This window comes from Tubulanus polymorphus, chromosome 1 (assembly GCF_964204645.1).
Source record: "Tubulanus polymorphus chromosome 1, tnTubPoly1.2, whole genome shotgun sequence".
NCBI lineage: Eukaryota > Metazoa > Nemertea > Palaeonemertea > Tubulaniformes > Tubulanidae > Tubulanus > Tubulanus polymorphus.
The window spans coordinates 1,505,016-1,577,104 of NC_134025.1; the positions used below are offsets into that span (position 1 = coordinate 1,505,016).

The window sequence follows — 72,089 nt, forward strand, 5'->3', positions numbered from 1 at the left end:
TAGGCCTATAGGAGGCTGTGTATTACTTCAATTTCAAACTCTATTTCACAAAACTTGTACTAATTCTTCAAATCGAATCTCATTCAGATTTTATTCACTGAAAGAAAACACGAAAGATCTGATATTTGTGAAGATCAAATACGAAGATGCCGGCACGTATCAGTGCCGCGTAGAAACGGTTACCGGCGCAACGATTATTGAAACTATGTTTCATTTACATGGTACGTCAATAATGTATATAACTTTTAAGATTCAATGAAATCTGTGGGATTTCGATTGTATTTGATTTACAGTTAATATGAAGTCGGTTTTGTTGTTAAAGTGAAATGATTCAAAGGAATCTTTGTGATGTGGACAAAAGTCATTTCTATAAATGTATTGCACTTAATCATTTAAATAAAAGCTTTTACCAAGAGGTGTATTTGTATATTTGCAGTAAATGAAGTGGACAGGAGAATAGAAGGGGCTGCCAGTGGGATTGTGGTAATAGCATTATTAATTCTAGCTAGTTTATTAAGTGTTTACTGTTGGAGGTATGTAATAGCAGTTAAAATTTACACAATAGAATTGCGAAACTCAGTAATTCAAAATCTTGTATTAATTTGACTGATTTTAAGAAATAAGAAGGTGAAAACCTTTCGAACAAAGAGGCGTTCACACGAGACAAGATTTAACAGAGATGGGTCGAGGAAAGATGATGATTTTACGGTAGAATATACAGGACCAGTAGCGGAATATACATCAGAAATCAATAATATTGAGCCACAACAACCTGCTGAATTATTACCACTAGAAGATGAAGAAGATATCAATAATAATTTACCGCCTCAACCGTTATATTTCTAACCAAAATAAAGTCGTTTGAATTCTAATTGAACCTGAGGATTTCTTTTGATTTTGACTTCTTCTTCGAATTATGAATCCTTTAACAGAACCATGAAATTGGCTCGATTCCAGCTAGCAGACAGCTGATTTCCAGGAATTCCCTTATAACCTCGTTTCCGACTCGGGGTACCCCATCAGGTCAACCTCATGAATAATTAATTAGCCAATGACCCGGGTGATAAATCAGTGAATTATGCTAAAACTGCCGATCGGATTCTCTCAAAAACTTATCAACCCTTTAATGTTATCCTCTTGATTAATTTTGCGATATCATTTCTAAAAATCATTTCGCCACAAGACAGTGAATTCTCTGATATTTCCGACGGAAAATTTCGACAGGAAAACGGCCATTTTATCCTCGATTGCGCATGCGCACGATGAGAACTGTGGGAAATAGTGTGTGTCCACGTGACCTGCAGCCAATCAGTGACGAGTATCAGCGGGATCCATCAGTGTTCAGTGTTTAGTGATGATTTTAGTTTTTGTTGATGAAATGTGTAAATTATCGCGTTTTTCGCTTGTGATAAACATCAAAAAATAAAAGAGCTCGTATCAGAAACTAACAGGGAACAGAGTAATTAATGATTAGATATGGTAAGTGTTTAATTAACGGTAATTAATAGATGATTTATATGTTTAAATGAGCCGGTCTGGTTGTGGTGACAGGTCTGTGGTGTTGTACAGCACGGCGGCGGCGGAGATTGTGACGAGTTTTTGTTGAATCAGCTGCATCAGCCATGTCTCAACCCTTCTATCGATTCTCACGCTGCTATAAACATTTAATCAATTGTCATTGTCACGTAATGAAGAATTGATAATTTTGGAGATGATATTTTATTTGAAACTGGTCTTCAATTCAAACTCAATGCTTTCCTTCTCGTTCAGAGCTGGATGGGAGAAAGAGAAAGCTGAGCCTGTCTAGAATAGTCACCATGATGAGTCAGTATTATGAGTCCATCCAAGTAGTATTTCTGCTGTTTTTTGCTTGGTAATGAAATTTGTGTAAAGCTATTCATAAGGATACGCTTATGATGTAGTTGAAAAAGCCATCTGATTGTGAAGCTAAACCACAGTTACTGGATAAACCACAGTCCTGTTACTGGACTTACACCACACTGTCCCTTATTGAGAATAAACTGCAGTCCGTTTCTGACTAAACCTCAGTACGGTTACTAACTATTGTTGGCCTGATTTTTACAGGGATTTAGATAAAAAGTCTCATGATGCTAAGTCTTTTGCAATTGTTAAATGATTGTGCTTGAATTTTTGATTTTAGGCAAATCATGATGAACCTCCATACCTAACAATCGGCACCGATGTGTCGGCTAAGTATCGCGGAGCTTTTTGCGAGGCTAAAGTGAAAAAAGTTGTCAGATGTGTCAAATGTAAAGTAAGTCGATTCACAGATGTTTCCATTCAAGCAGGTGTTCAGAATATCACTTATAAAATCTGAATATCTTAAATCTCTGCAGGAAATTTCTGTTTATAATTTCAATGCTGTTCTGTTTTAGATATCGTATAAATCAAATGGCACCAGTGCTGTTGTAACTGATGATTTGGTTTCTGGAAATCTGAAAGTAAGTTTTGTAACTGTGTAGGGGAAAAGCGACCTAGAGATTGAATGTGAAATTTGACATTCGTATCTAGGATGTATGTTATATGAAATCTCTACGAAGAGAGAAAGAAAAAGAGTACAAAGTGTTTCCTTTAGTTAATGATGTGTTTTTGACTATATCCTAATAGTTACCATCTACAGGCGTGTATAAGTTTCAGTTCCACAGCTGTCAGTAAAAGTTAGTTAGAATAACTTAATTTTCAAGGAGTTAGTTTTAGTAGAGTCAAACTCTGTGTAAAGTGGGTCCTGTAGATGACTTATAGGATATGCCCGTAGTCAATACATTGCAATAAATCATATTAATTAGTTCTAGGTAACATTTTGGATTCTTTTTCTCTGTCCTAATGTGAATGTTTAAAGCGTCTAAGACTTATTTATCAATGAATAATTTGTGTTTTGATTGCGCAGGTTGGTTGCTCAGTAGAAGTGAAACAATCAGATGGAAGTTTACTGGAAGGAATCATCAGTAAACTGACTGATAGCAGCATGTACACAGTCGGTATGTATTAAACTATAGACCACCTCATGTGACAATAGACCTGTCCCACTATTCATCAGACTCATATTGATCTGTCATCAACAGTCAATTGATCATTAGAAATACTGCTCAATTTAGTTCAAATTAACAATAACCAGGTAATTAGTGATACCAGTAGTTCTATGTTGTTTGTGTCAGTAACGTGTAACATGCTCGTTCTACAGGATCTGACACCAGTTGAAAATTGTATGTTTTATTTGAGGAAAAATGCTTTAAAATTTTCAACTACTAGATAAATACCATGATAAATGATGTCATTTATCTGCTGCTGTTTTAAACTTGAAGCAATTTTTCAGCGACTGAACGTAATTGTATTGTAATTGTGGCGTTATCTTTTTATAGTTTTTGACGATGGCGATGAACGAACTCTTAGGAGATCTCAACTGTGTCTCAAAGGTGAAAGACATTTCATCGAAAGTGAAGTAAGTGAAAATACGAATGATTTATTTAGAAATTGCGGCAATGAAAAACCTGCCGGCATATGATGACATACGTTTACTAATGTTGTTTGTATTTGATATTTAGACATTGGACCAACTGCCTCTTACCCATCCGGAACATTTCGGCACGCCGGTCATGCACGGCAGTAAGAAAGGTCACAAGAGAAGAAGATACGGTGCTGCGTAAGTGATCAATATTTGTATCATGACCCAGTGTTAAAAAAGAATCAGAGAAAACTCTTACAAATTTTACCAAAAACCTCGAAAACTAGAAGAATCAGAGAAAACTCTTACAAATTTTACCAAAAACCTCGAAAACTAGAAGAATCAGAGAAAACTCTTACAAATTTTACCAAAACCCTCGAAAACTAGAAGAATCAGAGAAAACTCTTACAAATTTTACCAAAAACCTGGAAAACTAGATCAGGGAAAACTTAAAGGGATTTCTCGTCGGGTGGAAAGTGACGACCCTGAGTGTGGAAGTTGATGCGGGGAATTTGAATTTAGATATATGTTTTACAGAGAGGATTCGAGCGATGAAAGCGAAGATGAAAGTCCTCCGAAAAAACGAACGTACGTCGGACGTTTACAGGATATGATCGGACGCGTTGTCTGCGTGGATACATCCGATAAACGCAAGGGAAGTTGGTATCCGGGATTGATAGTTCAACCATCGGCGGCGGATATTACGCTTACCGCTAAAACTCATTTACTCGTTCGATCGTTTAAGGACAGTCGATTGTAAGTATTCAGTAACCGTCAACGGATCGAGAACCGCCATTAAAACTGACGATTATTTTTCGTATTCTAGTTATGCCGTACTGAAGAAAGAAACGAAAGAATTCACGCGTGATATCGCCATCAAGAATGAGGAAAAAATTCTCAAATCTCGTAAGTATTAAAATGAAAGTTTAATTTGCACTATGAATGGTGCCTTCAGAACCTAGCTGCCACCCCTTAGACAATCGGCAGTCTGTACCTCGCACCCCTCAGACAGTCTGCAGACTCGACCCTGAACACCTTAAAATCAGCATTTGATTTATATGGTTGTCTGCGTAGAGAAGCAGGGTACAGACTGCTACAGATACTGATAGATAGTTGCACTAGTAGATTCACTACTACAGTAGTTTCACTGTTGTTTCATTAATTTCTGCGTCTTGTGTGTTTTATTTATCGTCTGTAGTTGACACATTATTTATGTATTTATTCTGTAGCGATAAAAGCGACGAAAGGTTAGCTTCATCCTCTCTCTCTCTCATACCTTAAGATATCTTAACAACACGTTTCATTTATGTCGGGTTTTAAGGATATTTTTCACTCTATACAAATATTGTTGTGTTTTGTCGGTGCTAACAGTTTTGATTTATTGAAATGTGTATTCGTTGTCTCTGCTCGTGTTATTGATTACAGTCAAACTTGCTCAAGTCATTTAATCACTGACTACATCGATTTTTGGGTCTGAATTTGTATTTTCAATTCAATTTACTTAGTCGGTATTTGGATAAGTCATCCACATAATGACAATCACAACTATGACAATTTAACAGACGTTTTATTTCAAATTGACGGAAAATAAGCCACAATTCTGCTCATAACTAATAGATATATTAATTGTACTTACAGCTATAGAGAAAGCTTTGTTGTTCTTGGACAGTAAAGAACTCCCTCCATCGTGGATTAAAGAGGAACTACTCGGAACTGACTCCGAAGGTGATGATGATGGTGAAGAGGTAAATAATGATAACGATGATTGTTAACATCTTGTAAATACTGCGGGTTGAGAGAAAGTTTGTGCTTGAAACGCTTTGAATTTGTTTTGCAGTTGAATAACGATAGCGAACAGGCTTGTGAGGAGAGGGATCGGTTTGTGGCTGAACTCTATAAATTCATGGATGATAGAGGTACTGTTATTACTGTCTAATGTTATATCAACACCTGCTAATTGACCAGTATTAACTTGTTAACGTATTTGTTCAATTCTGTTTCCAGGAACCCCTATTAACAAGGCCCCGGTTATCGGAATGAAGGACTTGAATCTCTATAAATTGTTCAAGATAGTGAAAAATCTCGGTGGATATAATAAGGTTAGTTGCGAGAAATCGCTTGCTGTTCATCCACTTGTTTCATTCACTGTGATTTAGATGAATATTTTTCAAATGGTTTTGTAGGTGACTAATTTGATGAAATGGCGTTTAGTCTATTCAAGAATGGCATTACCCGCCAGCAATACAGCATCACAGCAGATTAAAACTGCTTATAAAAAGTAAGTAAACAATCAACTTAAATAACCGTATTGCATCAATGCTTTGTACACTAAACTGCGCTTATATCTTTGATGTCTTGGAGTCCAGTTAATGTCCAAGACAGTAAGTGAATTCTTGGGCAGTCAGAGTGTCGATGAGTTATCAGTGTATTGTAGTAGAACATGTTTTGGTATTCAGTCACGTGTGGCACGTTATAATCCGAGCAGATGACCCTGTTACAAGCGCAGGGTCTCCACTACATGTATCTATATTGACTGATATATTGTATCGTGTTGTTTCAGGTATTTACACGCATTTGAAGACTTTCACCGTAAACTGGGAACGTCAATGGGAACAGTTAGTCGACCTAGTCGTAGTCGCCATGGCAGCGGACGTAATGTTTTACCGTTCCGGGAACGCGAATCTCCAAAGAGCAACGACAGCATTAAAACAGAGGATGAATTACTGTGTGATAGCGATACTGAATCTAATCAGGTACATACATGATTCCACTTGTGGCGAGTGAGGGTCCGGATATGCAACTGAAGCACATTTCGTTAAGGAAAAACTGATTAGGTTTTGCTATGATAGCTAAATGCTAAATCATTGCTATGATAGGCCACTGGTTTCAGCAGCTTATCGTAGCAATGATTTAGATTTTGACTTTAAGTAGGAAATAGCGAAAAGTAGTTTCCTTCCGATTTATGAATTCTTTTGTCAATTACAGAGTAAGAATAGAGGTGTTAGTCCTCAAAAGAAAGGACGTTTAGCCGGGAAAAAAGAGACTGTGATAAAAGCTGAATCGGCTCCACGTGTGCTGAGAACTGCAATAAAGAAAGAGAAAGACGACATTGTCGTAGAAGACGATGAAATAGCGTCAGAAGATGTGCCAAAATCGAGTCCGCGAAGAGGACGCGGACAGAGAGTCCGAGACGAGAGCGAGGATCGGAAAATAACCGCAGCCGGCGGAAAAGACGAAACGAAATCCGAGAAAACTAAAACGGAACCGGAAACTCGAGAACGACGAGCGAGTAAAATCAGTCTGAAAGACGACGAGAATAATAAAACTAACGCGAAGAGAATTAATACGAGTTCGGTGAAAGATTCATCGGTTAAAACGACCGCGACGACGACGGCGACGACGATACCGAAAACACCGACTAGAATGAGCAGTATTACTGAGAAAACACCTTCAAAACGCACCCTTAAAACACCGGCTAAAACACCATCAACAGCAGCAGCAGCCGGAGTTAAATCTGTGAAAACAATCAGTGAGAAATCTAGAATATCAAAGGGCAGCGCATTGGATAAAACACCGGCGAAAACACCAGCTAAAAATAACATCAAATCATTCAATGAAAAGGTACAATTTTATAGTTTAATGTTTCTTATATATGCAAAATTTATGATATTTTGGCGGAAATTAGTTTTATATTTTGATATGTGTTTCAGACGCGTAAAAAGAAGAAAGACGATGAAAGCGACAAGAAGGACGAAAAGGACGAAGCGAAAGGAAAAAGCAAAATGAAAATCAAGACGGAAATCTCAACGGATCAAGAAATGTTAGACGACGCACAATTGAATACGAACGAAGAGGAAGAAATACCCGAGAAACAATCGTCGCTTAAATTCGACAACATCCCGATCGGAAGTCGTTTACGGATTCGATACGGTCGCGGACGAACTCAGAATATTTACGAAGCTAAAGTCATCAAAGCGGAAAAAGATGGCAACGTCATGCAGTATTTGGTGCATTACGCCGGCTGGAATATCAGGTGTGTGACTCGCACTGAACCATCTTTAATTGCTGCTTCTATCTCAGTATTACATACATTATAGGTTATAGTGGGATGAAATTATGCGCGTATTTGAAATGGTTGTTGATGTTTTTTTTTAGATACGACGAATGGATCAGAAAAGAACGGATTTTAAGTCGTATCAGAGACGTTCCATCTGGTAAGAAAATAAAGATGAAAACACCTCGAGGGAGACCTCTTCCGGGAACAATCATCGCTCCACCTACGACTAAGGTACACATTCATATCGTTAAATACAGTACTTATTTCTATAAGATTTTGCGCTTGACGCAAACAACGTTTTCTCGTTTATCTGAATCATTTTCAGCCGGTTTTAGCAAAAGACGTAAAAGAAACGCCGAAAGTTCGCGCAACGAAGACGTCTGTTTCTACGCCGGCGCGCTCTATTAGCGTTGATGCGAGTAAGAAATCTAACGGGAAACCTGCGGTGATCGGATCATTGAACAGCGGATCTAAACCACGTCCTACTCGGTCGAATAGTGTGGAAATAATGCCGTATCCAACTGGTTTACCTGGTGAGTGTATCCTATATCCATCTGTGGAATACATTGATTCATTTACACATAATGAAAAAACCACAATAGGAAGTAAACATAATTTAGGATTTAGACGTTTTAACTTGAATGCTACGAGTCAATTTCAAAAATAGATCTACTGTATTTCGCAAGTGCAGCTATAACAACAGCTAAAAACATCGAAATGCTCTATTGTTCTTTATATTGTGGGATTTTCCTTCAAATGAATTAGAAAGTCGCTGTCTATAGAAACCAATCTCTAATGTTGTGTTTTTGTTTTGTATTTATAATAGTTGTGAAACGTAGAGGGGCTCGACGTATGTCTGGACATACTGAAACAGAGGCTCATTCACAAGGTACATTGTTTATACATAATTCAAGGTTCCACTATGATGTACTACACATGCTCTACCGGTGTCATTGACATAATCAATTTAGACCAGTCTTAAGAAGATTTCAGACCATTTTTGAACCCCTTGATGATCATTGATCACCCTATTTCTGAAGAGTTCAATAGTAACTGTATCAATGAGTATTGTATTGTGTTGTATCAAATATTGTGTATTTATTTCAGGATCCGACACAGAAACTGATGGAAGCGAAGATACAGAGGAATACGGAGATACCGTATCGAGTCAGGAAGAAACGCCTAAAGACGCGTCTGCAGACGTCGCAGGTACCGAGGCAGACGACGAACAATCGCAGGACGATACGACAGTCGATAAAAAACAGAAAGAGGATCTCTCCGCCGAGAATATCTCCGTTACCGAGGAGATTAGCGACGTCCCTAAAACTTCCGCAGGAGAAAAGAATGAAACAGAAATTGAGAAACGAGATGTTAAAATGGAAGTGATCTCGGAAGTGGTTTCACCGGTGATTGAGAAGAATGAAGAAGTCGAAGTTAAGAAAGAGAAATCGGAGATGGTCGAAGAGGTGAAAGATTGCGACGGTTCAAATGAAGAAAAAACGGACGCAGTAGCCGTGGTGAATACCGACTTAGAAATAGAGGACGACGTAAAACCAGTAGAGCTGAGTGACGAAACAAACATATCAGAGATTGCGAAATCGGTTGAGGATAACGCGATAAAATCGTTATCAGAGATAGAAACTACCGGTGAAATAGCGAACGAGGAGAATAGAACGATAGTTGAGGAAACGAGTGTTGAGACGAGTAATATCAGCGAACAGTTGGATCAGATCGTAGCTGATGTCATTAAAGGAGGAGACGTACTGTGTACGTTGGATGAGAATGAGGAGGGTGATGGAAAGGATACCGGCAAGAAGAAACAACAACGCGCGAGCGCTGGTGGCGTTTTGACGTGTGAGAAAAAACCGGCCAAGAAAAGAATTTGTCAAGAAGACGACGGCCAGGATGAGGCTGAGGCTGAGAAAGAGAAAAAGAAGAAACGCACGAAAAAGAAGAAGAAGGTCGACGATAAAGAGGCTGAAATCGATGAAGAGATCGATGGGAAAACGAAGAAAAAACGATTAAAGAAAGAAACGGCTTCGGAATCGACGAATGAAGAGAAGAATAAAGAATCGTCAACAGCGGAATCTGTAGATAACGCAGCGGGAGAATCATCGGCAGCTGTGAGATCGGCTGCAGGTGCGGCGAGTAATTCCGATAATATTCCCGTCGACGATCATCATTCGGAAACCGGTCCAGTCTCGACGATATTCGATAACACGCCCCCTACGACTCCGGACGGGTCGGTGATGAATTCAGAGACGGCGATGTCGTCGTCGTCGCAGGAAGACGATCAGAGCACGACGAAAAGTGAACAAGACGCGAACGCCGAGGTTGAACGTTACATGGCGTCGTTAGAACGTAAAGAGGGCAGTGAGTCGCCACGTGGCGGCGGAGTGACTACAGCGACGAGTTCCGACGCGGCTAGCGTCGAGGTCGTCACTTCTTCCGCGTCGTCGATTGCTAAGAGAAAAGTCGGAGATCAGAACGGAACGGAGGCAGAGAAAACGACGTGTAAAAAACGTCGGCGGTCTCGAAAAGGAGGAAAAGTTGGACGACCTCCCGGGGTTAAAAATCACGGTTAGTGTTGAATTAGTTCATATTACAGTAGACTTCACTCGCGTGCTTCGAACAAAACGCATTAAAAACAGTGAACTGAAAAAATCCTTATCAAGGCCTTGATTAGGAATAAATAATTTTCGTAATAATAAAAAGAAGGCGGTGAAAGTCTACTGTAGATATTACAGTTAGATTTTATCTAACTGTAAGATTTGATATTGATACTTGTTGTCTTACTTTGATAGCGAGTGATAGTGATGAAATTGCCGGTCGTAGTCCACAAGCCGGTTCAAACACCCCTGAACAATCGACGTCATCTCCTGTTAAAAAACGATCTCCCAGACCTTCGCGATATAACTTCTATCTCGGTGAGTGCTGTTTTATTTCACAATTGACTGAAACGATATCGTACAGCGATAACCTCTGGATAATTTAACATCCCAAAAATAAGAAATTTTAAAGCGAGTCATAAATGATTCCTTGAGTTCAAAGTTTTGAGTGTTATCCATTCAAGTAATTTTCTCAAGGAGTATCATGTGATAAACTATTAGCTCCAGGAAACATTTTAGACTTTATTTTTCAATTCATTCTCAGTATGCTAGTTTTATTTCATTGTCACAACACGTAAAGACATCTCAATGAATTTTAGTTTTGAGTTATCAACAAATATTGAGTTGGTTAGATAGCTTTTATATAGTTGTTTTACAATGCAATGAATTTAACTGGGTTTATCAACAATGTTTCAGATCCCGAACAAGAAGATTTGGATCGCGAGAAGAAAATTGAACTGTTATCGGAACGTATATCAGAAATACGTAAGATCTATATGCAGCTGAAAGCGGAGGTAGCGATGATTGACAGACGTAGGAAACGAGCTCGACGAAAAGAACGCGAAGCTTTGAGTAAGTTATTAGCTATTCTGTGTGTATGAATGTGGGGTTGATTCCAGGCTGATTAGTGCAGTACCTCTATACTGTATCGTATGCAGGTATAACAAATAAAAAACTCACAGTATCTGTAGAAACAGTTGCGAGGTTAAAACTAAACCTCATCTTCGGTGGAAGAAAAAATACAATCGCTTTGTATTTTTTGTTCCTCTGAAGATGAGGTTTAGTTTTAACCTCGAATCTGTAAGGAAATAAACTGTTTCTACGGATACTGTGAGTTTTTTATTCGTTAACTCTACACTGAGATTTATATCAGTTCACTGCAGGTATCAACAATCTGCAGTTTACCCCTGTAAAACGTAGCGCATGTCTGTGGAGGGATGAATGGGGTACAGACAGCAGATCGATACCTGCATTAGTTTGAAATTGACAAATTAAAACTAATTTGTGTTGATTAAATTCCAGGCGCTCAACAGCAGCAGCCATTGCAACAGCAGCAGCTGCAGAAGGTGGTACCAACAGTGGAACCTGAGCAGCAGCAGCAGATGACAGAAGTAACTGTTGCATCTGCAGCTACAGCTATGACTCAGAGTTGACCTTGTCCGGAATCTATTTCATCTACATAAACTGTGCCATCTTTGTACAGTGTACATATCGATATCAAATTGACCTGTATACAATGTAAATAATAATGATATTCTTCTGTTCTCTTCAATCAATGAACGTTAATCTTTCTCGGGCAATTCAAATAGTTTTATCGAGTAGAAACAGTCTTGCGATTCAATTTTCCACTACTGGGTGACGATGTTATGATCGGATATTGTGATAAAGCCTACTTAATAATATAAACACATTACGAAAACCGGTTGTTTTTATTACGAGTAAAAGAATTGTATTTACGTTTTAAGTGTTTTATTATGAAATGATTCTGTGCTTAAAGTGTGATACAAACCTATGCATCGGTTCAAATTGTAATTAAATGTTTTTCCACCTAGTATCAGGGGTTCATTCATTTATTACGTACGCATTAGGTGAGGGGGGAGGGGTCGGTGCAATTGTAATGCTTAATGTATACGAAAAAATGGCCGATTTTGCGTACAGAGGGGGAGGGGTGAAAAAGTCAAATTTCATGCGTGGGTAATAAATGAATGATCCTTTGCGCATTGTAATGTAATGTAATGTAAGGCCAGTTTAAAACTTCATTACGAAGTGTGCAATCATTATTAGCTAACCATTGACAACATACCGCAGTAGAGGGGTTGATTTGAAAGGTAAAATGAAAGAGCTTATCGGGGGTAGATATGTATATGTAATTCACCAGTTGCCTCAAAGACTATATGTACTCATTCATTCGATGCTTGTAAAAAAAAAATGCTTGAAATCTTTTGTATATTATTGACGGGGAATTTTTAAATGAATTTCTGCGTCTTCGCATTAAAAATGCCCTTGAATATTATCTCATTGATGTAAATATTCTTTCAAATATAAACTATATATTGCATAGATAGAATATAATGATATGTTAGGTGTATATGATCCTATCTGAAACTGAATGCTTTTAATTTCAATGTTAGCTGAGCTACCGATGTTCGTTCATCTATCTCATCAGGGGGCATTCATACTAGTACGTTCTACCATTATGAGAGTGATGTCTGAAATTTCACTTTCCCATTTGATGATATGGAAAGGTGTACTTTATGAATAACCCCTGTCAGTTCTTCTGTATTCGTTCTCAAATATTTATGTTCTACATGTGTAAAGATGGTATCCATTATTCTACAATTGGTTGATGCTTTTTGTAAGTTTTGCATATATTGAACTACGATGAATGTATTTGCACCGGAATGTATGTTATATTTAATACAAATTATATATATATATATAAATATATATTACAAATGATATGCTACGTGGAGAATATTTGTCATTCGTTAATATAATACAAGAAAAATATGGGAATTTTTAACCAAGAAATTGAATGAAGGCATTTATTTGAGATAAAGATGTTTAAATAAACACGAAATGATTAAAAGAATAGTTTGACTTTTTCCTTTGGCGGCAATTTTTAGTCTGACGTGGATCAGTATTTCTGTCATTAAACTAAGAAAATTAATATCGACGATTCAGGCAAGATTAGTTCTCAGAAATTCCGCCAACGATTAACATAGGGGCAGCACTTGACGGTTGCCATCTGGTTCGGCTAGGTATTCCGCTGTGGCATGCGAGTATTAAACCCCATTCTATTTCAGCATACTGTTACTTTACTTAAGTTGAATCAGAATTTAATACGAGTTTTAGGCATTTCAGTCGAACTCTTTGGCCCAGCGACTCTAAATGCCAAGAGAGTCTACCTCGGGTCTCGACCACTGGTTTTTATTACAGCGACACAGAAACAATTTTGCGCGGCGCTTAGTTTGAAGCACATGTTTAGTTTCAGCCATTCCACAGCGGCCAGTCAAGCGTTTAACACTTTGTCACACGCCCATTGAACAGATCTACATAGTTGGCTAAATGGTAGACTCAGCGACTAACAAATCGACGTCCCGTGTTTGATCCTCAACTGTTGACCATGTACACGAAATCATATATTTTTTTCCATCCAATTCAACAATAATGTCAATAACAATTAATCGATTAAGTTAGATTAAATAAACTGATAAATAATTCAGAAACAATTAATTAAGAATTTGTATGAATAAAAATTAAGTCAGAAAATTATGAAACCTATTTGCTTATAGGTATTGACGACCAGGAGAATCTTATTTTTAGTAGCTACCTCCTCGGCAGAAAACCTCATTTACAAAGCAAGATTTCATTAGAAAATAAGAATGAATGCATTTTGTCTTATTCTTCATTAAATATGATTTTAAGATTTTAATTGGTGATTCTTATAGAGCCTTAATCATAGGATCAAGTGATAAACGTCTTGTGATATTGATTATATTCTAATCAACAACATGATGTAATATTATTAATTAGTGTTTATTTTACTATTATTTATTCTCTTTTTCTGAACAGTCTTTCAGAAGCTCGTGTTGTTGTAAGTTGTAACTGGTTGTAACTATTTTTGTCGCTTGCCGATTATTGATCGATAGATTGATTTTAGTTAGTTTCGTGGTGTCTGTTGATCGCGTGATCACTCGCGCTTCATTCGTCTATCAGCTCCGATTGCTAACAGTCTCGTTTCCACGGATACGACGTGTATTCATTGTTGTAATGATATTTCGTTGCTATGGTTTTAAGTATTCTCCATGTTCAAACTCATCAGGAAACGGCCGAATTTTCATCTTTTACCAATCAAACTCAAGGTAAGATAAAGATCTACGTAATAAACCGTCACATCACTTAAATTGAAACTAACAGAAATACAACGACTAATTGGAAATACAAATTTGTATTTCCAATTCAATTGTCTTAAGCATTTAAAGTGTTTATTTAGATAAGTTGTCAACAGGAATTTAAGTTGTCATAAATACGACGACTTGTGACTGAATGAAGTTTTTCTTGGTTGTGAATCGTACAACGCATTTGTATTCATTAGGTTGTTAGGATGTGTGTATTCAGTGCGAAAGCAATAAATTTTTATTATTGACAGGTTTTAGGTTTTATTGTTACGGTAAAAACTAGACCACTGAGAGATGACTAAGTACAGAATCGCGTGTTGAAATATGTAGCTTTTGTCCGTAGAGAATGACGCCCTAGCAGGCAGCCGCGCAACCCTCGTGTCTCTCTGTCTGTCCTACATCGTCAAAACGCTTTTGTATCTATTTTTGCGTGTAGGTTAAGTTAAAGTGTGATGTTCTAGGTGGCGGATGAAGCTAGAAAGATTGGTTTTAGATGATAGTTTTTCGTATTACAGGAGTTAACAGGAATCAAAAAATGATAATCTATTGATTATTAATCAATTAACAGCAGGTATGTATCAGATATCTAATTCCACCGCCGTGATTTCGGTTCGGCAAATGTTAGTTTCCTTCATTCGACCTGAGCATCAACTCAATACTGTGAGAGATGAGTTCTCTCATCAGATAAATCTAGAAACTATTGATTGTAGATTTGAATGTATTTTCTTTCAAAATGTCATCTAAATATTTTGAGAGGTAGGTCATGTTATATAATAGGCTTGAGGGAAAATGTTTTCGTGTAGTCACGCTAGGTCAAATCATTCTTATTCTAAAAGTCACAATTTTTATTTCCAATTCAATTTACTAAATATAAGTCACAATTTGGATAATTCATCAACATAATAATCATTCCAAACTATGATGAATTTGACGACTGTAATTACCTCGTCCACTGCGAGTGGAGTTGACTGTGTACATGTATAATCGATAGACATACATGACTTCATCACTAGATGTCGGTAACATCAGTTTCTATTCAGTCATCGATGAAGCTTACACGAGCACCAACATCATGGATTTATTCCACTGGATTATCTTTTATTATGTGGGATTAACATAAAGTAAATTAACAGCGAAAAAATGGCCGTGTCCTGTGAGTATTTTATAATGATTCGTGTGGCAGCTTGAACTGAATTGAAAAACTTTTACTCAATGTTTCGTAGATACAGAGTTTTGGAGCATTTCATTTAAATGAATTTGATTTAATTCGAGCCGTTGAAATCGTAAGAAACAATAAAACAGGGATAGATGTTTGTTAGTATGTATCGGTATATCTATTTCAATTCTCTGGCCTAGATTTAGATACATCACTTCCGATATAGGCCAATTATTTTTGTACTACTGAGGCTGTTGAGAGTACAACATACACATCGATATCAAATAGTGTTTTAATGCATGAATTAAAGGCTTTTTTACTTGTTCAAATATATGGAAAACATGTTGAATACTTGGTGATTTCAAACTGATATTCAGTATTTTGTTAGTATTTTGTCCTGAGAAATACTGATTTCATTTGTTGTGAAATATGTTACTGAGGAACTTACCATTGATTGCTGGTGAATTTGAACAGAAATGTGAAAGGTATTACTGAGGGCCTTACCACCCTTAATTATTGATTAATCCGGACATTTTCTTCGATATTTCAATAAAGTTTTCCTAAAAAAATCAACTTGTTACTGATAGCACGTTTCAGAGTTTGGCAGGCCCGGAAATGTTAATATTTGCCTCATCGAACTGAACTAGTGTTCACCGCGAAAAAACGAATTTGCGGATTTAATTCGAGTTGAGGGTTCTGCAGCACTACAGTGAAACCATTTATCTCATCATCCACTTATTGCTTTATTAATGACCGTCATCAATATTCTGAGATAGTCTCGGTGTTGACAGTGTCCGGCGTGAGTTGAGTGAGTGACCTCGAACAGATCTCCTGCTCAATCAGACCATGGACTCTAGTCCATGATCAGACTTTATACCGATTATCGTTTAGATTTTCTTTCTCATCTTCAATATCAATACCGGACCCTCCATTTTCAGTTTTTTATTGAATTCAAACTGTCAAAAGATGTTAGTCGGTGGTAAGTTATTGGTTTCCTGTCAGTCAGTGATAAGCCTTTCCCTTTTCATACACAGTGTTTGATTTATCAGTAGAGACAGCAGGTGGCTTCATTCACAGATTACACACACATAACTAATTAATGATAACCACTCTTTATATACATAACGACATTCTGTTTATTAAAACTCGCTCAGATATCAGTGACTGATCATAGAAAACTGTGACCAAAACCTTCATCACACTAGAATATCTTGGAGCGGAGTAGCGCGATAGTTCCAACATGAAATACATATATTTCATTCTCCGATGTTTAAGGCGGGAGGGGGGGGGTTGATGGTTTATCGGGAGTTGGTATAATAGGGCTATATCACGAAGAATCTGTAGACATTTTTCCTAAATTTTGTATATGGTAAGAATCTTCTTTTGCCAGAGATTGAGACGATGATTCAGCTGTAGCAGTGAGCCAGACAGTCACCCACACATTATGCTACTAGTATTCCCTTCATTGTTCGGCTGATATTTTCATCATGTCCTGGGTATTCAGCAGGTTTTCATGGTTTTTTTTCTGCTGGTTGTTGAGCGTCTTATCGCGTGAAGCGATGCTAGTATCATCTGACAGTGTCATTAAAACTTCTGGCTCAACCAGAAATCAGAAGTTTTATTTGATGTGACAGGTGTGTATGTTGTCTGGACAACTATTGTCTCTGCTCACAGAGTTCCTACTGTATTGAAATGCGTCTGTAGCTTGTATCAACACAAATACGTGATAAACTGTAGATACTGTGAATTGATACGTGTCCAATCATTCATCGAGCTTTCATTATGATAGGAATATCATTTGCTACTTGGAGATCTGATATTTGGAGACTACAGATCAGTAATACTCGGAGCGAATGGTTTTTAGCTCATAACCTCAAACATTTCGAACTGAGTGAACCACTATTTACTGAAATTCATTATTCCATGAAAAATATGTTAAAAGTAAAATCCTAATTGAAAACTGAAAATTGAAATTTTTTTTGAGATGAACCTGTTTCCTAACTGCCAAAATCAAGTGGAATTTTCCATTTTTATCTAATAATTACTGCTTGGAAACAGTTACAACACTGATCGTGGTCATTGGAAACTTTTATGAGTTTTGAATATTTTACACATCCGATTTTTACTGTTTTTATTTCAATATTTCAGTATTCTATCGATGGCACTTAATTATTTAAAAAAAAAAATGATTTGAATCGAATGTTCGAACTGGAAGTAGAAACCCATTTAAACCAAGGAGTAACGATTGAATCGAAACATCAATACACTCTTAGTTTTTCTTCAAAATTGTAGGTTTTTCATCGACTGAATTGTAGACAGTCTGTGTGGAAACCAATGTTCTTACTTCATCTTTTCATAAAATTCATTTTTTAAAAACGTTTTTTTTTTTTTGTGTACGTAGGATTGTGTGGGTTGGTGGGTACGTGTTGGGTAACTGTATTCAGTAACCGTTGTCTGTAAGACTCTTGAATGCGTTGCGAGCACCTCTTCACTGATTTAATTAAATCTATCATATAACTGTACTCTATACTATACAATACACTGTATTCAGCAAGAACACAATCGGAATGACACCTAAACCAACTAAGGTTAGTTGAAAATTAATCTATTTCTTGGTGATTTTAGTTATTAATTTTTCAGCAAAAAATGATATTTGAAAACACATTTTTTATGACGACAGTTCAACTACAATCTATACGACAGTTTTTTTTACAATACAATCCAAACAATATGATAGTTTTTCAACGGTACGACAATCTAAACAATACATTTTTTGATAGGACCATTTCCTCGTTATGACAATTTTTGACAGGAAAATCGATTTTGAAGACGCCTATTTTCTTGGCTAGTGTCTATACTTGTTGTAGCATATATGATGAATATAGTACTAATTTTCAATGAGCTCTGATTACCCCACTGATTACCTCACTGATTACGAGTAGGTTTTCTCTTAATGGTTATCGATTCCAGCACCTCATTGATAATTGTATCAATCAGTATTTCCTCACTTACCAGTGGTGCTCTCCCAGAGATAATTATTTTCATTGGAATTATTGGATATTTTTTATGCATTATTAATCCGATTTTCTGATTTAACATTTCAACGAAACAATTTCTTTGTGGATATTTGATTATGATCTGATCGTATTCAATTATGATTTTCCCGCCCTGCAGCGCTTATAAACATTATTTAAACAGCCCCTAGTGAACAGTAGCGAACAGCAGCGAACAGTCAGTATGTGATAGGATTAGGTGTGACAAATAACTAGATTAGATTAAAGCTTTCTGCAGAGTCTGTGAGGCATCTAAATGGCAGTACTGGATTTACAGTATTTCGCTCATGTTCCGAACTGCCTTTCGTTCTTTTCTGAAACAGCAATAGAACGTCGTTTTACCACGAACTCCTGGCTCAAATACCGTTCCGTTTGTTCTATCATGTAATCATGTGTAATGTTCTCCAAGGGATGAAAATTCTAGGTTTGTAATAACTGATAAATCGTTATACCGAGGTTCGACTGTAATTCTTTTTTATCTTTCCTCTTTCCCCCTCCTCGCTTTCTCTCCTATCTTTGCTTTCTCTCTTCTCGCTCTCTTCCTTGCCGCGTCTCTGCGCTCTCTCTTTTATACTCTGTGCTCTCTTTCCTAGCTCTCTCCTCTCTCAACCTCTCCGTCCTCTCTCCCTCCTCTCGTTCTGCATAAAACTGCAATTTCGCTTCTTGTAATCTATTTTCATTGTTTATATATTACAGCTATGTCCGAGGATAACGTGATAATAGCGGGTGTAGTGAGTGGTATAGGAGGAACGGTGGTCACCGTGTTCGTCGTTATACTCTGCTGGTGGTGCTATAAGAAACGTAAAGAACAGGAAGAGAACGGAGAAACGGATGTCGAAGGCGGCGGGAAATATCAAACATTCTCATCGTCGTCGTACGAACCGATTCCGTCGAAAGACGTCGCTTCGAAACAAGCGACCGAGGACGTGAAAGAGTTAACGAAACATCCGTGGACCGATCGATTGGATAAACGAAAAAAATCACCGATGCTCCCGAGAGGAACGATCAAGTAAGTGAACATCACCTTTCATCTTATTCTCAGTTACAGCAGTACCGGTACCGTGTGTACGGTTCTCTGTACGGTTCACTGTTAGGTTAGACTCGTAATGAAAATAGCAGCAAGTTTTTGCTTTGACACATGAATATTTCTGGACCCTGCACCACCCTTCCAGATTTGGCTCTACACCAACCGTCCAGCAGGGTGGCCACTTAACCTGCAAATCAGAGAAAAGTTTTTTTTTTTTTTTAAAGGTGGGAATTTGGTAAAAAAGCTATTCAAATCAGGGAAATTTGTTGAGATAGCAGTTTCCGTCTATGTCTGTGTAAATTGATTGGATTCTTAGCACATCATGTCAGGGAAAACAACGTGCATGACAGGCAATAGTCCAGGGAAAAGCAACTCAAATAAAAGTGGCCACCCTGTCCAGGTCTAGACCCTGCAATTTCTCATTTCAGGCGATTATTGCTTATATTAATTAGATATTAATAATTCTTTACAGAGTTCTTTTCAGACGTTCATAATTAGTTTTCATCGGATTTCAATCTTTGTTTTGGTATTTTGATCAGTTATTTATGGAGGGGGTTGTATGAGTGATGACCGGTACGTTTGATTGATGTCAGGAATAACTGTGTTATTTTATGTGAAACGGGTTGTGATTATGAATCAGTGAAATCTCTCTCTTTCTCTCTTTCTCTCGATGAAGAATTGATATTTACCACGCTACCGCTGCTGTAGCCACTGTTGATAATTATTTCTATTGTATTATATTAATGGAACTGTATGGGGAAAATAGAAATGTTTGCGTGAAGATCGGGGTGGGGTGCGAGACGATCTCGATACAATACATTACAATACATTACAATACATTACAATACAATGACCTTTAGATATAGAATATTATCAACATTGCAAAACGTGTTATAAAGTACTTGATTCGTGATGACATGAGGACTATTTTGGCCAGATTACACCTTGGCCAATCGTTCACAATGGTGCCAAATAGGTCCGCGACTGTTGAATCCGACCAGAAACATTGGACCGGGTCCTTGTTAATTTTCAGCACATTTTGAATTATGAACTGTGGGCCAGTTTGACTCGGACCAAATCAGATCGATGCTTATGCAGCGAGGCCCGTAAGCTGTGCAAGGATGGGATGAGCTACAAAGTGAAACAAAATATTTTAAAGAAAACCAGAGACAATAAAAGTAAATGAACAGCAATTGACAATGATAACCACTAGACGGTCATACCCACAATGAAAATAGAAAGATTTGAGATATCGAAACATTTATCAAAAACTCCTATGACAGCGACAGTGACAGTGTCAGGAGTTTTTGATAGATTTTCCAATGTAAAAGTCTTTGTTTTTTCACTGCTGATTCATTGATACTCTAGCGATAAACGATATACAAACACGACGACCGGAATGTCAACCTATAAAGTAATAGCGAGCAGTTGTAGCAGAATTAGCAACACGGTTATTACTGTCACTGACCATCATAGATCAAAGCGTATGTTTGAAGGTCACGCGCACCGTTTTTGCCCATTTGTACCTGAGTTAATCTCGTATTCACTGCAGCTTTCGTTCTCCCTGAAGAATGCTAGATTTAATAAAGAGACGCTGTTCGTTTCCCTGCTGTATTCCTAACTTCTACATCTATCTACCGCGTGTCATCGCTTTACCATAAACGGTTTACCTGTAGTTCCTGAAAGAAAACAACTTCACTTGGAAGGTAAACGAGAAAAAATGCCACTGGAAAAAATTCCATGGGAAAAAATGCCACTGGCCAAACAGAAAGTAATTTTGATACATAAATTCAAGTAGTTACATAATTCGCTTATTTCAGGGTCCATTATGTATAGTGGCGATAACTGACCATTGGACTGAGTGTCAAGATGTACTGTATACATGAAGTCCAGTTCTGTCTCCAATATCACTCTCGCTGTAATGGAGAGAATCATTGTTGGTGGATTTTTTCCTCTACTGTATAACCTACCCACTTGCTCCTATGTGCTCATGCTCTTTTCACTTTCTCGGGGAGAATTAGTCTCGAAAATTATCGTCAAAGTTATAGATTTAATCTTTCCCTCTAGCAAAGAATTTTATTCATTTTTACGAATCTATAATATCCAGGCTTGCGATGATGATATAAACACGACTGCTGCATAATCACACAGGTCAAACCGGGCCGGACTAAACCTGAATCAAATTTGGCCATTCTCTATGATAATAAGAGAGCGCGTTCACATATAAATCACTCACTTGATACTAAACTGGTTATTAAAACGATGCTGTGGCGAGTGAGATTAAAACCAACGTGTTTGGTGTTTGTCGAACATTCGGCACCAGCAGGTCGAGCCGGGTATAAAACGGTCGCGTGATCGCGGCTAATGGTAGCGTTATTAATCTAAAATATGGCGACACATGAGACACGATGAAATATATATGTAATATAAGACAGTGGTATGGAATTAAATTGCCTCGGGGGTAAAGATGATCAATCTGTTACTATTGATATTAGACCGTCTGAATTTCATGCAGAATTTCACGATAGATAGAAATTGATTTCACTTGGAATCAGTCACACGGTGCGTTTCGGTCTTATTAGCTTAATTAATTGCTCAGAACTGTAAAAGCCTTTAGAGAATTGGAATTTACTCAGTATTTTTGCCCGACTGATGAAATTAATGCATTCAACTGAAACAAAACATAAAATGCAATGAAATTCTAAAACGCGATGAAACACTAGATCAATCTGTATTTCGATCTAATCCAGATATTTATCAACCGTTCACCTGTACAATGCTATCTACTGTTAAAATTAAATGTATGAATGTTCTGTGCAAAACAGGTTTTTGTGGAACAATAAAAATGAAATGAAATGTGCATTAATATATGTTGAATATAAGTGTTTAATCTGGATTTCTCATAAACCGGATTAATCTTATCAGTTTTCACTGATGCGGTTGATTTCATGATCAGTTCCAGAGCCAGTGCCAGACATACTGCGTCTAAACCCAGGATGATCAATCTCCTCCTCAAGAGACACACCGCTCAGTGCCCCTAGAACAATACTTCGAGAAAATATTTTGTAAACGTAATTCTTTACTATTACTTAACTTTGTGTTACAATCTCCCAAAAAAAAGTAGATATTTGCAAGGAGGATGCTTCTCCACGTGAGTCCTAATTTACAAAATATTCCGATCGAGGACCCCTCTCCAGTGAGGTCTCGAGGATTATGAACAAAATTTCAATCTAACACTGCTCGGTAACGCAGACTGGATTGGCCCCTCAAACCTTTTCATGTTCGTATAATGACCCGCTAAAAATAACGGTATTTTAATAAATCTATTATTACGACTATCACCAATGCTTGAATGCCACACCCATAGAAGCTTCAGGCACCGATTTCAAAATCAATCTTCGAACGAACGGCAAAAATAAAAATTACTTGCAATTCATACATTTACACTGAAAATACCGAATATACTGTACTTCCTCAATTTTCACCTCGAAATTTGATATTTATATTGAATATGTAAGAATATGAACTTCTAATTTGCGTTTTGTATTTCTTGATTTTCAGCCAAAACCCGCGGGGTTAAAATGATAAACGTTCATTTACCCGTAATATAGATTACATGGCCTGGTTTTATAACATATTATACAGTGTCAGAACCAGACCTATGAGAAATCTTGCTCAGACTCAGTTGGCCCTGAATAACTCATCCTCGCTTGCCAGGGGTCCGGTATCACTCCCGAACTCGCTTCCACCAGCCCCCTGGCCTCACGAAGCGTGATTTCATTACTGGCGCTGTTGCGCATGACGTCATATATCGATTTGCGAAATACTTCCTTGTTCAGTAAAACGTTCGCTGGTTGGTCCATTTAACGGGAAAACCAATAGAAGCCTAAAGTCGTTTGTTACAAGCGCTGTTATTGGTACGACCGGATTCTGGTCGGCTAGTAACGACTCCAACGACTCGTGAGGTCAAGGGGATCGGCGAACAGCTTTAGCGTAGTGGGTTCGAATCCCTTGACGGGTGAAGATGTGAATAACTGTATTCTCCAGACATTTGGGTCTCGATATGGTCTTGATTTTCTAGTAATCTTAAGGAAGCTACAGTCTGCACAACCATTGATCCTGTGATACTCTCTCTCATACTATACGGAATTTCAAGATCTATTGCCCTTGTGACAACATAGATCTAGCCCTATATGAATCCTATCAGTAATTGACTAGTTCTGTGCGACTGGTCTCATTACCGTCAAATATCAGAATATCGTTGACATTTTTTTGCACGCGAATAAAAGTATCAGATATCAGTTAATTGGAACCGTGTCACTGAACGGAGTACAGCGAAACTTTCAATTATAGAAAAATATATATATTCAGCTGACGCTGATTGTAAAGTTTACTCAGCTAAGTTTCATGATTGATTTCTCATTAGTTTTAAACTACTGCCGCTAGAATCGAAGTGCTCTGAAACTAATTCAATTCAATGTCCGTAAAGCAATACAGTTTACAAGTTGGGTCTTACAAAAAAGATGACAAGGATGAGAAAAAGAGTAGAATACAAAATTCAGAAAATTGTTATAAAAAGTGAACATAAAATGTAAATGAACGTTAGAGGTAGACTCTTGAGATATATGCTGAAAGTTTCTAAGTGCTTTAGTTAGTTTAGGAGAGCATATTGAATTTGTCGACAATGGTCTCATTTTGAAGGAAGGGAACAGCATGTTTTAAACTTGATTTCTATGGGGTAGGTCTGTTTGAGAGCTACTTAGGGTTAAGAGTTCAAATCAATATTAATATTCATCGTGATACGTATATGACTGTAGGCTGTAGGGCAATTTAAATTGCTGGAGCTGGACGGATGTAACCGTGCTGATAGCGAGCAGATATTCATTAAAATCTCGCAGATTCTACTAATCAGCTAGAATAATATGTAACTTGACGAATGAATGCAGTGCACTGTACTGTACACTCACTGGGGTTACTATATACTGACCACATTATTAACTGAATTAATTCTGTTTACGTCATTTGATAAGATACTGTAAATCAGATGTGGTTTTATTAGTTTCTTCCGTATCAGTTTTAAATTTCAAATCATTGTTTTGTCAACCGTGGCTGATCCACTACTGTTTACTGATTTTAAGTATTTATTGATAATAATGATGATTTTTAACTAACTGAAAGCTGCTAGACTGTGTCAGTGTAAGAGAGACTGAATAGAAAATAGAAAAATTCCGCTTTTTTGCTGGAAAGCTGCCGTTGGTTGATTACGAGTCAACCCTGGATCCACCTCTGCATAGTTCAACGAATTGTTACTGAAAAATCTCACTTTGTTACCGACACTAATAACACTAAAATGGGGGTAAACTGAGAGGGCGGTAGAATGTGGACATCGACCTAAAAACTTACATTTTTTCTGACTATGATCATTAGCTGACATTCGAGAAGTGAATAGCGTTTTCAGGAATTCCAGGCACCTGATAAGAAGATCAAAGAGATCTTATAGACTAATCTTAGAATCCAGGGAATCTTCAGTCTGAGAGGTGCTGGTGATATGTTAATAGAACTCGAGATGGACATGTTTGATAGTTTCAGCAGAAATATGAGTGTTTACTAATTTTCCGTCATTTAAAACATGATCAAATGATCTATCATCAATGAATCGAGCTTCTGGCTGAATTCATATTCAAAGTTGTTATTTTTACATATTTACATAGTTGTTCATGCTGTAGGCATTGCTTTGTGAACTCTGTAACACAGACCAATAATTCCATTCCTGTTTATAATATTTCCCTGTTTACAGTGTTGACAGTTTATTTGTGATTTAAATATTTCGAAAAATTGATTGGAATTGATCGGCCATCAGTCTAGCTCAAATTTTGATGGCTAGTGCAAATCCACTCAAACAGCACTACCCCTATAAATGTATAGAAATATAACTTTTGTAACGGCTTCTACTGTGCCAAAAATACATTTTAAATGTCAATGTAAATAAAAATTTTTTATGTAAATAATTGCTGCTGATTGCAGAAGTAATAACAATAATTTACGATGAACATTTTTATGTGGCGTCAATTCTGCAGATTCATCACGTATAGCTGTAATGTTTCTATGACATTTATATTCAAAATACTGTAAAATTCGAAGCGAACAGATGAGTGAAGTTTATTCACTCAGTTCATGTAGACGACGCCTAGAGACTGAGCTATAAACGTGCAGCTTTAGAATATCTCCCTCGAAGGATTTCTGTTCCCTGAATTATAGTATGTAGCTGTTAATACATCGGGTCATTTCTAACTGTAACTTCTTAATAGTTCCTTATAGTACAATTTACAGTCAAATCACACATAGCGATGTAGTTCCCTAGTTAATCATTCTCAATATGACCTGAATATCCGATATCTCACTCTCACTACTAGACGCTCGACGAAGCTGTTTTTATTTTTGCCGTTTTTAATTAGATTATCGATTCAGTTTCGACTGCTCCTCGCACCTGCTCTGTGTTATTTCGGCACGAATTTTAATTTGATTTTAACGTGTTTTTTCAGCTCCTCAGATGCAGATCTTGCCGATAATTGTGGACTGTTAAAACAGTCGCAAGATGCGATTAGGTAAAACTATCAGATCATTGTCCTGTAATTCACATTTCTTAATATTCGTTTTTTTACTATTTTTCTCTTTTACTCTCACGCAAACTTTCCTCGGGATAAAATGAAATGGAAATCTTAGAATTGATGAGAAGTATCTTGTTTATTTTCTAACAGTTTTGTGCGATAATAGATAATGACATTTGAATTAACTATTGCATAAATATAGAACCAAGAACAGGAACAGGAACTTGGATATATTTCAATGATACAGAAATTAAGAATTTGTTACAAAATAAACAAGATACGTATTTTATCAATTGTGGTATTTTTATTTTATCTACGAACTGTTATTTTTTTCACAGTGTACGGTATATAAAAATGATGATAAAGACCACATTTAACCGATACCTTTACATCCATTCCAGTTATCAACGGTCATCTACATTACCTAAACACAGTATTTCTCACCACAATCTCGAAAACAAATTTTTAATAAACCTTCGACTTCATCGAGTTGAGAAGAAAATGTGTCAAATTGTCACCGTTTTCTAAACTCACTTTCATACAAACATGTCATCATCACAGGTGAAGCCATTTCATACCTTCAAATATTCAATGTATTTAATGTTGTTGAATTTTTTCAATTTGGTCTTATGAAGTTTTTGATAAGATATTTTATTGCAATCTGTATCATGTTGAGTCTATTCAACCGATATCTATTTATCGTGGTATCAATGTTCGTATTTCCTCATATAAGTTGACATGCTTTTCTTGACGTTGTAAGGAATGTCGTCTCCGGGCAATTGTAACTTTAATCAATACAGTATAAAACCCACAATATTGAAAATCTGTTGCTTCTACCCAATTTCAGAGATTTGTTTGAAAATGTAATATACACGTTCTAAAAAAGGCGAAATGATATTTTTCGAGGCGTGTATAAATATCACATTATGACACGTAATAGAATTGATCAATGAATCGAAGATCAGCAGAATGCCTACTAAAGATATGGTATATCTTTAAAAAGATTTTAAATGTTTTAAGATGTTTGCGATTTCAAATAAAAGAATGTCAATATGTATTCAAATGTTTTCAATTATTTGAAATATTTCACCTCAGCTGAATTCAAACGTTGTCCATCATTTTTAAACGATTTAGATAATTAATTTCAATGCAAACAGATATAAATCTGTGTTGCGATAAACTCCATTTTATTATCCAGCCTTTATTTACTTTAGACCTTCAGGATAACCATAAGAAATTACATTTTTCATATGAATTTTTTTTTGTAAATGTCTAAATTCCGAAATTACTTATATAGATAACTCATGGTCAGATATTACTTACATAATCAGATTTTTTCGTTAATTCTCAACATCCGTTATTGAAGTTTTCCGGTTGTACAGTGTGTCGTCGTAATTAAAGCTCTTAGGAAGCCATGTATATAAACACTCCCGCGTTGCGTCATTCAATCTATCCATCGCTTGAAGTTATTTTGTTACTAATAACTGAAGCCTACGACCCTTTAATCATCGAGTCAATCAGATACCAGTCTGTCCTGCAGGCTCATACTGGGTAAAAAATATCTCTGGTTTGAATGAATAAGTTATAAGATTAGCACCCTGGACGGATGGCAGCAATCTACAGATCCCCTACGTATAAAAATATGGCAATTTCATTTACGGTCGGTACGGTGTATATTTCATATCGTGTAACCAGTCCCGGGGTATCCTTGCCAGTCCCGGGGTATCCCTACCAGTCCCGGGGTATCCCTGCCAGTCCCGGGTATCCCTGCCAGTCCCGGGGTATCCCTGCCAGTCCCGGGGTATCCCTGCCAGTCCCTGGGCCACCGTCGGCTATCGGAGTTAGTCGACTATAGTCGAACTAAACGAAACCGAATGTCCGTTAGTCGAAACTATATTCCGGAAATAGTTCGAAAATCAAACGCATTCGGTTATTAGTTCCGACCACTAACCGACTAGATACGAAAACCGAATTTGGCCCTGGGTATCCCTGCCAGTTCTGGGGTATCCCTGCCCGTACCTTGGTGTCCCTGTCAGTCCCAGGGTATCCCTGCCAGTCCCTGGGTATCCCTACCAGTCCCCGGATATCCCTGTCAGTCCTGAGATATATCCCTGCCAGTCCCGGGTATCCCTGCCAGTCTCGGGGTATTCCTGCCTTCCCTGGTATATCGGGCATGATAAAAATCCATTTACTTTTTGCGAATACAGCAAATTACTGACGACGATGATTCGATTTATGATCGCTGTATGATATTTGAATCTAATCATTCGTCGTATGTCGACGTGGAAAATATAAAAAATCTCCACCACTCGCCGCAGTAAGAATCGATCGATATAGAAACCGGTTTACTTGATCTGAACGACGGATTCTGCTCTGATTCTTCATCTCTTTAGGATGGCAGTGTCGGTAAAGAACCTCTCATTCGCGGCGCTAACAACCTCAAAATGCTTCATTGAAAATATTTCGGTGGCACAAATTGACACTGTTATAAGATGAGTGATGGATCGGATTGAGTCTGCGGCTGTTAACATGTCATTCTCTGTTAAGTGTCTTTAACCCTCTATCAGCTAATTCTTGAGAATTCGTCTCAAAAATATATAAATCAATGTTATGATATTGCAAGTGGTCACGAGCCTACGGTCCTTTAGCTTTTGGCGACACATTGCCAAGAAGAGAAGCAGAAATTGCATTTTTGAGTACATTCAATCCATAGGCCTTCATTGCATATTCTAAAATATTCTAAAAGCTGAAAGTTCTATGAATATTTCTTTAAAAAGTTAGACTCGTCTCATAAAATGTATGAATCAGCGATGCTGTTACGTGATGATTGTGACGATGACTTCGCGCGAAGTGACATGAAATTTAAGTGCTCGACTTTTCAAACATTGTGACCGCTTTAATGTCAGTTACACAGATTATACATTTACTGCGTGAACCTGGGAATCAGTGATATCCATTACTGTTTGATCACCAAATGGATTTTAGTCATTTATGAACCGTTTATAGATGTGTGCAAAGTGTTTCCAACATTTAGATTTCAATTATCAGTTGTACAACTTCGCTGGCACGAGATTCTGTAGACATTCTCAGACCAATCCTCATTATAAACCTCTTTACAATTCCGTTGAAGTTTCGTGCAGTTCAGTTCAAAGCTGTTAATTCTATTGTGAAGCAAGTGAAGTCAATTTGCGCCGTGAATGAACTCAGAGACCGGAATCAAACCTTCATTACTAATGTGATATAAAGATATTGTTCTGTAAGAATATGATTTTAGGATCATGTTTGATCGGTGTTTAGTCGTCTGGGGAAATCAGCAGCTTTATTTAGCACGAGTATTTGTGAAATAAGTGGCGAGCTTCTCGGGGCGGAAAATAATCATTTGTTTCTCCACTATTAGCGAACAGTTTCTTCGGTAGTCGCTAGAGAGATGAGTGATTCAGGTTTCTGTGACTGGACCGATACACCTGGGTATTATGAGATAATCTACTTTTACTGTCAAAACTTGCTGCATTCTATCATAGAAACTCTCGGTAAACTTCAGTTCGGTTGCTGTTGATGAAAAATGTACGCAATTTCGTGGTCATGTCACTCGAAATAAATCGTGAATGCCTTCTCTGATACGTCTGATACGGGGGCCATGAATTAGCGCATAGCCTTGGAAACATCAATGCCGTGTCCGCGGAGATATAAATCATATAGATTAAATTCAAGATGCGCATGATGTATCCTAGCTAGCTGATACTGAACAGGGTTAAATGTATCCTAGCTAGCTGACACTGAACAGGGTTAAATGTATCCTAGCTAGCTGATACTGAACTAGGGTTAAATGTATCCTAGCTAGCTGATACTGAACAGGGTTAGATGTATCCTAGCTAGCTGATACTGAACAGGGTTAAATGTATCCTAGCTAGCTGATACTGAACAGGGTTAAATGTATCCTAGCTAGCTGATACTGAACTATAGGGCTAAATGTATCCTAGCTAGCTGACACTGAACTAGGGGTAAATGTATCCTAGCTAGCTGATACTGAACAGGGTTAGATGTATCCTAGCTAGCTGATACTGAACAGGGTTAGATGTATCCTAGCTAGCTGATACTGAACAGGGTTAAATGTATCCTAGCTAGCTGACACTGAACAGGGTTAAATGTATCCTAGCTAGCTGATACTGAACAGGGTTAAATGTATCCTAGCTAGCTGACACTGAACAGGGGTGAATGTATCCTAGCTAGCTGACATTGAACTCTATGGGTCTCTACTCTGTCGAACAAACTCTAATTATTCGAACAATCCAATCAACTGTTTAATAGTTGTTGACGAAGATTAAGTTCATGGAGTTTAAAAGCTATTTTTCCTCAAGTATTCATCGATTAAACTCTGACTGATCGAAGGTTCATATTATCGTAACATTATTTCTAGCCAATAATCAACTCTATATACAGCCTCCCGGGGCTGCGCGGTTTCATCTTTGAATCTTGAAAGGTAAAAAATCATCCGATAAGATATTCACGAGATATCATCGATCGCAAATTCCTCATTTGAATTTATAATACGTTTATCTCGAGGCAGGGTTATCATCATATTGCGCTAATTTCATAATTGTATTAAGTTATTCGGTTGCGTTTGGAATAAATTCACTTGTCTCTGGGTTCTCTGTCATTCACGATTCTCTCTCCGATTCTCAGTTCTCTTCATGCGATTCCAATCGGATTATTTACTCACGTTTAAAATCATCTGAAAACTTGTCGGTTTCCCTGGTTGCCAGCGATAGTAAATATCGGTGACATTGAACTGAGGCGTATGAGAGAGTGAGAGAGAGAGTGAGAGAGAGAGAGAGTCTTCTTGCTGAAATATTCGCTTGGATTTATATTTATATCTGCATCGACTGATTGTGGTTTATTGTAGCAATGCAAACGATACAACGGTAAATCACTCAGTTTATAGTTCTACATGTATAGTGAAACTCGCTTAATTCGTCATATTGCTGAATTTTTGAGTTCAAATTTATCATTTCACTTCAATCTACGAAGTGTAAGTCGTCATCTGGATAATTCTCGGCCGATCATCACAACTATGACTATTTATAAAGTGAGTTTCGCTGTATCTCTGATACAAGGTCAGTGAAATCCTGCTCTTTTTACTGATGTTATCAGAAATTTATAGCGAAATCTTGATATTGTATCATCATCATCATATATTCATGGATTTTATTGGCTGACTGATATTTGGTGTCTGGTGCGGAAGTCTTGTTTGTAACTGATGTTCGTTTCTGTTTCAGAGATCATTAAAATGCTCATGATTTATTTTGTCGATGTAAAATCTCTATTTCTGGTTGTAGACATACGAATAAAATGAGACAAAGTCGATTCTTTTCTGATTCATTTGACATAAGGTGACCGTATATCACAATCAAGACACTGTCTTACAGAGACTGAAAAAAATATTTATTCCATTATGATAATCCAGAATTGACTGTAATAGTCAACAATGTAAGCTGTAATCTTCTTTTATGATTTTGAGAATTTGAAATTTCTTGTTTGCTGTTTAATGTTATTTAATGAGAGAGATGAAGGTTTTTATTGCTTGGCGTTCGCACCTGATACCTTAGAGCCAGGAAGATACGATCAGGAGAGGCTGAGTCACGTGTCCTCACACGGATCGAATGCGTAGCCGAGATCGCACGAGCATGTTTAACCTGGGCCAAATTTGACCTGTGCCAAATTAGGTCATAAACCTCGGATCAGGTCCGTTCCAATCTTGCTAACTGGTTGTGGACGTGGCCCGACTTTCTTGCAACATCGTTTTGATAGCGTTTTAGTAATTAGTGTGTGATTTATGTGTAAACTCTTGGCACAGGCCGAATTTGACTTGTCTGGACCAGTTTGAACCGGGGCAAATCGTCTCTGTGTGATCACCGCTTTAGAATAAAGAAGTGTTTGATAAAATGCGAATGGTTTATTATTGTTAAAGAGCAGGTACTCTAGAGAAGGTACTATAGAAGATACTCTACTAAGAGGAACGAAACCTCTTGTGTCTCAACCATTACTCTTATCTATTGCATGACTAACCAAATTCTTCTTTTTTTTCTATCCTATCTGACAGTGCCTTGCTTGGAATACAAGCTTTTAGCAGGTAATGTGTCTAATAGTAATACATACGTGTGCGATCATTAGTTATTTGTGAATGATATTTGTGACAAAAAGCACCATTTTGTCTGTCGTGATATTTTATTACTCAGACCGCTGCGGTTTTTTATTTCTTACCATATTTTATTAAATCATGGACTTCATTAAGTGGTGTTTATTGTTGTGCTATTGTTCTGGTAGTTGATCGAATATCTCATTAAATGGTGTTTTTTTCCCTGTTTCACGTGCGGTGTAGAAATCTATTTATATCCACCACAAATAAAGCTTTTCGTGTTGTTTTATTCTTGTTAATCGAACGGATGTGGTCTTTGAAATTTTCAGGAAAAAAGAGCCCCCGAAAACTCCAAAAAATGTTAGGTGGGAATACCACATATATTCGTCCACAAATACATTATCATGTGATTGGTGTCGGTGTCTTAAGGCAAATCCAATAATTTTGCTAATTCTTGAAAATAAATGACTAACATTAATCTGTAAATATGAATATTCAGTGTAAAGTTTATAGTTGATAGCAGCTTATAAAACCAGTAGTTGAATCAAAAACAGTCAATCAGAACAAAGACATATCTAGCATTAGCATATACATGGTTGTGACGTAGTTTACGTCCATCTTCAGACTCTACGAATTTGAATGTTTCGCTAATTATAGTTCATCGATCATAATAATTCAAAACATTTAAATGAATACTCTGACAGAAATGCATTCTGCTCAAAACTTAAAAACCATGCTAGCAATTTTGTCTAGTCATTGTCATATGTAGGGTATTTAAAACATCCAAAATATGAAAATCTATTGAACTGACGTTTCTGCTAGAATGTTTCTACCAATCTGCAGAGGTTTATCTTGATGTTTTCTTTTCAAATACATCTCTGGTGATGGGTGGAAGAAGCATTCTAGCTGAAACGTCGTATTCATCGTTAAACTATAATTCTTCTTCTGATATTGAGTTTTTGATTTAACTGTTGAGTTGTGTTTATGTTACTCAATAAACAGTTGTACAGTTGCTTTTAGATTGGTTGCATATTCCTATTAATCACAGTTTCCTTAGTTTTTTTTTTACATGACGTTCATGTTTTTTCCTCATGATGAATTGATTTTGTATATGTCGTCGCTCGTTAGATGAATTTTTGTTATTCAGATTTTGCTGCGAATTGAATAAAAACGTAGTCGTTTCTGCTTTGATTTCGATGTTGTTCCTAAGGAAATTGATACGGGTCCAAATTGTCAGAATTTTCAGATGAACTTCAGGCAGTAGAGTAACATACCCTTAGGCTAAAGCGGTATAATCCTCCTTGTTACTGAGCGCGACGTATTTACATAAAACATATCAAAACCAATAAAGTGTCATCAACATCGAAGACTTGGTAATATAGAGTGTTTGCTATAAAGAATCTGAGACTTCTGAATTTGGATCTGTATAGATAAGTTTTACAGTTGACTCCGCTTGCAACGGAGTGTATATCGCGTGCCTCAGAAAAACCTTTAAAGACTGACTGTCCCGGAATTCGCTTAGCTCGGAGAAACTTTTCTGGTTCCACGGGATCCGAGGCACGTGTGCAGTCTACTGTATTAACAGCTTGTTGTGTGTAGATTATTTATAAATGGTGATGGTTTCAATTTTTTCTCGTATATAAAAATGATTTCTAATTCCAGTTCAAGGTTTTGTATCTTAATTTCGAATTGCAGAATAATTTCGATCCGTTTTATACTCATCGTTGTCTATGGCTTCAACGTTTCAGATTTCAAACTCCTCCGTCTAAAAAGGTATCAACCGAGAATGTGCAACCTGATTGTGAGAATGGAGGCAGACATCCTCACCTCGGAGCTTACGGACAAAGCTCGTCATTTAGAGATGTAAGTTCACTACTGTAACTACTACTCAATGAATACAGTGTTATTGTTCATTTAATCAAACTGTGCTAAATGTGTCTCTTCGTGTACATTTCCTGTGGGTTAAGAATAGTACATTACTGAAACTGAATTCTATGAAAGCTGTGGCGACTGACTTCTGTCAGCTCAAAATCACTGTCTTTTGTTAGCTAGTAGTCATTGACTTCTGGTAGCTGATAGTCACTAACTTCTGGTAGCTGATCGTCACTTCCTGCTGGTAGTTGATAGTCAATGTGGTCTGATAACTGATAGTCACTAATTCCTGGTAGCTGATAGCCAGTGTCTTCTGGTAGCTGATAGTCACTAACTTCTGCTAGCTGATAGCTAGTGTCTTCTGGTAGCTTATAGTCACTAACTTCTGGTAGCTGATACTCAGTGTCTTCTGCTAGCTGATAGTCAGTGTTTTCTGGTAGCTGATAGTCACTAACTTCTGGTAGCTGATCGTCAGTGTCTTCTGGTAGCTGACAGAAACTCTCTTCTTATAGCTGATACTCAGTGTCTTCTGATAGCTGATACTCAGTGTCTTCTGGTGGCTGCAATTCAATGTCTCACATTATTATATATATTGTTAGCCAAGCTCCAGCTCTTGATTTCCATGCATTCTTCCTGTAACTGACAGCAAGAATTCAATAAAACCATTCCACATGAGTAGATTAGAATTTGTTTCTATTTTCCGCCTCTTCGATAGTCTTTCTGTTACGACTTCTCACAAGGACATACACGTATTAATAGATTGTGGGGGGTCTCGTCGCTGCTGTCATCTTCACAACAATTTAACACAATTCTGTCATTTTTGTTCATATATCACACAGCGCGCATGGAACGGATGAATGCATAATTCTGTTGATGGAAAATACCGACGCATAACCGCATAAAATGTGTAATCAAATATAGACTTGTTCAATTTACGTATTTGAATTTCAAATTTTTCGTAAGGAATATTTATCTCGTTATACTCGTCTGCACCGTTGTTTTCCATGTCCCTGAATTCAACGTGCGAAGGAAGTGATTAGGTCGAACGACGGTCAACTCTCTCTCGTCACTCAGCCTGGATATTACACTTGTTCAACTTACTAATCCCACAAACTAGTCCTATATCCATAATTTCCTTTTAATTATCCTGCCACCGGTTGATTATATCCTACTGACTTCCGGTTATAACATCACTGATATCGATTTCTACGGGTTCAACTCATTCACAAATACATTCGTATTCTATTCTACAACTACAGCTAAATCATCATTAATATCATCAGTTACATTCATTCAGGGATCACTAATATCATAAAGTTTACAACTCCATCAGTGATGTTCAACAGCTGCCCACTGACTTTAATTTCCTTCTGTAGAACTAATATTTACATCAATGTCTGTCGCGCTGGCTTTTAATTTCATATGTTTGATGCATTCGCTGCTCTTCATCCATGTAAACTCTTATCATTCATATTTGCTCATTCCACAAACAGAAATTGATAGAAAATTTATCGCATATTTTTTTCCCGTGAATAAACAACGAATCTTTCGACGAAGTTTTGATCGTATTAATTCTAAACGAATCAATCTAGTAGTAGAGTCAAATAATGGTTCTAACGTTTCGGGCATTTCACAGGATTCATTTGAACGTTCAGTTAGTTCCACAGTGTGTTAAGAATTAAATCAATGTTGTCGTAAGTCGCATCAGGACCATTAGCAACCGGACAGCTTTATTGAAATATTTTCATCGATTCGTATATTTTTATCTATCTGTTTCTATGCTTCAAACTTCAAATGGCAGTCAGTCGTAGTTAGTCGTAGGTTGTAGTAGTCAGTTGTATCGTCTCTAGTTGAAATAGCATATCACTAGTAGATATAGTTACGGTATGTATCGATATCCTCTCACTCAGTTTGCACTGGTCAGCGCCGTGCTTAATGATAAGTGACCAGGCAATAGTGTTCATGACTAGCATCATTTATCAGCTGCTGAATCTGACTGATGAGGAAGCTGTCATCATATCTATCAATGGAGTCATATTCATGCGGTCCAAATGACAACAATTAAATCTGTGCGAGGTCTCAGGATGGGTAATCAGTGGAGGGGTCACTGTGTAATGAGATGCTGTGTTCTATATCAAACCGAGCGAGCGAACGTATTTATCTGAATTCGATGAGTTACTGATTGATAGAAGCTTTTTGTTTCAGCCGGTGTGCGAGGTATCTCAGGTGTTTCTAACTCCATGATAATCAATGCCTTCATCCCTCATCGCATCCATCAATTTATCCATAGATTCCTCGTCTTAAACTCTATATAGTCATCTCTCCTCAGAACAACCTGAATTCTAGAATGAAATTCCACACTAAGAAAGAAGTCTGAAATGTTTCCTTGAGCTGGTATTAAAAGGGAACATTTCAGACTTGTTTTTCTTTGTTGATATTTGGATTTTATATTATCCTTACAACCCGGACTCAGTGTGTTTTGACGAGATGATCCTAAATTCTGGTATCATTTTGTGAAAGTTGGATCAAATTCGAACTGAAAAATGATACAACCACCGAAGAAATGATCTTTTCAGGAAATATGTTAATGAGGAATAATGAGAAATGCAGTTCGCGTATGGAACACGATTTTACTGTTCAAATTTACCTGGCTTTTATTAATTGTTCTCAACATTGACTCGGTAGAAAATATTGACTTAGTTGTTTAATATTTCACCGAGTAATCAATCATGAGTTTGCAGGATATTGTGTTGCTATGATTGTTCCTAGAAACATCAACGCTGATTTTAAGTGGTTCATCAATCGGAAGGGCGCCACCCCGTTTCTGTTTTTACCGGTACCATGGTGATGTATTAATGGTCAGATATAGATTCACCTACAGAGGGCACTGTACGTGCTTGAGACTTGTCATACAGAACACCCTATTTTCGAAAAATTTTGAAAAGGATTCTTTGGTCGAGCTGAGTAGAAGAAAAATTCATTGCAAGGTCATGAATGCACGGGGGAGTCCAGGTACCCCGCTTAATTCTGATGGGTTCAGCCAAATCAAACCTGATTGACCTATTGACCTTACCTATGATAACCTTTCTTATATTAAAATATCTAATTATTTGTAGTAACACCTGTATATTTGAAGCTTAGTTTGTAATAAAGTGTGTTTAGTTATTTGTACGATGAGCTAAAGCAATAGATTCAGTTTCATTATATATTTATATTACTCTATAGAGAATACTGAACTCTTTCCGAATATCATCTCAGGTTCTAGTTATATCTGTGTTACTACATGACATTCTCTTCTGAGCGGCAATTCCAACCACAGTTTCACACGTGACGTTAAAGTAATTTGCTCGAAACCGAATCGTTCAATCAATCGAGTGGAAATTGAAACCGGATTCAGCTGTACTTGATTTCCAGGTGAAGCATTCATCGCAGAATGAATGTGTTGAACTTTCATCAAACGTTTCTGAGAATTGACCAGTAATCCGTGTACCGCATGCCACGTGACTGTCTGCCATGTGACTGTACCGTGTAACATGTGACCGTGTGCCGTGTACCATGTGACAGTCTGCCATATGACTGTACCGTGTAACATGTGACCGTGTGCCGTGTACCATGTGACAGTCTGCCATATGACTGTACCGTGTAACATGTGACCGTGTGCCGTGTACCATGTGACAGTCTGCCATGTGACTGTACCGTGTACCATGTGACCGTGTGCCGTGTACCATGCACCATGACTGTGCAATGAAGTTCATCTTTCATGTTCAGCATTACCTGTTGCTGCACAAGACTTTTAGATGTTTAACCCGTTTATCACTCGGAGGTCAGTTATACAGTCCTGATTCCATCAGTGGTCTTTAAGGCTGGTCTTCAGTTGTTAGATTAGCTGTAGAACTAAGCTGGTCTTAGAGCGGTCTTAACACTAAGACTGTGCAACTGGCCGCTGGAGCATTTTACCTGAATAACTTAAGATATCTGTCCTGTTATTCGATGCATGGATCTATCAGCATCAGCAGCATCAGCATCAGCATCAGCATCAGCATCAGCATCAGCATCAGCATCAGCATCAGCATCAGCATCAGCATCAGCATCAGCATCAGCATCAGCATCAGCATCAGCATCAGCATCAGCATCAGCATCAGCATCAGCAGCATCAGCATCAGCATCAGCATCAGCATCAGCATCAGCATCAGCATCAGCAGCAGCAGCAGCAGCAGCAGCAGCAGTTTCTTCTGATTACACTTTTATGAACCTATAAACCTCGTGGTCTCGTGGGGTCCTCCCTGCAGCTGTGAAGTGCAGTTCAAATCATCGAATTGCTGCAGAGAGAGAAGTGTTAATTACGTGTAGCCATCTTCTACTTATTTCAAGTAGCCGCATCAGTGTCAATAACTTTGCTATTCACTCTAATGACCATCAGAATCAGCAGCATCAACAGCAGTTTCATCAGCCTCATGTTCTATAATTAATTACATTCACCGTGTCTTCAAATGATTCATCATCGGAGTTCATTTGTTTTTATCTCTGTCGCCAGCCATAAGAATCTAAAGTCATTTCCAGAAAGTGACTGATTACCTACTGAAGTAAACCGCAGACTGGTTTGTTGGCGGTGCACACGATTTCAAACCTAATGACATCAAACTGTTAATAGAGCTTCCCACTTGTAGCTTTAAACAGTGTTCAGGAGATGATCTTGATGAAACACTCTGACAGTCCGTGTTGTAACACTTATATAACATCCCACAATAAAAAAGAGAATTGAGTCTGAAAAAGGTTTCATTAACGCTTAGTTTCGACTTTATCCTAATAGTCATCTTCAGGAATATCAAGATTACAACAAAATTATGAAATGCATACAATCCACGCCGCAGTTTTATTACCAAATTCGTTCATATTGTGATATTATATAAAGATGATCCGATTTTACTGGAAACTTGACTCATTAATTATCATGTCATGTTTTAATTACCTGTAACTGTAACAACAACCATCGATCATGTGATGAAGATAATTATCATCTGATATTTGATATCTTATTATTCAAATGAAGTTATATAAACGGGTGTAGACAGACAGACACCTGATAGAGAGACAATACCGATGGGTTTCCCGTTACTACAGTAAACATGTTTCCTGATTTAATGATTGCTCATTTCATGACTAATGGCCAAGTATTTCTTTACCCAAATGTACCACAAACAATCAAGCCTAAGCCCGCTAAATTTACATAGTGAACCGTTGCAGATAAAGGTCTCGTCTCTGAATACAGATGCGTCATTTGTTTCTCCCCTGAGAGCAGACGAGCGCTTTAATGTTTTAACAAATAGTCTCCGTCTCAAGGAAGAGAATGATACAATTTGTAGTGAATAAATAGTTTGACTGGAATTGTGCGCAGTTGGTGCTGCTCTACCCGCAGTTGCTAATAGCATTTTGTGCATTAGTAGACATGATCTGAGTTTCATGTGTTTGCCATTCCACTCATTCTGTATCATTCATCAAACCGCTACAAGAGACACCAGCGAAACAGGTAAAAACATCAATCTTCCGACTCCGACTCCGCTGTTGTGTTATCACTTTCATTTTCATCATCATCCGGAATGAAACCTGTACTAAATATCAGCTGCAGAAAGTCAACTAACTCTCGTCTCGTATTAACTCATTCGCTCCAACGCATTCTCATATTTTTAGTTTTTTAATCAAGCTTTCAATAAATTACATGCTTCCATAGAAACATGAAACATCGAATAAAAACTGCCAGCGATTGATTGAGATTAATGAAGTCGTATGTAAAGCTTCAGTCCTTCTTATATACACAATAAATCCCTGAACAGTTCATAATGAAGACAGTCGCAATCGCGCAGAAAAAAAACTAGGTCACCTAGAGCTGATATAGACTCAACAGGTAACGCTGGTTTCTGATTGGTTTAGAGATGGTCACCTGATGTAAACAAAACCTAAGGTTACCATGACTACTAATGCTTTGATTGGTTTAGAGCGTGTTACCTCATTTGAATAAACAGGCCTCGCCTAGCGTTACAATAGTTTATTAATCCTAGCATCTGATTGGCCAGGAGCTGGTCACCTGATGTAAACAAACATGCCACACTTTAGCCTGTCATGATTTCCATGAAATGAACTTGAACTTGAAGATTAAAGTGATTAACCAATCCCAGAGTTTGATTTGTCTAGAAAGAGAGGCTTATGTAAAAAAGTAGCTTACAGGTGGTACTTATAAAACCCACACTGGTTAGATTAAACCCACACAACTGTGGAACTGGATCCAATTCTGAAACACTCTACAACTGGGAAAATGGACAAGCAATATATTTGGGGCCATATATGGAGATCCCTGTCAATTTGTTGTGTAGAATGATAAGTGGTTAATCATTCTCCTTGAAGAACTGCGCTGCTTATATAGTTATTCATCGGTACAGCTGACTTTCCTCATGAATATAATCTGAGACATTAGACACGTCCTACAACAATATATTTGATCTGTTCAACCTTTCAAAGATTACTTCCAAGGTTCAACCCTGGAATCAACATCGATTTTGGGTTTTGATGTTGATGGATATTAGCTGTGCAAGCCGAGCTCAGTTAGGCGCAATTGTATTCATAAAAATGAAAGGAAATTGTGTCTGGGAAAGAGAGGAAAGAGTAGAGAGAGTAGAGAGAGTAGAGAGTTATTGAGAGATTGCAGTATATGTCAAGTGATGTATTTAAGGAGGACTGTCTATGATGATTCATACACTTGTAATGGCTATCATTATTTCAAATTAGTATCAATTACCTGTCATCCTTAGTTCACTTGTTTCTAACGGTTTTTCTGATTTTTTATCATCGACCATATTCGATCTTAGATTTTCTGCTCGGAAGTCATCCTTTCCACAATGAATATATTACGGATAATTTTAATTAGGACATTTTTCTGGCACAATCATTTTGTCTTTGCCGTATTATTGGTGTAAATGGCTGAATTCCTTTGGCCTTAATATCTCGTTCTAAGTAAATTACAGAATTAACCTTTTTTCAGGGATGCACGTCACTGCAGTAAGCAGAAAATGTGTTATGTGAATCTTAGTTTTTTGGGTCTGTCGTTAATTTACACAAGACCACACACTCGAATCGCAATTAATTCGTCGACTAATTAAATGTGAAGAAGATGTTTCTTTAAGGCATTTAAAAATCAATTTCCCGAGTAAATTATCAAATAAATGGCTGGTTCTCACCAGCAAATGAAAACGCTGGCCTCTTGAACTTCATCTTTAGCAACCTAGTTATCGTTTATTAGCTCAATTGTACCGGTTAATCGTGGGTTACCGAGTATGTTTTCGTCTGGCAAGATATTCAACATCCTATTGTTATCCTTAACGAATCAGGAAACCAATACTTGAAAACAGTGGATTGTTTACACTGTATAAGATAATGTCACATGGTGTTCTTTCAGTTCGCTATTAATATCATCACTTATTAGTTATAAAACGTGATGCTGAACGCTATTGTGCGCTATTTTCATCATGGCTTTCCTGTTGGATATGTTCTCTAGAGTTTTCAGTGAGGATGTTGATATTTTCAATGACGAAGAGGTAATTAGAATAATGATGTTGTTTTTTTGCAGTAATTCGCTGATGATGTCAGGGTCTAATTTTTTAAACCGTCAACACCTTTCACCGTGGTAAAACAGCTTTAATTGGTAAACATGTTGATGCAGCCAGCATTGCCCATGTGTGCGGGGGGAGTTGACTTTCGTAAAAGTAATGTTGAAACAGACATTGCTCACTATGAGGGATTGGTGGATAAAACCCCCAGAAAATTTTGAAAAATAGATTCACTAAAAGACGCATTCAGGCATGATTTTACCTCCTGTATCCGGTTATTATTCAAAGCCTTTCTTATTACTAAAGGAATATGTCTGAAATATGTCAAAAATAAAATCTGGAGACGAAATGCTTGATAGGGATGAAGTATATGATATTTCTGTTGTCAGGTTGTTATCAGACAATGGCTTATCGTACATTCTTTACTGTAGCAATTAATATTACTTAATCCCGCTCAAAATTGCGTGATGCTACTATATTATATCTCCATGTGACATTTCGCAATCAATTTAAGACATTTCTTGATAACGGAATTATTAGTGTGGAGTGGTGAGGAGCAGTGTGGGCGAATGGTTATAGTGCGTTCAACTTTGGGATACAGACCTTGTACATATTACTGCGGTGTCCTCGAGGCGAGACACTTATCCCCATTGCCTCTTTCCACCGAGAAGCGGGTTCCTGTCCTAATAGATGACTCCTGAGCGCCAATAGTAGTACAGCTCAGATGTCACTTCTTTCCGGGGATAGATGACAGGTACAAAGTTACAGATAAAGGCTAAGGGTGATGATATCAATGTCACTCCTTCCTGGGGAATGATGACGCAGTTTAAAATAAAGGCCAGGGGTTCCTCTTCCCAGAGAGAGGTAACAAAGGCCAGGGGTTCCTCTTCCCAGAGAGAGGTAACAAAGACCAGGGGTTCTTCCTAGAGAGAGGTAACACAATAAGAGAAAAAGGATAGAGTTTCTTCTCCGAAAGGAGAGATGACTGATACACACAGATTGGTTGTAGATATTGAACCTTTATGATACTTTTATAATTTGCATGTTTTTTTAGGCGAGTTTCGACAGTGAAAATAGTGAGAATTCATCATTACGTCGTTACGTAATTGGAGCAGAATCGGCGACCGACTCAGGAGAAGGCAGCGGTAATAATCGACTGGGTCGAATACATTTCACCATCAGTTACGACTTCCCGGCGACGACTTTAATCGTTAAAATTTTTCAAGCGGTGAATTTACCGGCGAAGGATTTCTCCGGCACCAGCGACCCGTATGTCAAGGTCATGTTACTGCCCGATAAAAAGCACAAAATGCAAACGAAAATAAAACGTAAAACGCTCAATCCGCGATGGAACGAAATATTCCTGTTTGAAGGTAATAATCAATCATTCGTACTAGTCCAGGGGCAGGTTCCATAGACAGGGCTTAGACTAAGACAAATTTAGTTCTATAGCCAATCTAACAACTTAGGACCAGTCTTAAGGTTTAACACCACTTTTGGTCTTAAGTCTCGACTATGGAACCGGCCCCTGATATCCTGGAAATTCGTAATTAAGTCAATTGATTAATTAAAGGTTTGCATCTGTAGCTATGAAAAAGCTATGGAATTTGTTTAGAAATGTGGTCTGGTTTATAACGTTGTCTGATGAAATAGCTGCTAACGCGCACTTAACTTCTAAACCAGTTTCTAAAAGGTGTGTTATATTTTTCAGGTTTTCCATATCATAAAGTGACGGAACGTATTCTATATTTGGAGGTATTAGATTTCGATAGATTCAGTCGAGATGATCCGATCGGAGAAATAGCTTTACCTCTTCGAGATATCGATTTGACTGAAGAACAATCATTGTGGAAAGATTTACAACCATGTACTATAGCCAGGGTAGGTGTTTGATTGATATACTACTATAGCCAGGGTAGGTGTTTGATTGATATACTACTATAGCCAGGGTAGGTGTTTGATTGATATACTACTATAGCCAGGGTAGGTGTTTGATTGATATACTAAAGCCAGGGTAGGTGTTTGATTGATATACTACTATAGCCAGGGTAGGTGTTTGATTGATATACTACTATAGCCAGGGTAGGTGTTTGATTGATACACTAAAGCCAGGGTAGGTGTTTGATTGATATACTACTATAGCCAAGGTAGGTGTTTGATTGATATACTACTATAGCCAAGGTAGGTGTTTGATTGATATCCTACTATGGCCAGTGTAGGTGTTTGATTGATATCCTACTATGGCCAGGGTAGGTGTTTGATTGATATACTACTATAGCCAGGGTAGGTGTTTGATTGATATACTACTATAGCCAGGGTAGGTGTTTGATTGATACACTAAAGCCAGGGTAGGTGTTTGATTGATATACTACTATAGCCAAGGTAGGTGTTTGATTGATATCCTACTATGGCCAGTGTAGGTGTTTGATTGATATCCTACTATGGCCAGGGTAGGTGTTTGATTGATATACTACTATAGCCAGGGTAGGTGTTTGATTGATATACTATAGCCAGGGTAGGTGTTTGATTTGATGGTGAGCTATCATTTAGAGTTTTAAACTGATAGTTTATGCTGTCTCAGTCCCTGTCTACTGACGGTAGGATGTTAAGTGGCTTGTTGTTGATAATCGTAATTCATTTATTCCAATGATTTGCATCATTCTGTTTGATGTAGAATGAACTCGTGATGAATAAGAATTGCCTTAAATCCAAATGAACTATTTACATCGAAACCGATGTTTTTGTTTTAGTAATTATTCAATCGTCGATTGTGAAGGCGTTGTGCTCCGTTGTGCTCCGTTCTGCTATTGAATATCTCTGAGTATTGGTGAAGTATTCGTGTATGATATAATATAGGGTGTGCCTCGCCTCTTTATCGGTTATCCTTGACGTTTTTATTTTTTCATATTCAGCCTATACACTCTTACATGATACCTAATACTAGATATCCGACTACAGTGAAAGTCGTCATAGGATAAGTCATTATTTCATCTCTATTTTTGAGTCTTAATTTGAATTTCTTCATTAGATTTAATTAGTTTAAATTGTCGTTAGATCAGTCGTTGACATAATGACAGCCCAACTACGACAAGGTTTACTATATACTTAAACCGATGTATGTTTTTATTCTAGTTGAGCTGAAATGTACAGGTCTCGCCGCCTGAAATAGCACAGCATTGATTTAGTCTTAATGAGTTTTCATTTCACTATTTAGTATTTTCCCCTGAATTCGTTTATTTCATCATCACCACCGTGCTTGCTGCTGCTGCTGCTGCTGCTGCTGCTGCTGCTGCTGCTGCTGCTGCTGCTGCTGCTGCTGCTGCTGCTGCTGCTGCTGCTGCTGCTGCTGCTGCTGCTGCTGCTGCTGCTGCTGCTAGCTGTAAATTGTTTTCTTCCTCGGGTAAAGCTTTAATAGAATGAGGAGAACAAAGAAAAATACTACGAAGAAAGAGATAAAAATGTATTCATTTTAAACCTGGATAGATTTCTGAGAATTGATTCGTCAGATGATATAAATCCGCAGTCTCACTAATCGGTATACGTTTCAACAGCTACTTATGAAGCCCTTGTTAAAAACTTTTTAGAAAGTGCAAATGAAACGACTAAACGGAGAGTTCTTCTTTACTGACACCGTCACATCTACGACATCGCCTCTAAATGAGTTATTTTTATGACGTTTTCTGAGGCGTGAAACGTAGTTTTCTTGCACCAACTGTAAGTGATTTCTCTTCAGTTGGTCGGTCGCGTGTAATACTGTTTTTTAGTTACTCGCGCCACGAGCTTCAGGTGATGATTGCCGATCGATAAAATCACCATGGAGATTGCACCAACATCAACTGCAAAACGAAAGAATTTTCGTGAAGGACTCGATGAAATTTTTCCCCGTTTGATACCGTGCCCTTTCTTTGAAGGGGTATAATTATTGTAGGTTAGTTAATGCAGTGAATCCTATACGATGAATCAGTTCGTGTATTCCCTATCTCAATACCAGGTTTCTGTTCCTACTTTTCCCTGCCATTAAGTGTTTTCCATGCGAATTCCTAAATCTTGGTAAAGTGGGTTCTTCTACCAAAAAACCCAGATTAAACAAAAACCCAGATTAAGTGTCGCCAATATTCTGAACTGTGAATGTCGGCATGTTTCAGATTTCTATATCCTAGGTATAAGTCCTGGTACTGTCTGTCACCAAGGTCGTTGCCACGACTTGTGGAAGTGCATCATGTTTTGATGGTGAAAGTACCGGAAGAGGTTTTTTTCCGGTGGCTAAAGAAGAGTATATATATATGTCCCCATACTTAATGCTTTGTCCAGCCATCTTAGAGGATCCTAACTTCAGCTCCGCCAAGATGAAAATTTGATTCCTACTTCCCTCTTTTCATTTTTCAAAAGGACCGCTCGACAGCTGGTCATGCGCTACAACATCTTCAATCACATTTTTCAATGTTCAAACAAGTTTAAACAGATTTTCTATAATCGTCATTTGTTTCTATTGTTTCTACGTTGTTGATCTGGTAATCGATACTGTAATCGATACTGTATCGATTACTGATTGATTTTCAGCTCAAATGAGATTTTGATATTTTTCTCACCGATAGTTTTGATATTTTTAACAGATCGATACTGATATATCGCAGTCTCCCCGGATTGATACCGATAGCGCTATCTGCGGTATCAGGTGTCGTATCTGTATCAGTTTTGGTGACTGATTACCGCTTTACGCCCAACCCATTCCCTCGATATTCTAATCCGCGTCGCGACTATTTTTGTCTAATGTCTCTCATCTCTAGACGAAGTCGGGTTCAGTAAGAATAAGACACCGAAACTATATTCATTTATAACAAGTCGAAGTTGCTATCAGACAAAGTGCACGGATACATTGATACTGCTGCTGAGGAGGGAAAATGAGGAGGGACGGGGATGAGTGTACGTTTTAACGGATGCTTAATGAACCCTGAATACGCTGGGTATTCAACGCTAAGCTTTACCCTCAAACTCATTAATATTTCACCTAGGTTGATGGGTTTCTGTGTCAATGTCAGATAATCCTCCAGCGGGTTTACGATTCAAGCCGATCAATAAATGATTGAAATAAATATTATATAATACGAGCGTGAAATGGTTTGATGGAAGCTCGATTTTAATTCCCGGCGGTGTTCAATCTATCTGTGATCATCAACTGGCTTTTATGAATATTTCACAATATGTGGTTCGAACTGTGAATAATGAATATAAACAACATTTCACTGAGTGAATTCTCTGATGTTTTCCTACGTACTTCATCAGTATTTCATGTAGAGATCACTGTTTCACGCAGTCGGCAGTGTGAATGTATTTATAATGAGATGATCGTGTTAGCCACAAAGTGGTCGCAGTCGCCGTTCTACCAAATATCCTTCATCTTCTAAACGAGCACCAATCCTTGATAGTGAGTGTGTTATATAATATTAGAATGGGGTACGACTGGTGTATACCAGATGGGGCGACAATGCGCTGTGTTATCCTTGTGAAACTGTTCATTTTCAATGAAATGTCAAGTGTTTAATCCGAGTCTCAAACAAGTCTCATATAGATATAAGATTTGACTTTCTCACTCAGTTTATGGTATATATTTCACAAAAAAATTGATTTACCAAACGGAGAAGTTGATTTTAATTTAACTCAAATGTAGAAAAAATTGAAGCGCCAAATCCCAGTAACATCAGCGACACCTGGCAGTTCCTCGAGGAATTCTTGCTCGCCAAAGTATGCCAGGGTCTATGATATATCCAGGAATGAAAAGTTACCTGAAGTTCACAACATTAACATCTGACGCTGTATTCAAGTCGTCGAGGTAACTTTTCATCCCTGGATTTATCAAAAACTGTACAACATACATGACAATAGTGCCAGTACCCCATTAGAATAATGTTTTATCTATTCATGGTTATATCTGGATCGAAATGTATGAATAAACTAACAATGAACAGATAGAACCGGTTTAATGTTCTAAACCAATCATTATCTGCCCTGTGTTTATCACTAATATCTGAGATCTATGATCAATAGACACATTTTTACCTAAAAAAGCACTTATGTGATGATAATAATATAGTTTATTATTGATATGAAAATGGCCGCAAACTCTGGGTTTTGTTATTCAAATATCATCCACCTCAAATTATCTCTTACCTGTTGAAACCCATTAATCTGTCCATAAGCCACAGCGTTTTGGCTATTTCCTAAAGGTCCACCTGATTATGGCTGTTAGGAAACAGGTGGTCGTCTCAGTGAATATTGCTTAATTACATCGAATTAAGAATAGTTATATGGAGAAGCTGTGTGTTAACCTGTTCTGGTGTTAAATCGGTTAACGTTAAGACTGCTGGTAAAATCAGGTTTATAGGACTTTTACCTGATGAGGCTAGTATGCAATTCTAATAAAGCTTGTATTTTCGATAAAATCAAGTTTTAGTTAGTTAATAGGCATAGGTCTAGATAGACAATAGCGCAGAGCTGGGCCACCTCCTGATGTGACTACGAAGGCCCTCTCTAGAATGGTAGTCTTCCTTGCCCTGAGGGGGGTGGGGATCATAAATAGAGATGATAGGCATCTGATGCTCTTTCCTTGTACACTTGGTTGTCAGCCGTTCTCTGATCTGGCTCTTTAAGCTCCTTGTATAGATGAATCTGGTTGCTACAACACTGGACCACTAACATGCACTCCCATGTATTACCTTTCCTACAGTTATAATGAATTTTTTCACATTTAAAGATTTAACATGCGTAGGATTAAGCTATGCACCGGTAACCTCTTCGCTGGGAGATTTTTCTATATTTTTTTATGATCGACTTGTGACTGGTCGATGTTTTTCAGACAGGGATTATATCTCACCGAATCGGTAGTGGTTGAACGGAAACTGTGTAAAGCTTATTGTCGATACTGACTGAAGAAAACCAACCCGGAAACAGTGAAACCCGTTTCTGTTATGAGCTGTGTGGCAGTGGTTGTGCCAGCGGTGTCTAGGTAACATAAATCCACTGCATTCATCAATGATCTAAAGAATTATCGGATTACCGTTCATTTATTGATTCTATGATCAATGTTGCGTCGGGCTGATTTTAAATATGTCAAACGGAAATGAGGTGAACTCGGTTTTAAAGACGCCGAGACCTGCGGGTGAATATCGCTGTCTCTATATCAGACACTACTAAAACGTTGCCTGGGAGTAATCCATGTCTGGTTATAACCTCAGGAGTGACGACAACGTTTCTATTGTATTTCTTCGATACGCCTACGGATGAAAAGAAACTTCCAGTTCATTTCGTAACATGTTTCAATTGTGATGATTTCTTTTGGCTTTCAGTTGATATTCGTAGGTTTTGTAATGTTATCCGGAAGCGTGTGACTGGTAACATCTGCACACTTGATCGCTCGCTAGCGCGATCTCCTCTTATAAACCTCACATCAATAACTTCACCAATGTTCAAACTATTCTCAACTTCACATCGAACCGAGTCGATCCTATCGTGTGAATATATGAACTTTAACCCGTTAGGTTGTTAGATCAATTACTGCATTCAGAAGAAGTTCATCTTTCAGATTGTAAGAACCATTTTTTGCTAAATTCTATCCCTATACGCTCACGGAGTGGCATTGATTCGTTCCTTCCTCTGACCTCACCTTCCCCGTTCCTTTCCAGACATCGAATTCTTCTTATATTGTTTGAATTGATCCTCACTTGACATTTATTAATATTATCCACACGGCTGTGAGTCGTTACTTCAAGTAGACGTCAAATGCATCATCAAATTGATTGTCATCTTAAGTGCTACTGTCTTTATTTATGTCAATAGCAATGATATAGATGAAACAAGATGTTCCACTAGATAAATGTCAGCGTTTCTCTGTCTCGCGTATTTAGTATTTTTGCGTTATTTATCAGAAGTAGATGGAACAGACAATGAATACTGAAAGAACATTATTTATCGTGCATTGATCATCGAAGAATTTCTATCGCGTGTTATTTTCCTATTTTCTCATTTATTTTTGCGTAATAATAATTCAGTGATTATCATTTACGATTTGTCTTCATTTTCGTCGTGATGATTTATTAACATTTTCAACGTGTGCCGATAAATGGAGCAAAAACTTGGCATGTGCTTCGTGACAAAAACTTCAATGAATCATCAGGTTTTCTTTTCCAGTTTATATATTCCCAATGCAATTCGCAATTCAGACAGTTCAGTGTCATTGACATTGACTTTAAGATCAGTCTCAGCATCAGCAGCAGCAGCAGCAGCAGCAGCAGCAGCAGCAGCAGCAGCAGACTGTAGCAGGAATATCGATGTCTGGTTTTACTGTTTCCGGGATGTTGCGTTTGAATCACTCCTCCACTGATTACTAGTGTGAAATATTTCCTCGAGTGTTTTTCAGTTATTGCTGATGATGTAACTTTATCCCGAGTACATTCATTAAGGGGGGCACATATTTCCTTCCTGTACATTATTTGATGTGCAATCGGTCGCTTGATTTAATGATTAGCAATTGAATAGTAGTTTATCATATTTCACACTGATTGCTGTACTAATGATTCTATGATGCTGTATATCAGTAATGTCTACACTGATAGAATTGATAGCGTTATCATTCTTCACTAGTTCAATAATACGTGAATCTAGTCTAATTAATGATGTTTGATGATAAACTGTTCCCCGGAATAGGAAGGCGCTTGGGTTTTTTTCGAAGATATTTCTAGAAAGCTGAAACGGGGAGCATCTAGGAAAAATTGAAAGATGTGGGTCATAAAGAAAAGGAAGGATAAACAGGTTCCTTTCAGTGTTAGAAACTTTTTGAAAAGAAACAATTTCCGTGAGAATGAGTTGAAAATGTGCAGGTTTTTGATCTCTTTCCCTTGACATGAAGGCAACCTCAATCGATCTTAAAGGTCTGAACCCAGAAACTCCATGCTGAGCACAGACTTGCTTGGTTTTCGCCATAATATTCCTATAGTTAAAAATGATGAATTCAATTTTTCAATTTTTCAGGGTAAATTAGGAGAACTTCTTCTGTCGTTGTGTTATCAGCCAACAATCGGTAGAATCACAGTAGTCATCATGAAGGGACGTGATCTTAAAGCTAAAGACATTATAGGCACCTCTGGTAAGTGACTATCTAAACTGTGATCGATTGATGCCCGAAATTCAAAACGTGAAATGAGTTGGAAGAAGAGAGAGAGAGAGGTATACATAATGTAATTGATCTGTGATATGTTATCGTCAGGGTAATATAATAATATCAGGTCTCCTCGGTACATGTATTGATTCCCCATATCTTTTTTGCTGGAATCGCGTCTAGGAACAATAATATACTGTTGATATATGATATTTCGCTCAATGTTCGCTGAACTCAATAATTCATCGGTAACACCGGTAATGGCTAAAGACGTAGTAAGGCGGGATGGACTCCTTAATATAAACTCCTTCTAGATTTCTAGTTCACACACTGCGTTGTTGGTATAGGTATGTACTGCTAGTTGTGCACCTGTGAATTGTATAAAGACCACATCAAACATGGAAGAATTGTGGCCGCCTATTCTTGGATTAAGAATTCTTCCAAGACTGTTATATTATTACGATGAGACTTGACAAAGTCATTGGTATGAATTTGTCTTTGTGCTCCAGTTATTTGAGTTCTTTTTGTCAGGAGGGGAGACTGTTCTAGCTATGGTTTATTGTTAAGAAAGTTGAAATATGATTACTAACGCATTAAATCAAGAACTGAAAATTGGTTCAATGTCCCCCCTCCTCCTGCACTCAGACATGTAGATATAATGAGATGAAATCCTGCTATATACAAATGAAAGAGATTGAAATTCGCCGCTGACGTTTTCTCTACAGACAGAGTCCGAAATGTTACAGTCATTTTTCATTTTAACTCGATTTTAATCTTTTAGATTTGTATATTGTGGGTTCTAATTCTAAGAACTAAAGAATATTCAAAAGATTGAATGCATTCAGTTTTTCTTCAATAGATTGTCAAAAGTAGAATTAATCGATTTAACCTATCTTTAAGCTATCTGTCAGTCAGTCGATTACTACAAACATTCGAAAATTAGGTTTTACCAGAGTCTCGAGAGCTTTAGACTCTAGCTCTTTATCAGAAGTTAATTAAACTGCGAATCGGTAATTAGCGGAATAAATCTTGAGTAATTATACAAGGAATACTGCATGTGAATTCTATACAGAGTCAGACAGATTTCAGCGCGCTTCAGATGAATTGACGCAGATATTAAACTCTTTCTGAATGAACTGAAAAATCGAATATCTTATGAATAAAGTTTATTGATCAGTTTGGATTCAAGCGTAATTTTTCTTTAATTTTCTGAAATTAAACTTTAGCGATTTTATTCAACGAAACCTTAAAAATCAAAAATTATATTGGCCCGTTGTACGTGACCTGATATTGATAAAATAGACACTATATAACTATATACATATCCAACTCAATATCGTTTAAGTCGGACACATTTTCCAGTAGTTCTGACTTGAGCGGAATCTACTGTAGATTGTAAGTATTTGTAACTATGAAAAATCAGATAGAACGAATAAAATCAGTTTTATTTCAGATCAGAAATATTGTATTCATTGCAGTATAACATAACCCATGAAATATAGATTTTTGATATAACTGTTCTATATTCATTGATCCCATCCTCAGGTACTCTAGAATATGTTGAACGCATGTTTAATACTGGTAAATATTTCAGCTTTACTGAAGAAACTGCAGCATCCACTAACTACAACCTTAACTGCAACTTCAGGTATTTTGCTCTCAAACATCAAATCATAGGATGAACTGCTGCTGCCGCTGCTCCTGCTACTGTTTCATTATTACTGCCATAAAATACTACCATTGAAACCAGTGTCAGTTGATTTTGGTTCAATCAGCTGATCTATTTGAAATTGGTTTTTACAACTAAACCTTTGTATTTGAAAATGCTATCTAAATGCTTGCTATAAGAACAGATTCTATTTCAAGGACAGATCATGGGAATGTCCCAGGGGTCGACATGAAGGGCCTCAAAATGTCAGCCTGAAAAATTCCTGACCTACCTTTTCCAATGAAAACACAATGTACATACACATGCAATTGTCCCCGGAATCCTGGAGCTGCTTGTAACAAAATTGTCAAATTTTTGTTTTAGCCCGTCCTTTTAAACCCTTTCATATTTTCCTAGATCTGTCCTTGTTTTTATTATCGCCAGTATAAGATGATAGTAATTTGTTGCCGGGACTGGAGTTCTCAGCTGTACTGGTATAACGGTAATGGGTCTTCAATTCATAAACAACCTGTTATGAGGCAAAGGCAAGCATGTAATATCTCTCACTTACAGCGACTCAGTATCCGACCGAGCGAGCGCTCACAAATAAACATGAATCATTGAAGTATTAAATCAGAAAAGTGCTAAAACATTAGCACATCGTATATAACTACTCAGAACTAATGGTTCATCGTAATGACCATATTTATTGAGTCATAATTTGACTTCATAAACGACAAATTCATCTTCAAAGTCAGATTATAATGTTTTCGAATCAAATTATAAGTTGATCGTTAGATTTTAATGATGTCATATTTACTTCTGCATGATTATATTAGAACGTGATATTATAGTTATATATTCCATCAATATTATCATCATAATCTCATAATGATGTCGTTAGTTGAATAAGTAAGGCATTTAATCCATATACAAGTTCAGCATAGTATTAGATTTGATAAATGGATTTTAGACATGGTATGTGATATAGCTACAGAGGCTTTTACTCCGTCACTGTCCATTTCTTCGAGCTAAACCCTGTCTTCTATAACCATCAATCCATATCATTATATGACTTACGGCATCTGCCAGGTTAAAGGGATATGCGTCAAATCAATGTCAATATATTTCTGCTTCAATCTGTAGGCTAATTACCTGCTTTTATACATATATATACATGCATACGATACGATAAATTCTATTTACTAAAGATTTTCTATGTTAAAATGCTGTATAAGTGATTATGAATTCTCTGGTGATCCCTCGGCTCTGGTGAATCCTGAATAGAAACCTATTTCTCATTTCATCAGATCATCAGATCATACAACGATGCTTAAAGCTTGTATCGTTATACTGTGTGTAAATCAATTTTTCTGCCATATTGCTACCGTGTCAACTCCTGTGGCTACAAATACTGACATGATAATGCTTTCATGAGGTTCTACCTCTTGCATGTAACCAACAGATTGTTCGTTCTATTGAAGTCCCAGAGAGAGTCAGTCGGTGTCCTTAGAGTCATTATTGTGGAGTTGGAAAAGGTTACTAAACCTAAGTTTTGGTCAGTCCATTTTGATTTGGTTGGTCCGTTTCAAAATGGAACAGACCAATTTAACGATGTTTTGACTAGTTTGAATAACAATTTAGATTTAGAACTTCCTAGACATGGTGGAATGCGGGTATAACATCCAGGAACTATAATCAGCATATCATCTATTACAACGCACTGATTTTTGTGTACCATATCAGGGCGGAAATATTACGCATTTTTTTCACACAATCAATATTGGAATAACAGAAGTTAATAATAAAACTTGGCCTGATTTCAACACTTGTGGCAAAAAGTATAAATATCATAGTTTAAACTCGGCAAAATCTTCGATGAATACTTCATAGAATAGACGCTATGTCGCTATTGTTTTATGTATGAAGGGAGATAAGCATAAACAACAAGATGTTAGAGATCAGAATATCCATGTATTATTACAGATATACAATACTCATGAGACCAATGTCTTATATATCATATTTCGGTGTATTGTGATCTTGTCACATTGCTTCAGACTATCTTCTCTATATTTCTCTATAGATATATCCAGCTTTAGTATATCTAATTCCACAGTGGTTGATTTAGTTCGGTTCCAATGTCTCAGCCCTAAAGTCTTATTAAACTGAGGAGAACTCTACCTATTGCGCTCCCATGATCACACACGCATTTTTGACGTGGGCCAACTGTTCATTTTGATGCCAATTGGGCCCATGCCTGTTTGACACTTGCTAAGTGTGCATTGAATTATTGTAAGTGAATGCTGGTTCTCGAAATGACTTGCCTCACTTGCCACAGCATGGTTTTGATAGTGTTTTAGTAACGAGTGAGTGATTTACGCGTAGTTTGATAGGCATGGGCCAAACCTGACTCCGTTCTGATGTGTGATCATGCCTTTGATTAATATCTGACTGTATGGTTAAAACAGTGGAACTGAACGGAGATCTATGAAATGGCAGCCCTGGCTGATGTATAGTACTGAATGAGGGCGTAACGAATTACGGAAGATGTCAATTACATCTATGAATAGCTGCTGTATAGTGATTATCACTGTTGTTTCAGTTATTTTTTTTCCTCTCATGTCTATTCAAATTCATGGCGTTAGACCCTGTAATACCTTAGAGCCATATCAGCCCTGTAATATCTCACAGAGCCATATCAACCCCGTAATACCTTATAGAGAGCCATATCAACAACATTTTATCACAAAAAGATCTGGTATTACCAGTTTGGTAATAACAAACCTTCCATAAGTTCTGTATACGTAATAAAGGGTCGCTTCGTTACAATTTAACCCTTCCGTGCTGACAAATCAATTCCCAAAAGTGCTGGAGATGGATTTTTAAAAATTCCACTCCAGTGTGTTGAAAAAGGGCATACCAGTATAGTGCATCTACAGCGCGGTGCGGTGTATTGTAAGTTGCTAATACTTCACTACGTTTGAGAGGTGCTGCCATCTTTCAGTAGAGATAGAAACTAATCACTAATATCATCAATACACCGTAATGCGGTGTACTAGAAAAGTCATCACCAGTTTCTACACCGCACCGCATTGTCAGTGAAACTTTTTCAATGATGAAATCGATATGATTTATATTTTCAGATCCGTACGTGAAGATCTGGTTACAATACGGAGGCAGACGCGTCGAGAAGAAAAAAACAACGATTAAAAAACGAACTCTTAATCCGGTTTACAACGAATCGTTCATATTCGACGTGCCGTTAGAGAAAATCCGAGAAACAAGTATGGCCATAACTGTGATGGACTACGACAACCTGTCGAAGAATGATCTCATTGGTCAAATATTGATCGGTCCGAAATCAGGGCCAGCCGAACAGAAGCATTGGAACGATATGATCGCTAAACCTAGACAGGCTGTAGCTCAGTGGCATATCCTTAAACTATTATAGAATAGATGGGACAGATTCATTATCATCAGAGAGTGTCACTGATTTAATGGTGTGTATAATGGCTGTTGTTGAGACGTGATGAAGTCGCCAGCGTTTGGACACTTCGATTACAATCCGTTTATAAGGACCTGGTAATGATACTGTGGCAAGTGATGATCCACCAGATGGCGCTTATGCTAGATTTCTTAAAATCAATCGAAGTCTGTTGTTAATTTCCTCAAATGCAATGAACAAAGAAGAATGTGAAGTTTTGGAGCGACTTCAGGTTAGGGGACATCAGTATATCCCTTATAACCATAACCATAATTCATAGCGGCACTATAGGTCCTAAAAACTTAATCAAAAATGAACTAACGTTGATGAGAAGTATGTCTGACATTTTAGTGGCATCATTTGGAGGTGGCATGCGGGGTCCTCATGTCGAGGTATAGAGTGCACGCATGTCTATATGTATTGAATTGCCACTCATATATTTGAGATTTTACTACAATAAACCACCGGGAATAAAACGCTTTTAAAACTCGCTGGTTTTAACGAAAACGTTGCAAGCAGCTCACTTTTAAAAATCTAACATATACAAACGAACGAATAACCCATCTTTATACAAAACCAGATACTAACCGAATACTTGATTTTAGACGCTTGCGCAGTTTAGAGTATTCACTTTTTCATCTTATCACGTGAGATTGGTGGAAGAAAACCAGACAGTAATTGTTAGAAAGTAACCGGTTATTGCAGGTGTCACTTTCAACGTACCAACAGAAATGAGCACAAAGATGCACTACTCACAGTATCTGCTATTTCGATTCTTCATTTCTTAACTAATACAGTCTTATAGCAGCTTTCTTCTTACATAGTGTAATTTATTGTGACAAAAAGTACAAACAAAGTAGATGAAATAGTACAAACAAAGTGACTGCGGACAAAAAGGCACCCGATATTTCGACTGTAGTATGCACTACACGCATTATGGTCTACTAATTTTTTATTAGGTCCAAATTTGTATTACAAGAAATGTTATACGAAGTGACGAAAATATTTCATTAGATTTGTTTTATTCACTATAGCGCTGGCGGTCAAGCTTTTATAGTTGTACGTGTATTCTAAAACTAAACAATAGATTTTAGAAAAAAAAAACTATTTTCAATTATGCGAAAAATAATGAATGGGAAATTTTTAAGTTAATTATATTTTATTCTCTATTTGTCGAGGGGAATAAAATGATGATCCAAGCAGATTGTGAAGAAAAAAAATATCAGATTTCATTTCATCGACGTTGTGTTTGAATTATCATTGTGATCAATACGTAGGAATAGTTTTACTTTTATATTCTAATAAATCCGAAATTTACCGAAGTTTACTTTTATTTAATGCGAAAAAACCATCGAAGATTTTATAGAATATTTTTGTTGAATGCGTAGTTTTAATAAGATTTGAGTTCGGTAAAATGATTATAGATGGCGCCAAACCGCGGTAACAGAAAAACCAAATGAGATATTGTTATTTTTAAAAATGAATATCAATAATGTTTTATGCGTTTATGATAGTTTTCGTCACAAAACTCAATCGTGTATTAAAATATATATTATCAAATATCATTAATTAAATCATGCATGTTTGTGTTAGTAAGATAGAGATACGTTACGTAATACTGACAGTTCATTAACTGGAGCAGAAAAAGTTAACTGCGAAAATGACATTCCCGAAAGTAAATAAAACCCTGCAGTTTTGTCAATAACTTTGCATTTATTGAATTAACGATTTGTATGAGTTGAAATATATGTATTTTGATAAAGATAATTTTAATGTGAATATTAGTTTGTTCCCACCGATATATGAATTACCCATACAGATTCAAATTTCAACGGTTCCCTGGTTTCCATTGGCAGTGAACTACAGCCAAACTCGCTGAAGTCGTCAATAAGTAACGTTTTATCCGGTGACAACTTCAACAAGTTTGAACTCTCGTGAAACTTGATTCAGACTCATATACATACGAGGCTCTCATCGGGTGCGTTAATGAACAAATCAAATTAATTCTAAATATAATTATGTCGATAAATATTTATCTAGTGTAAATATATATTGTGGTAAAAAAACACTTTGCAAGAGGAATAATATGCACTTAATGTATATGCTTATGTCATATCAGTTATCAGTGAATTGCAGTTGAACCCGGAATCGATGTTACCAAACTTCTATTTATATCAATTATTCACAAGTTACTCTGAATACAGATTCATTTTATGAGAAAAAAATAATTAATTTTGTCTATTTATCTGTTGCTAGTCGTGTACGGATTGACATGACTTTTATCTGGGCGCCGTTCTGTTTACAAGTGTGCTTTAATTGCAGCATGTTATTTTGTCGTACGAATCACGTGTGAAATTGAATCATCAATTATTATTATTATTATTATTATTATTATTATTATCATTATCATTATTATTATTATTACTTTTATTATTAATATATATGTAAACACGGGATGTATAAATATTCTGTATAATTGTAATATGTGCAAATTTGTATACAAAAAAAACAATATTATGAATACTGTACAAATAGACACTATATATTATATATATATACATATATATTAAGTATATTATTATATAACCAGAAAAAACCTGTTGTTTTTGTTTTTCGAAAATAGTGTCCAAATAAATGATGCTTTTTGAACATGCAGAATATGAAATTAATGTTCAATAAATACTAGTTATGTTAATGATTTGAGTTGTATTGATTTAAGCTCGTTTGAAAGAGGAATCAATTCCGCTGGGACTGGGATCCTTTCGGTATCAAACCTCCTCTAGCTGTAGATGTCTGACTCGTGATGGGTCCTACTGGGGGTATCGCAGCCTGAGATAGATGGAAGATGATAATGCTGAGTAGGATTAACTGATGTGTCCCGGGTTTGATCCTAGGAGAGGGTGCTCCGAACCCCTCTCAAACGTCGAGTTGCCCTGCAATTTCACAGGAGAATGAAGAATAATGAACTGGTAGCAAAAAGTTTAGATTCAGAAGTTCTCTTTATTTCCAAAATGAGTTAATATTTTCCGAAGAGCTTTTCCGGGTGACTGCCCTATTTCGGGGGTGCGCCCCTTCCTGAATCAGACCATAGAACCGCCCCAGTACTGATAGCGTTTCCGTGTGTTCCATAAAATAAACAAATGATAAACAGGATTGTCCCGGGTTCGAAGCTGATCAGATCTCTAATTACGATATGTTCGCTATCTATTGGAATTTCGCTGAACTAACAAATCTTTGAAATTGATAATAAGCGTAAAAGTTTTCAATGAGCTACATTTCACCAGCGCCATCTATATTAAATATCAGATTAATGTCTTTAGTCGAATAAAGTCGGGAGCTTCACGATGATATTTTTGCCAACAAAGGAGATAAACATCGTGTAAACGCATATAAATGAATGTTTATTTTTATGTATTGGTGACAGTTTTTCTTAGTTTCCGACATTACATACCAGAGAAAACCCGACTCACCAAAACTCTCAGAGACTGATAAACTTCGCCTTATTTTAAACGAACATATGTTATTTCAATCAGAAGGCGACAAAATGTCAACGAGACTGAATGTCCCGCCGGCCTCGGAGACCAGCGTTATTGACTGCAATTTCTAATTCAATTGAGATTTGCTTTAGCTGTCAACTGAGTTTGTTTATTGCACGAAAACAAACAAAAAACGTATATTCAATATTGACAAATAGTTCTTTAGTGGATTGACACACGCTGTGACTTTTTGGTTTTTGTGAAATGATGTCTGCTATAGGCCACTTGATGGCTCCGTTCGGCTGTCGACTAAAGACAAACACTTCACGTCAAGTGCCTGCCTGAAAAGGCCATCAAATACAGTATTACCGATCATTTATAAAGACATATCAATCATTAAATTTATCAAAAGACGTTAGTAATTGATGTAATAAACCAGTGGCACTAACGTGTTCCACATTCCATTTTTGTCTGATAATATATACATATATTTCTATTGGTTCAGGGGCCGATTCGTTGCGGTGAACGGTAATTGCACTTTCCCACAGTTCCCACATTGAATATATGTGAAATAAAGTGAAATATTGAAATGATTTGAAAAAGAAAACTGATAGCCCCGTTAGGAAACTGCCGAAACTTTGTGGTGTTGATAAACATTGGCAACTTCAGATTTTAATTTTGAGGTTACATTATAGAAATTCCAAACAACCATGGAAAATGAAGTCTGAAAAGATTCCATAGTATGTCCAATGTTTCGACTATATCCTTATAGTCATCAATTCAGGAATACCGGTATACTGAAGGAATATTGAATTGAAGTATATATTAGTGAAGATGTCTAGGATGTAGTCGAAATGTTTCATCAATGGTTTCATTTTATGTCCTGTTGAGCGCTGGGTTCTTGAGACTGGAACCTGCTCTATCGACTGTATATCGATACTGATTACTGGATAGAGATATAGACAGAGGAGGAATGAGGCAGGTTTTTCAATGTCCATATGTTCCTCCTCAATTTAGACGTCTATTTGACAACACGCGACAAAGGTTGAAGTGCTCGGCGCGGTCAGACCCCACGGTGCTGACATACCCGACCCTCTGGCGACTAACCTTCAAATATGAATGCTTTTTAAGCAAATAGATATCCATTTAGCTAATATTAAGTCAACATCGATAAGATATGGCTTTATTGAAAGCCAGATTGGAGCATAATTCGTCATCGAAACGCATTGAAATCAATTCAGAGCGTAATTGAAGTAAATGGCCCTAATCGATACGTGCATTGATTGTGTTAATTGAAATTGAATCAACATGTGTTATTTATCGCAATATTCCCGACAATTTTACAGTTTTGCGTGAGTTCATAATCATCTGCAGTAGCTAGCTAATCGGAGCCACTTAATGTCGTTTCGCCGTTCCTCTAAAAGCCTTTATATTCGCTGTATCAGTATTAACAATGTAAAAAAAATAATAGAATTTGTTTCTCTTTTTTTCTATGAAGTAGACATTTATTTAATCGGATGCCGTGTCTATGTAGATCATTGCTCTGTAGGTTCCATGGGAAGTTAAAGCCAATCAAAACATTTATAACCTAAAATTATTCCTGGCGTGAGGAAGTGATCAACTAGATTCGTGTTTTTAAACATTCGCCAATCATAGCCCAATTAGGCGAACAAAAATCAACGGGATGGGTTTTCAATTCCGTCATTCCAGTACCGACTTCCGGAGAATGCCGAGTCGATGTTTTCCGACACGCGAGCGACACTTCCGGGCACGTGGTGAGGCTGTTATTGTAGAAAGAGTTTCGTGTTTCTTTAATAAATCAAGACAAGATTCAGAAAAATATATTTTGATGAAAATGATTTGACTTAACACCAACCTGTATAACCACTGGCCGGTTCTACTGGTTAGCGTGCGAGACCCGGGTTCGATACCCAGCGAGAGCGTTTAATTCCACTGCCACTTCCTAGTCGTTATATTAATGATGAGATTCGTGGCCCTCGAATTATCCAGAGATAAAAACAGAAAATTGTAACAGATAAAATTTAGCATGATTCATTTTATTAGAAATGACCCATGTAAATAATCAATATAGTTTCATATCTATGTACAGTATATTCTGGCTATTGCGTTATGATGTGAATGTTGAAGGATCTAATCGCATCCCACATCAATATCGTCCACATCGGAACTGTGACCTTCGTCTTCTGACGTCATACCCTCGTCTGTCGGGGAGGCTAAGTCACGTGATTCGCTTGAGCCGTCCGGTGATTCTTGTTTCAGTCGGCGCCATTTTGCGCGTCTATTCTGAAACCAAGTTTTCACCTGAAAAAATAGAAATGATCAAAGTGGTAACTGGGTTTTCTTTCCTCTCCTTTATAATTTCTTTTTTTAACTATAAGGACTGTTTTCATTCGTACACAGACTAACTTTTGCAGTCCTTAATATAATACTACAGTGAACCCTCGTTACAACGAGCTTCATGGATCAGACAATGTGTTATAACCGATAGAGCTCGTTATATCCAGTATGAAGTTGTTGAAATTCTAGGTTTGTAACAAGCGGTAAATCGTTATATCCGAGTTCGTTAATAGCGTCTACTGTGATACATCTTTGAGTATGGTACACTTATATTATTGTGTGTTCGTCCATTCATTCATTTTGTAAAAATTTCATATGAAAATAAAATCGTATCAAATCATCCGTTGATTTTTTGTTGTGTTTGTTGTATTTACCTGTCTCTCTGATAGCTGTAAAGATTTGGCTAATTTCTTGCGCTCCGGAGGCGACAGATATTTTTGGGTGTCGAATTTCTTCTCTAAATCAGCAGTTTGTTCATTTGAGAAGCGAACTTGTCCTCCTTTTCTTTTATGAACGGGGCGATGCAAATATGGACTCCAATACCACGGCTTGAGCATAGCATCTGCTGAAATTTCAAAAACATTTTAACATAAGTTATTGATGTTTGAATGGTCTTTCCCTTTGACAGCTAATAGACGTTTAATTGCCATCAATTGTACGGTCACAAATATTTAAAAGTCATTTTGAATTTGTTTATAAATATGAACGGACTGTGGGACCGCCCCATCGGTCATATTCAACTATCATAGCACAATGAACGGATTAGAAGGTGTTGAAATTTAATCGCCATTCTGCTGATTTTGAAGTCAAATTCGATCCGTAGACAAACTGAACGGTCAGATAAACAACCACTCAAGCAGACTCTGTCATTGTAAAGCCGTGTCCAATAGATTGCTGGACAATAGATTCGCATTGGGTCATTAGCCTAGTGGATAGACCATTATCACAAACATATGGGTGATTTTACTGATAAAAGAAAGTGAAACCTTGGTTACATGAAACCATTAAGTCCAATTAGCATAATCAGTTGACTTTGAGATAGTATACCGTTAATTCTTTGTATATTCAACTTATCATCAAACTTCATTTAGTTAATCGTTTTGTGATGATAATATAGAAATTCTCACACTCAGATATAATGTATTGTCGAAACGTCGAAAACATTTTCGGACTCAATTCTTCTTTCTAGTTCTATATATTATCACGGAATTAATTTGATAAATGACCTGAAGCTATTTACCTTTATACAAGTGATGATGATATCTTTGAGGATAAAACGGCGAATGATGAGTCGTGAATTCAGCAGCGGATTGTTGCGGTTGATGATGTAAGAAGATGTTATGAGGTGGAAGATGTTGCTGGTGATGGTGATGCTGATGATGATGAGGAGAATGATGAATTGATGACGGTTGGTTCACGTATGAACTCATATAAGTCGGTACGTATGGACTGGATAGATTCGTCTCGAAATCAACAGGAATCGTCGATGACTGAGGAGAAGACATCTGAAAATGTTAAATAGAAATCAAGTCATAACCGCTTTTCTTCCCTCTGATGCCAGTGCATACCCGGAGAAGTTTGATTCCAGCACCTAGCTCGATAACAATAGCCGAATCAAATTATTTAAATGTAATTGCTCCCATTCAAGTGTGATGGGTAACCAACCATCTCAACGTTTCTAAAAATCTATAAATGTAGGAATTAGGGACCGGTCACTCAAAAGTTAGTTAATTTCAACCATAGACGTTAAGCTAAAAGACTGGTTGAAATCACTAACGTGGAATTGGTACGTGAATTAGAGACATCCGACTCGTAAGGATTTAGTCAACTTTCGAGCAATTTAAGAATATTTTATTTACCTGATGAGGTGTGGGTCGATGTACCGCTGCTGTTGCTGCTGCTGCTGATGGTGGTGGTAGATGATGTATTACTGCTCCTGGTGGTGGAGGAGATGCTCTCTGATATTCTAAAACATCCAATCTCGGATCTGATTGATAACACGGAGGAGATGTTGGTGATAATTTAACAGTCTGTTGTTGCTGTTGATGATGAGTATTGTAACCAGTAAAGTTAATATTCTCGTCGCAATGACGTCTTTGAAAACCGTCGATATTCGCGAAGTATTTATTATTACAACCGCAGTTTGTTTCATGTTTATCTGACTTATCCGCGTTTCGTTGAGAACTGATATTGATGTCGGGTTTTACAACATCAGTCGATGTTTCTAGGCGCTCTGGATGATTGTACACGTAACCACCGAATTGTTGCTGCTGCGATGTCGTGAAGTTGACCTCGTTTACTCGCGTCGGGTTTAGTTTATTGTTTTTTCGACCGAGAATGTCATCGATAAGAAATGACGGTTTCTTGCTGCCGCTGCTGTTGTTGTTGTTGTTGGGGTTTGACGGGTTTGTTGTTGGTTTTGAAGGAATCTGAGCTACGGGACGCAACATCGTGACTTCCGCGCACGTGACACCCATCAGACAGACGACTGAAATTAGACCGAAATAACAAAACCGTTAAATTCAAAAATAAACAGATATAATGTGGGAAACTATACTCCGCTTGTGTTTAGCTCTTTATTTTATAATAATGATTGAAATAATTTTCTACTTAAAAGCGCTTTTCATTATAAAAATCTCGAAACTCTAGAGAAAGATTTAGAAATTTCGAAGTTTCTCTGAAAAAAACTGCCGCTTTGAAATGATGAAAATATTTGAATAATGCGGATTTCATTTGATAGACTTTTCTTCAAGAGGCGAGATGCCCGAGTCGGAAAAACACCGTGCGCAATATATAGTAGAATGGAAAACACTATTTCAGTTCCGAAATAACCTTAAGATGGGCTTTACATGTGTATGCTAAAGCTTGGCTCCCCTCGACGCCAAAAAAAATTTTGTCCTGTTCGAAGAGAAAATGAGGTTTGCTGCGTCTCGATTCAAATCGAAATTTATTAGAAAATATAAGCATTAATCATTTATCGACGACAGAAGTTATAAATTGAATTTATCAACAGCAGAATCGCATTTTAATCGCTTTTAATAAGGTTATAATTCGAATGAATGTTCAATAAATCATGACCAGTGCGACAGTTGTTTGATAAGACGAAGACAAACTGGAGCCAAACGTGGAGACAAGATAGCTCAACTCGAAATGACTACAATCAAATACCGCTATTGACAAATTTGTCTTAGATAACGCAATTATTTTGATTATGGAAATAATTGTATCAGATGACGGTGAGTACAGTTGAGTGCTATGTGAGTTGTCATGGCAAAATAAGCTTCATTCAAACTATATATAAAAGTCTTTAAAACATTATTTCAAACTTCGTTGAAAATTTGGAAACATTTTTACACTATCCTTTAAGAATATACGTATAAAATCCATTATATTAAAATTCAAGAATTTAAGAATCTAGAAGCAAAATCTTTTTTAAAACACGGTTATCATTTTTCCAAAATATTATCCTGTTTTCAAGTGAGATTTTTCCGGGAATTTTGAGCGTGAATTCTTTATTTACTTCTATCATGATATCTAAAAGAGTCCGGGAATGATTAGGTTATTAAATGCAGAAAATCGTATCTTCATCAATTATTTACGGGCGAAATATGAACCGAAAACTTAATTTGTATTACACACGTTATTTGATTCACTTTACATGATCTGTATATGCGATTGATATATCAACAACTACTTATTTCGGTAATTCATACATCATGTGCGCTGAATATTGCGGTTCAATTCCTATTCGACGATCCCTCGAGTTTTAATAAAGAAAACATACTTCGTGGAACAACCATTGATGAAACAATTTGAGTTACGAAAATATATGAAAACTGTAAGTATGAATGAATTAGTGGGAAATGTTTCCTCGAGCTAGTAGTTTATTCGACGTATCAATTTTACGAAAGTCATCTTCAGTGGGATTCTTTACAGACTTGATGGAATAATCTCTTTGATCTTATAAAGTATAAAATTTAAATGTTCCTGATATAATGTCTTCATAAGTTTGCTTAGTGATTGAATTACTGATTCACGTGAGGTGTTTAATTACCTGTTAATTGCTCGGATTTATTTAGTATTTGTGTTGATTTAGGTAAATAAAACGATTGAGCGCGGCGCTAAAAGGCCCGTAATCAATTACACTTAGAATAACAGTTCAACAAATATCAATTAACGGAAACTGAAAATAAAAACATTATTTTCTCGTCGTAAGAAGCCGAAACTCAGGATCCAGTTAAACAGTTCCCACTAGAGATTCTTCGGTTGGAAATAAACTAGTTTAAATCATGAGTCAAACCAAAGCCGCGATCGCACGAAGAGAAAATGGACCGAGTCGTACGGACCAGGTCGTCCGGACCAGGCCTGCACCCTATTTCGGTACCAGTGTGAATGGTTGGCCCGGTCATATCACTGTTTTATCCCACAATGAATTTTGATTACCTGCAATCTCAAATTCCAAAAATTGTTAGTTGATTAGTTGGATGTTTTACCGCTGTTTCTCTCCACATTTTCCATTGAAATTCTCCACACTAATTTTACAATAATTAATTCGAATCTGTTATATCTCAATCAAATTCAAATTTTAAAATGTTTAAATTTTCGCATTGCGTCAAATAATACAATTCTAGGTTTTGAATTCCGCTGGCAATCCTATAATTGTATTATTGTGAATTTTTTCTCTTTTCTTTTTTCTAATTTTGATCTAAGATTGTCGAATAAACTCAACTAAACTCAACTAGCGAATGTTCTCACAATAAAAATGCCGTCTATTGTATTTCAGTAAGGATTACCTTCTAAGCCACTCAAAGCCTGTGTTCTTACAAGTAACCTATAACGCTTAAAAGATCTCGTCAGTTATACCATAAAAAGTTGGAATGAAGTTTTTCATCTTTTTCCAAAGGTTTTCACGCATATTTCATCAAGAAACTGAATTTCATTAAGAATCAATAAGGGAACGCCGCTGTGATTTCAAAATTTACATCTCAGTAATATGAAGATTACTTACCTGTGAAATGATTATTGAATTCTTGATAAATGAGTTGTCAGTATTGAGAATGTTGCTGTGATATATCCCGTGGGTTGAATATAGTATAAATGTCAGTCTCGTGTTTCAGTGTAGTTCGTTTTTATAAGTTATTTCCTCGGCGTTATCTTACTGTATCACGCTTCCTATATCCTATCTATAACAGGTTGTATTAGTTCTAATCACATCCTACCACAGTCCTAATTGAGCCATTAATACCGGGGGCGGAGCATTTACATATTTTAGGGCTTGATATTTACTTACGATAACCACTACTCGTGATTGGTTCAATCTGAAATCGCGCATGTGACGTATTATCAAAGTGGTCTTTGTTTTCTTTCCGATCGCACCAAATAACGGACTTCTTTTGAAATCTACTAGATATACGATCAAATTAACTGTAGATTGTCGAAAATAGAAATTCGAGTTCGACAAGAAATACTTTGTGTGGAGTTTAGAAAATATGTTTTTGGAAAATAATGAAAATATTTTTCTCTGGTTTGAAATAAAGTTTTGGGCACTCAGATGAGAATGGTAACGTCACTTATCATTTACGCAAAATCTCGCACTAAGAAAAAAAAGACCGAAATCTTTATTAACGGTTTACCTTTCGACAATATCCTAATAATCATCTTCAGGAATATCATTAGATTAAAATCAAAACGTTGAAATTGTAAATTAACACGAGGAAACATACAGGACACAGTTTTCTGTCGCGGTGCGGGATTTTATATCATCTTTACAACATGGATTTGAATTGTTTCATCAATGGCGAATATCAGCAGATTTTTAGAATTGTTTTGGTTGGAGTTTCATCAGTAATTCTCGTGTGAGAACTGCACTGTTGCACCACGATGAATGTGTCCATACTCCAGTACAACGGAACCTCAGTCTTCAGGGTCGCCATATATTTTTATCATTCGAAGTAATAAAGTGGAATATTCTGTGTAGATTCATACAACGGAAGCTGCTGCTTAAAGAATTGTCGTAGACAAATAAACTGATAAACTATAGACAGTTATTCATAATAGTTGAAGGGTTTTTTTATATAACAGTCATTCAAATAGCGGCCGCCAGTGTTGAATGCATTGTAACCGCAGCACAATACGTAAATGTTTACCAATAGCGCCAGTAAATCCCGGTTATGTAAAACTATCTGATGACAGTTTAGAATTTCTAATTGGACACTAATTGAAAGCTACCGATCGGGATTTGAAGCAGTTGTGAAATGTCGCCGCCTTATATTTACATACTTCAGTTGACACGCAAATAATGACGCAAAAACATGGCCGAATAACGTCTATAGCTGGCGCGAGTTAGACTGTCATCGTGACCTAATGCTCTTTACACGTTTATTTACCAGTTATACCAAAATAGAGACCAATTGCTCGAGTCAATTAGATGTCAAGTTAGAAATAATCCCTACTTTTCATTTTGGGACTTCGTATATTGTTTCATATAGGCCCATCGCTTAAATACATCGCGACTTATCGTTACTGCTGCCAGAAATTCGATCTCACGTTTTATCTGAGTTTTCAAGAATCCAGTTTTCAAGTTGCCTACGCTTAACGTGTTCAGTGGTATTCTCGCTCCCTGTGACCTGATGCCGAATCTCGAACCGTTACAGAAAATATAGACTTTATATCATCATTGAAAATTGTGCATTATTTACTCAAATCGAATGCAAACATTCTGATCTGTAAAACTATTTCGTATACAGAATTCACGCCTAGAATATAAACATATAAAACATGATTGTCCCCAGTTCAAGACTGATCTCCTATAGATGATATGTTCGCTATCTATTAGAATTTTGCTGAACTGACGAATTCCTGAACATTGATTACGAAAAAGTTCGTCAATGGCTCATGATTCCAAACGCGCCATCTATGAAAGTATAGAATAAATGTAGAATAAACCGGTATCCGAGGTTCGAATCCGGTGATTTATGAGATACAGCCGCCGAATAAAGGATCTAGGTTAGATAACAGTAATTACTAATACTGATTCTTCTGATGCAGCATACATGGTTGTCCTAATTTCGATATTTTTTTATATTGATTCATCGAGGTCCCGATGAAACGTCATCCAAAGTACATTATGTAATTCATAATTTTAGAAAATCGAAGTTCATTGAGAAGTCAGGAAATTTATCATGTTCAATGTAGACATGAACGTGTGGGAACACAACACCATCGTGTCACACAGACCGATTCTGTCTATATTTGCTACTAGGTGCCGGGGATCGAGACACTACTATGGACTAACGCCCTCGATCCATTCACAAACCACTGTCAAAAGCCATTCCACGACGAACTGCCAAAAGACGCGAGATGTTTGCTATCTTGAATCTCAACAATCTTGACTTCAGATGCATCCTATAGATTCATCGCTCGATGATTCTGAATAATTGACCAAACACTCAGCGGCCGATTAAATATGTAACTAGATACTAACATTCACTCAACCAATTTCCTGAACTAGATTTTACACCTATTTTCATTAAGTGAATACTAAAGAGGGCCACAATCATTACCATTACATTTCCTGAAAGCTAGCAAACTATCTGTAGTAATAAAACCAACGGATTGGTTGCTTTTATCGCTTCCTTCAGGGTCCTTACAGCCATTCTTGGATACATGGAGTTGGAGAAAATTTCAATTTCGAGGAAGCGTCTGCATCACTTTCATGTCCGAATTACTGTAGACTCTCCTATATCGGTACGGTTGATCTCAAAAACCATTAATTCGGTGCTTTTTAAGCAAACTTTTTATCTTTAACACTAACTATACTCGGTTTCTAATTTGGTAAAAAAGAAACATGGTCCCAACTGTAGGCTACTAATTGGCATAGTTTACTGTACAACTACAAACTAAAGACAAAGACAAAGACAAATTTCTAATTGCCCATTTCTCAAAATTGAAGGAATTTCGGGCATTTTGCTCAAATTAATGGACCTTTAAAATCATTTTCCGTTTTCTATGAAGTCTATACCCTCCGAAATTGATCTTATTTTAAATCAAGTGGAAGAAGAAACAAATACTACACAATAACGATGGACTTTTTTTTATAAACCATTTTATTTTTTTTATAGAAAAACGGCCTACAATACATTAGTAGACTAGACACAAAAATCATTGTTTTCTTTTATGTACAAATAGACCGACTTTGAACGTTGATGGGGGAATATTATCAATTTCTATATGATTCACAGTTCTTTTCTAACAACAATTTAAATCATTGATTTAAACGATGATTCTAACAGATCAGGGAACCCTCAGATATCTTCAGTATTTATTTCTTCTCAAGAGGTTCCTCATCACCAGCACGAAGAACATGACACCAGAAATTCAAATGTCCTGACTTTTGAATCAGAATTTCCTGATTTAAAATCTGGATTTCTCTGATCTGTAAGAGGCATTATATACTGAAAACACTTGCGTTATGAAACATCTAAATTCATTCGACATCTTCAGGTCGTAACATTCCCGGTTGTTGAGGTAAAGACCGTTTCCTCCTCTTTCGACCGGTTGCCTTTGCTTGTTCTAAAGCTTCTTGTTTCATGTGTTGTTTTTTCTTGATTAATTCCTGATGTTGAATATAAACGTCTTTATAAACGAGTTCGATGTCCTCGTCTTGAATATCTGCGCGATAGTTTTTCATCAGATCGTATTTTTGCCACGGTTCCGCGAGCTCTTCAGCTCGATCGATTAGTTTTTGTTTGATTTCAGGTAATTGGGCGTTTTGAAGATCAGCCCTTTCCCATCGTTGGTGCCAAGGGCGCGGATTCAAAGGTACCTGAAATCATATTTTACAGAATTTATTAGGTAAATTTGCTGTAATTCATCTAAAAAACATATCATACATAGATTTGAAATCATCTTTTACTTCTTTTTATTAACGTTTTAAGCCGAAATTGAATTTTAAATGAGGGCTGTGGAACTGGAATGATCCTGCAGTTCTTCCTCAGTGTCGGTATCATTGTCATGACTTAGACTTAAAGTAAAGAATCCTAGACTTAGTTCAATGGCTAACAACTTAAGACCATACTTAACATCCAAAACCTCTTTTGGTTTTAGGTCTTGAGAATGGAACCTGACGCTGGTATTAAAAATTATTCGAATAACTTTCTTACCTTTTCAGTAAATACAGGTACAGGGGCGCCTTTCTGATGTGGAATAGGTTCCATATCGAATGGTATAGTGCTGTATTCCGGGGGACAATCTCGCAGATAAAACAACGAATCGTCTAAACGCTTCTCCAGCTTTAACAATTCGATCTTCTGCACAGTCGGATTATACAATTCATACAGAATCTCAACACCTGAATCAAAAACAACCATTCTATCAAAAACACGCTTCTTACGATTCTAATAAAGTCACATCGTCGTTTCTTACCTAAACCATCGACTATATTTCGTAGTAAGAAGTTACTTCGTAGGCCCCATCCTCCTCTCTCGATGCATAAACCAACAAATCGATTCTTCTTTCCGGGAGCGTATGGGTCGGATACCGTCACCGCTAAAATACTGCCTGAAATTGATCGTTACATTTTAGAACAAATACACGGTCAATAGCATTATCCACATGGTTCCTACAGAACCATTGATATGAAATTTGAGGGGTATTTGAGGGGCTTTTGAGGGTATGATCACCAAATTTGAGGGTCATTTTTCACGATGAAAACATAAACAGTACCAGTAGAATACTTGGCATACTTATCAGCCCATACCAAGCAGAATACATTTAGGCAAATTTAACTATATTCGGTACTAAACTCAATTTCCTGTTGACTTTGTTTTGAGTGAAAGAACTTATCTAGGGTGGGAGGCCAATCGTGACTGAATTTGGATTCCAAATATCCTGAGTTTCCTGGCCACCCTGGATTTTACGCAGAGAAAAAGTAATTAAAATCATCATCAAGAGAGTTTAGTGAGTGTAAATTTGAAACTGACCGACGTAGAATTCTGGGATATCAATGACAGCTCTACGGCGCATCATGTCGCGTCGTTCTAGTTTCTCAGTAATTCGATCTCTCATCCACCACGAGGCATTCGGTAAAAACTCAGGATGTGAATTCCTAAAATTCAAACATGGTATTAATTATACATAAAATACAAGCTGCTGAATGAATGAGTCATCATCAGCGGAATGATTCAGCTGAACTGACCGGAATTCTCGAGG

The 72,089-nt window shown here is 37.1% G+C and overlaps 4 protein-coding genes across 8 annotated transcripts in view; 2 read left to right on the forward strand and 2 right to left on the reverse strand.

The window, feature by feature from the left end:
- Positions 1 to 1,339: 1,339 nt before the first annotated feature.
- LOC141912547 (uncharacterized) lies at positions 1,340 to 12,946 on the forward strand. Of its 2 annotated transcripts, XM_074803818.1 has the most exons (23): positions 1,340 to 1,479; positions 2,162 to 2,275; positions 2,397 to 2,462; positions 2,909 to 2,999; positions 3,381 to 3,460; positions 3,564 to 3,661; positions 4,001 to 4,219; positions 4,290 to 4,369; positions 4,693 to 4,710; positions 5,102 to 5,208; positions 5,301 to 5,379; positions 5,468 to 5,562; positions 5,647 to 5,741; positions 6,024 to 6,216; positions 6,449 to 7,084; positions 7,174 to 7,496; positions 7,619 to 7,751; positions 7,846 to 8,053; positions 8,347 to 8,409; positions 8,628 to 10,100; positions 10,325 to 10,447; positions 10,826 to 10,981; positions 11,432 to 12,946. In XM_074803818.1, exons 1-23 carry the CDS (start codon positions 1,477 to 1,479, stop codon positions 11,560 to 11,562), a joined length of 4,584 nt encoding a protein of 1,527 aa, XP_074659919.1. In that variant the 5' UTR covers positions 1,340 to 1,476; the 3' UTR covers positions 11,563 to 12,946. The 2 variants fall into 2 exon arrangements, with proteins under 2 accessions (XP_074659919.1, XP_074659928.1); XM_074803827.1 differs by lacking the exon at positions 4,693 to 4,710.
- A 1,798-nt stretch (positions 12,947 to 14,744) lies between these two features.
- LOC141902756 (synaptotagmin-7-like) lies at positions 14,745 to 58,390 on the forward strand. Of its 3 annotated transcripts, none has more exons than XM_074790639.1 (8): positions 14,745 to 14,881; positions 19,216 to 19,528; positions 34,039 to 34,153; positions 42,815 to 43,133; positions 43,472 to 43,641; positions 50,785 to 50,899; positions 52,506 to 52,559; positions 55,706 to 58,390. In XM_074790639.1, exons 2-8 carry the CDS (start codon positions 19,218 to 19,220, stop codon positions 56,011 to 56,013), a joined length of 1,392 nt encoding a protein of 463 aa, XP_074646740.1. In that variant the 5' UTR covers positions 14,745 to 14,881; positions 19,216 to 19,217; the 3' UTR covers positions 56,014 to 58,390. The 3 variants fall into 3 exon arrangements, with proteins under 3 accessions (XP_074646740.1, XP_074646734.1, XP_074646749.1); XM_074790633.1 differs by lacking the exon at positions 14,745 to 14,881 and adding an exon at positions 15,357 to 15,463; XM_074790648.1 differs by lacking the exons at positions 14,745 to 14,881; positions 52,506 to 52,559 and adding an exon at positions 15,357 to 15,463.
- Positions 58,391 to 61,603: 3,213 nt separating this feature from the next.
- LOC141914794 (uncharacterized) lies at positions 61,604 to 67,094 on the reverse strand. 2 transcript variants are annotated; one of them, XM_074806097.1, is made up of 5 exons: positions 66,889 to 67,094; positions 63,740 to 64,368; positions 63,121 to 63,385; positions 62,255 to 62,442; positions 61,604 to 61,844 (listed from the first exon to the last, which is right to left on the reverse strand). In XM_074806097.1, exons 2-5 carry the CDS (start codon positions 64,355 to 64,357, stop codon positions 61,674 to 61,676), a joined length of 1,242 nt encoding a protein of 413 aa, XP_074662198.1. In that variant the 5' UTR covers positions 64,358 to 64,368; positions 66,889 to 67,094; the 3' UTR covers positions 61,604 to 61,673. The 2 variants fall into 2 exon arrangements, with proteins under 2 accessions (XP_074662198.1, XP_074662197.1); XM_074806096.1 differs by having other exon boundaries at positions 62,255 to 62,445.
- Positions 67,095 to 70,044: 2,950 nt separating this feature from the next.
- LOC141915305 (large ribosomal subunit protein bL19m-like) overlaps positions 70,045 to 72,089 on the reverse strand; it is a 3,052-nt gene continuing 1,007 nt past the window's right edge. The window contains exons 2-6 of the mRNA XM_074806791.1: positions 72,076 to 72,089; positions 71,861 to 71,985; positions 71,304 to 71,438; positions 71,042 to 71,229; positions 70,045 to 70,704 (exon numbers count right to left, since the gene is read on the reverse strand). The exon at positions 72,076 to 72,089 is cut by the window's right edge and continues 119 nt beyond it. Of these exons, the coding sequence (XP_074662892.1) occupies positions 70,366 to 70,704; positions 71,042 to 71,229; positions 71,304 to 71,438; positions 71,861 to 71,985; positions 72,076 to 72,089 (801 nt within the window). The 3' untranslated portion in view covers positions 70,045 to 70,365. The remainder of the gene's footprint in view (positions 70,705 to 71,041; positions 71,230 to 71,303; positions 71,439 to 71,860; positions 71,986 to 72,075) is intronic.

Bases quoted from the DNA above. Each gene is read 5' to 3' on its own strand.
- LOC141902756 (XM_074790633.1), top strand. The intron at 43,134-43,471 runs GTAATAATCAAT...TATATTTTTCAG, and splicing joins CGAAATATTCCTGTTTGAAG to GTTTTCCATATCATAAAGTG. The intron at 43,642-50,784 runs GTAGGTGTTTGA...TCAATTTTTCAG, and splicing joins AACCATGTACTATAGCCAGG to GGTAAATTAGGAGAACTTCT.
- LOC141912547 (XM_074803818.1), top strand. The intron at 6,217-6,448 runs GTACATACATGA...TGTCAATTACAG, and splicing joins GCGATACTGAATCTAATCAG to AGTAAGAATAGAGGTGTTAG. The intron at 7,752-7,845 runs GTACACATTCAT...AATCATTTTCAG, and splicing joins TCGCTCCACCTACGACTAAG to CCGGTTTTAGCAAAAGACGT.
- LOC141914794 (XM_074806096.1), bottom strand. From the start codon at position 64,357: ATGGGTGTCACGTGCGCGGAAGTCACGATGTTGCGTCCCGTAGCTCAG. The intron at 63,386-63,739 runs GTAAATAAAATA...TAACATTTTCAG, and splicing joins ATCGACCCACACCTCATCAG to ATGTCTTCTCCTCAGTCATC. The intron at 62,446-63,120 runs GTAAATAGCTTC...TTGAAATTTCAG, and splicing joins TCATCATCACTTGTATAAAG to CAGATGCTATGCTCAAGCCG.